The sequence below is a fragment of the Camellia sinensis genome, chromosome 15 (genome assembly GCF_055761805.1).
Source record: "Camellia sinensis isolate YWXY chromosome 15, ASM5576180v1, whole genome shotgun sequence".
Classification (NCBI taxonomy): Eukaryota; Viridiplantae; Streptophyta; class Magnoliopsida; order Ericales; family Theaceae; genus Camellia; species Camellia sinensis.
Genome location: NC_138975.1, coordinates 29,965,697 through 30,037,785, shown reverse-complemented (window position 1 = coordinate 30,037,785; position 72,089 = coordinate 29,965,697). Strand labels below are relative to the sequence as shown.

Genomic DNA, 72,089 nt, shown 5'->3' with positions numbered 1-72,089 from the left:
ACCTTATGCCCCCAGTTACTTGGTGATTGCTAATTTTCTTCCTATGGTCCTATCTAGTGGCACTCTCTATTAAATTACAGGTGATTAGTTATTTTCTTGTTGCCATGGCCTGTCTTATGCTCCCTTTTTTTCTTATGTTTCTGGCTTCTGTAGTTGGAATAGAATCTGTCATCCTTACTGATTTTTTTATCATCATATTTGTTGGACACAACCCACACACCATACAAAAGTTTCTCTTGTTTTCTCAGTTTGTGCTACCTTTTGCATCTTATGAATGTTCTCAGTTTTTGTTCTTGTCTTGATTTTATCAGCTACAAAGGGATGTTTATAATGCTAATTTGCAGGCAATTACGTAATTTAGAAAAGGCTTTTGGAGGAGATGTTGGAGTTTGTGACCGCACTGCTCTCATCCTGGATATATTCAACCAGAGGGTAGCAACACATGAAGCAGCTTTATAGGCAAATTTATCATTTTTCTGTGAGATAGTTTTCTGAGTTTATGTTGTCCATTTACACTGACAAGATTGAAGTTTTCTTAGGTTGCATTAGCACAAATGGAATCAGTTACCTCGACTTACAAAAATGTGGAGTCACCTTGAGCGTCAAGCCAGAGGCAGGGTGAAAGGAATGGGTGAGAAACAAATTGAGGTGGACAAGCGTATTTTACGTACGCAAGTAAGCAGTTTTCTTCTGCTGCCAGCAATCTATATATTTGTTGATTGTGTAGTAGGTTTTTGTATAATTTACAGTGTCTAAAATGATTCATGTTGTGTGGACGTTTTAATATTTATGTTCTTCCTTAACATATGTGAGCTGTATTCTGTTATCTTGCTTCATTGATTTCTAATATGCCTTTCAAAAACTCATTTCAATGCTGTTTGGTAGTTGTGAGGTGCATACTTTCTAAGAGGAAACTTTACATTTAAAGGGACCCCATGTTGTCATGTACATATCCTGCTGGACTTTCACTTGACTCTTGGGAGATGGTCAAACTTAGAGGACCAACTTTTCTTTTCGTTTTTAACTTCTGAAAATATTCTAATAACTATACTTTTGCTTGCCAATGTAAGTATTCATTTCTTTTTCTTGTATTTCAACTAGAGGTAAATCTCTGTTCAAAAGGAGGATATAATCAATTGTGAATTATTGCTAAACATTTTAACCATGATAATTATTCTTTAGTTGGAGTTGGAAGTCCTCTCCATGCTGCCATTTCTATACTAAAAAGTTGTGGTTAACAGCTCTTCACTAGGTATTTGGAATGTCATCCTCTTTTGTGGCAATGCTGCCATTTCTATACAAAACATCAATAACACATTCATGAGTTGATAGGATGGAACTTGCATAAACTTGGCACTAAGTCACTGAGTTGATTAAAATTTAAGATAGTTATTGAGCCACTGTTTAAACTGCTCAAGCTCTGGTTTGGATAGGCTTTTGGGGAAAGCCTCACCCACTAACAGACTTGATCTGTCTTTACCACTTGCCGTTTGGAGTGGACTAGATGAGGTTTTAACAAGATTCTCATAAAACTTGTTGATTTCAGCCTTGACAGAGCTATTGGATTATCAGCTTTAAATGAAAATTATACCAAAAGTGCCCTAATATACCTGGATTATCAGTTTTAAATCTTATGATAGCCCATCCATTCTTAGGGACCCCAACAGTGTTCAACTCAGGTGGATCAACCAAATTAAACCCTTTCGGGTCAGTTTTCTTGTCAAAATTCCCAAAACATGACCCAACGACATAAAAACTGAAGCCATGCAGATGCATTGGATGATTTTCAGCTGAACACAGGACATTGGTCCCCTGTTTTGGAATGTCTTTAAATCTTCATATTTTTGTTTAAATGTACTCAATAGGCCCATTAATTGCTAAAGCAATGGTTGGCTATTTGTCTGTACTTGTCTTTTCTTTTGGAAGAGATACTTGAGACCAATTAGAGAGGAATCCATGAATATTTTGCTATTTGCATCATAAACTAATGAGATTGTTGGTGCTATTATGTTGCTAGAAATTTCACGCCCGCTCACACGCACACGCACACGCACGCGCACATATATATATGTATGTATGTATGTATTTGTGTAATATAACTACCTTCTTCATTTATTTCTTATTTATTTATATGTTGATCTAAAGCCCTGCCTAAACAGTTAAGAAATAGTTATGTATCTATACACATTCAGTCTGGTCAAATGAAGACTAGAATTTTAGCTCTTTGATATGTCTCATTTAATCTTGAGTACTTCTCATTTGATTTTCATTTTGGTAATCTTATTTTTGCGCACTTGATTTGTAAAAGAGATCTTCCATATAGGGTTTTGTTCTACATCGGGTTATGGCTGTGGATTGCTCTAAATGGCTTTTATGAACTTGATTAGTTGAAATCTGTATCTTGGCATCTACATATATAATCAAGTTTATATAGGGTTTAGCTACATAGGGTAAACGTGCAGAAAAATATATAGAACTCATGACTCAAAAATAGAGAGGAGTTTTTAATTTATTTGTGTAATTTCTTTTAAAGTATTGTGTTTTGTATTTCTTGGGAAATTTCTGCTAGTAACTTATGGATTAAAATCATATGTCGTAGTTTGGTTAGACAAGGTGATTTGATTGTGATTAATCTCTAATATTTTCTACATTTCAGTTGTGTGAAATGTTTTCTTCCTTTTTTTTGGCAGGAATGCAACTTATATGAACTCTGGAAAAATTGGGAAACTTTTCTTCAAAGTTAAAGAAGTTCGAAATTGATGCTTCGAAGTGTTGTGTATCAATCATATTTGTACCCCCTTTTTTTTTTGTTACATTTATTCTTTTCTTAGTATTTTAAATTTGAGATGATGATAGAGTATATGAATTTGGTTCTTAGTATTTTAAATTTGAGATGATGATAGAGTATATGAATTTGGTTGTGATTTTTGTAATTTCAATTTTGATGTGTTTGGTTGAATATATATTTTTTGAAACAGGGTTTGAATATATTTTGGAGAATTCTAATTAGTAGCAAATAAAATATTATTGCTGAATGGTTAAAATTTCTTTAGGTTGCATTCCAGCAAAACAAAATAAAACAGAAAAAAAATAAAAAGAAGAAAAATAATTTTAGCGGCGTTTTTGTAAAAAACGTCGCTCTAGGGTATGTATGACGTCATCTTGCCGGAAGGAATCACCGCCGGTGACTGTAGCATGACGTTTTTAAAACGTCGCAATAAGGTCTACAACGGCATTTTTTAAACGTCGCAAACATATAACGACGGCTGTATCTTCCGGTACAGAAAAACCCATTACAGTTCAAGAACTAAAAATGGAAATTAATGCATTAAAAGTAGAAATAAAACATTTACAGACTTCAAATCTCATGGTTCAGTCACAAATTAAAAAGATCAATAACCAATTACAGGATAAACCAAAAAATGAAGAACAAGATCCAGATTATTTAATGTTATTAAATAGAGTAACATTTCAGAAATGGTATATTCGTATCACTTTCATGATTCAACCAAATTATATTATTCGCGATACAATTGCTTTGGTTGATAGTGGTGCAGATATGAATTGCATACAAGAAGGCTTGGTCCCCACCAAGTATTTCCAGAAAACCAGCCAGTCACTAACTAGTGCCAGTGGTAATAGTTTGTATATTGACTACAAACTTCCAGAAGTTTTAATTTGTAATCAAGGATTATGTTTAAAAACCTCTTTTGTTTTAATTAAAAATATGGCACAAAACATAATTCTTGGGACTCCATTCCTGACCCTTTTGATGCCTATTACTAAAATTGACACAATAGGCATTCACACAACTCTTGATAACCAAAACATTGTTTTTGAGTTTATTACTTCTCCTTGTACAAAAGAATTAGATCAAATTACTGATTTAGTTTCTTCAAAACAGAACCAAATAAATTTTCTTCAAAAAGAAGTAAGTTTTTTAACTACAGAACAAAGATTACAGCAATCCTCTTTTCAGCTACTGTAGGGGCTATTGTATTTTCCTCTGTATGAACAGTACTCATTATGGTGTATGTGACTATATATGAATAATTAATAATGAATAAAACAAACTATTCAAAATGTTAAACATGGCTCTGATACCAATAAGATGTGCTTACACAGGGGTAGACGGAGCACGTCTGTCAACGACTTATGCTATATGGTCCTTACCGCTAACCGCTTGACGGACATTAGAGCTACGCGACCTGGGTGACATCCCACTCAGTCTCACACTATGCTACCTCTCACTGGCACAAATCCAGGAATAACATAACAAATAGTTTTATTTTATTTAAGATTAATTATCTCATATATAGTCCATGAATTAAACTGCTGGAGGAGGGAAAGGCCTATTGGCCCTAGCACCAAGACAAATTTGTTCTTGAATTAATTGCTGGATTAGATTTATTTGATTATTACACTCGGTTAATTGTTCTTGAGCCCAATTATCATTACGAGTAACTGCAATATAATATTCAATATTATGTTTTCGATTTAACCAAATATCTAAAATATCATTTAATAACACAAGTTGATAGACAGACATTCATTTATAAAAGTGAAAAGAAAAGAAATACTTACAACCAAAACAGCAAACTTTATTATAATACTTCAAACTTTTACAAGGGAAAATAACCTGAAACTTGAGAGAGAGGGAGAGAGAATATTAAACTTAGAAAATAAAATTTCGTGGTGCCTTCCACAGACCAGAGGCTACCAATTTATACTCCAAACTAGAATGATAACGAAGACAGGTGGCGTGTGCTAGATGGTTGTGCAGTCGAGCATCCTTATCTTCTTATCTTTTAATGTCGGCAAGAGAGACAGCTGGAAAGGAAGCAGTTCATGGGAGTCTGCTTTATCAAAATCTGGTGCGTCTGTTGAGTGGTCACCGAAAGTGGTTTGGCCTTTTGTGGAGCTGGAAAGTTGATGGCAGACAAAAGCGGGCTAAATCATGATGCTTTGCTTTTACCTTTGCTTTTGTCGTGAAGTAGTTTGTCGGCAATCATTTCTGTAACCGAGTCCCAAATATCTCCATAATTGGGTCCAGTCGGGTCGTCTTCCGGATCCTGTGATTCACCCGCCAAGACAGTAAAATTATTATCCTCATCATATGGATCTGCTGTAGCGCGGTCGTCTTCACTTTGAGTACTGGATGTAGATTTCATACTGGAGTCTGTACTGAACATGGATTGAAGGAATTGTTGCTTCATATAATCCATGCTTTTGATAACAAGCTCGGTTTCTGATAAGTCTGGATATTTTTCCCTAAGCTCTTGCTGGATTTGAACAAAAGGATTTACTGGAGGAGCTGGGATAGATTTAGGAGACGCATCCCAGCAGGCTTGTGTATGTTCCTTGATTTTCTGTAGTAATTCCTGCTTGGGTTTTGGATCATCCATTTTGACCCACCATTTATACAGGAAAACACGTTGTAGTCTGGGGATCTTATTCTGGAAATCACATTTAAAATCCCATTTCCAAATCCATGGAATACTAAAATGAATTACAAAATGAACCATGCATTTGGTCATGGAAATTTCTTTATTTACTGGAAGGTGACTGAAAGCTACTTGCCATTTATTGAATGCAGTTCTAATATGTTCTGGAAAGGCATCAAGTTGAATACCAAATTTATCCCACCAAATGAGAAACCAATTAGGGAGATCATTTTTGAGAACATCAGGAAGAACACGAAAAAACCAAGAATGGCTTCGTGGGGGATTCATATAATAAAATGCTTGAGAAAAAGCATCAATATAATCCCAATAGCTGTACCGAGATTCCTTGGAACGGATGTCAAGAGTTCTGGTAACATGGGGATGCATACCCCAGGCCTGAATAGGCACAATATTCTGGATAGTAGCTTTACTGTAATTAATAGGACTAGCAGTCCTATTAGGGTCGGCTAAATGATGCTGGAATTGTACCGAAGCAAGTTCAGTAAGAATTTGCTCGTACACATATCGGTATTGATCAAAACGCGGAGGTGCGTTCTGAGTGGCGAGATAACGGCGTTTTATCTCCCACGAATCGACCATCCATTGAACATCAGAAGAATCAATATAAAGGACAGTCTCTTCTCTGATAGTATTCTGGATATAAGCAGTTTCTGGAGTAAGAAGGACATCTTTAGCAGACTTGCTAGAAGATTCCCCTGGATTACTGGAATGGCCAAATAATGGCGGAAATTCTGTAGTATAGGGGTTAGAACCCCGTCCACGGCCCCGTCTGGCGGAGCCTCGGCTTCTACCCTGCATGGGATTTCTGCAAATATTCACGAGTTAGAAAATCTTGAAGGGAATTAGTTTCACCTTTAATATATTCAATATCAAAATCAAAGACAGAAAGAGTTGCTTGCCAAGTAGCAAAAATTTGTTTCTGGGCTAAATTTTCGAAGATGGTTTTGAGTTAGCGAGCCTGAGGCTGCAGAAACACCTGACTTGATCTGATTTTCTGTTCCGGGGGCTGGATTAGGATTGGGGGCTGGAACAGGATTGGTTTCGCTGCCAGCGAAAAGCATGAGATCCCCAGCTTTGTCAGCAGGAAAACTATCAAACACGAATACTTTTCCACCATAAAAGATCGTCATTGGGGCGGTTTTAGGCTCAGCCTCCATGGTGTTTGGTTTGCTGATAATAAAAAAATGAAGCAAAGAATTAGTTAGGTTGCTTATATGCTCATAAACAAATACGTGTGCACGAGACTCGTGCTAATGTTTGAATTATAAATTTTAAAAAAAATGATAAGGAAATGAGAAGTATAATTGTTAGCTATATGTTTTGTAAAAGCCAGTTACAGTCTGACACGTGGCAGAATAAGGGTATTATTGGAAAATAATTTAAGTCTCCAATCCTGATCGTACACGTGGTGATGATAATTGGTTCTCACATGGTCTGAGCAACATTGAATCAGCAAAGAAATGCAAGGTGACGTGGCTTCAACGGTTACTCATATTCAAATTCAAATACAGGAGGGAAGCCTAACTGCAAATGGTGGCATAATGGAGCTACTTCTAAGGCAACATGATCAGCGATCATGGAGGGGCAGTTCGACGGTTCGAAGAGCAGTTCGAAGGTCATCTTTGACAAGTATAAATAGCAGAGAGACCCCCAGGAAAAGGGGAGGAACTCAGATCATACAAATCAGTCATTTACTTCATATATTTTCTTCTCCAGTCTTTTACATTTCCAGTCTTTAAATACCTGTTCTTTAAATACCTGCACTTTAAATACCCGCACTGCACTTCGATTCATAGGAGTAGTTTCAAGTAGATTCAAGTGGATTGCTATTGTAAACCTCTCCGAGGCTGAGTTTGGACCATTGTAAGTGTTCATTTTAATGAAATACTTCAATTGTTCTTCATATTACTGTTATTCCTTTTAATTTCTCCTAAGTCAAGCCACCAGTAAAAGTCCTCTTCATTGAGGCTAAAAGAACTAAAACACAATCGTCTAGTAATTGGTTGGCAATCACAATTTCTGTAAGGACTGATTGATCCTTGCTGGCACGCTCACATTTACAAAAATACCCTTCGAAAAGCCAAAAAGCCAACATATATTTTTGGCACGCCCAGTGGGACATAATTAAAAATGGCTAGAAGAAGACGACAAGGAGAAAATGAACGCTTGGAAGAAGGCGTGGAAGGAGAGGTAGAAATACCAAATCCAGAGGATAATGTGGTAACACATCCTGTGGAAACTCCTATATTGTCAGAACCTATGGTCGAACAGACCAGTACTTCTGGACAAGAACCATATGTTCATATTATTGGACGAAACCAAGGAATTGGACCATGCACTGTGCCATTTACTCAACCAACAAATCCATGGGATGGTTTAGTAGATGCCATGGGACAACAATTAATGAATACAATGGAAAGGTGGGCAACATCCTTTTTGGATCGAATGAATAACCACCAACCAACAAACACAAGACACACGGAGGAAGTTGTAAATGTCCCCCAACAAAGATTGGCTAGAGAAAAACAGCCTATGCAAGTTAATAGACATTCTAATGGTCAAACTAGTACCCAAAACTTTGAAAGACCATCACCTCAGTCTTGGTATGAACCTATTTCAAGGCCTATAGCAGGCCAAAATGCCTCAGTACTTAATAATGAAGCCACACAAGTTGGTGGATCTGGCCAAGTACAAGAAACTGGCATAAGAATGGTTACAAATCCCATGTTCGAAGCCATACCTGGCACAAGGGGGTACACTAATCCCTTATTCGAATTTACACCCGGGGGGTTGGAGGGTTTTCCTACAAATGGCAGAGACACAACACCTGTTCCAGCACCTTTTGCAGGTCCTTTCGCAGGTCATGCTCAAAGAGGTTACCCATACCCTCAACAGCAACCTGCACCGCAAGGACAACCAGCCCCAAATTTACCACCTTATGGACCAAGAGGACCACAAACACAAGTTTGTCCACCAAATCCTGTGTTTGTCCCTCCAGTAGTGGTTCAGCAAGCACAAAATTTGGTTCCTAGAGACCAGATTGCTGATATTGTTAGGGAGATATGTGGACCAATGGCTCGGGGGGTCCAGACTCCTATATACAGAAAACCATACCCAGAATGGGTAGATAGGGTACATGAATACCCAAGAGGATTCAGAATACCAGATTTTACTCTATTTTATGGAACTGGAAATCAGTCAACTGTAGAGCATATTGCTAGATTTGCTGCTCAATGCGGTGAATTCACTAATCATGATTATATGAAACTGAGATTATTTCCAAATTCTCTGACTGGAGGAGCATTCGTATGGTACATCAACCTTACACCTGGGTCCATTCAAAATTGGCAACAGATGGAAGAGGCATTCCATGCCCAATTCTTCCAATCAGAGCCAGAAGTTTCCATGGCAGACTTGGCTAGATTGAGTCAAAGGCCTGAGGAAAAGGCTACTCAGTTTATTGCCAGATTTAAAAGGGCTCGGAATAAATGTAGAGTCATTCTCCCAGAGCCAGAGTTTGTAAGATTGGCTCAAAACGGTTTAGAGTTTAGGCTTCGAAAGAAGTTTGATTCAACTGAGTTCAGGGATTTGGTCGAATTAACCTATAAGGTGTCTAGATATGAAGCATTATTAGAAGAAGAACAAGATCGAAATAATGCCTCGTATAAGACATATTATAGAGATCCCAATTATGAAATCGATGCAGCAGAGATTGTGGGCAAAGAACCTGTAATTTGTGAAGCATTGATTCATAAAGACACCACCATCGACCAGCAGTTTAAAAAAAAAGATTTCCACAGAAAGTATTCTTTCGATCTGGCAAAAGCAGATGACATTTTTGACCATCTGCTTGCAGCCAATTTCCTTAAGTTACCAAAGGGAGTAAAATTGCCATCTCCAGATGAACTTAAAAGGAAAATATATTGTAAATGGCATAACTCTTGGTCTCACTCGACTAAAAACTGCATTGTTTTTTGAGACAGGATCCAGGAGCAGATTCGGAAAGGAAGTCTGAAATTCCCAACCAAAACAGAAAAGATCATGGGGATTGATAGTAACCCGTTTCCAGAAGTTGGAGAAGGCACAGTTAATGTGGTTGTACCAAACTTCCAGAATCTATCTCTGCAGGAGTTGGAAGAGGTCAACGTGCAAATGCATACTGCCAACCAGACAACTGCTAAGAAGGAGACTAGAAACCCACCGGCTATTGGACAAGGTTTCTCACATCAGAAGGAGCAATCTGACGAAGAAGCACTAGATGACAATTCCTTGGAAACAGCTGTAATGCAGAGGATGTGTCCCAGGTGCAGACTGAGTCATAAATGGTTGAGGGGACTTCCAATTGATGGAAAGCAATACTACAGAGATGTTCAAAGACATTCTAAGCCAACCAATGCTTACAACAAAAGGCCGTATCCGGGTAGTGATAGGCAGCGACCATCAATGGTTGAACCTGCAGTGGACAGAATGCATGCTAAAGGCAAGAGGTCCTTGTATGAGTCTAGACCACCTAACTACTACAGAGTAGAAAGCAACCATTCTGAAAGAAGATTGGGGAAGAGTTCAGGTTACGGGATTAAAGCCAGGGATTGGCCTCCTAGACTAACCTCACGCAGAACTGAAAGTGGCCACTTTCATCAAAGGCCAGAAACAGACTCGAGACATGAAGTCAGGAACAAGCATCTACCTTCACAGCCAGTTTCAAAGGCGGTTTCGAAGGTAGAAAGAAACAGTTCCACATCTGGATCGGTAGGTTCGTGGGTGCCTGGAGTCCCAGACTGGTTTGTAATGCAAAACAAACCTAGGGAAGTGCTTGCTTATGGAGATGTTGTAAACCAAGGTAGGATGATCAAACCTCCTATGGTGGCTCCGAATAACTGGGTGCTGCTTAAACACCCAAAGACGAGGGAACCAGACATGGTCCCAGTCATCTCAAGATCACAGAGGAGAAAAATTCAGCGCAGGTACACCCAGTACCAGAAAGATCTGAAGGAAAGTGGAGAAAATTCTTCACCAGTCAAAACGGAAGGAAGGAAGAACCCAAAGTCAGACCATGCTCCAAAGCCGGTTCCACAGAGCAAAGTGGTTTGCAGCCGAGAACAATTGGCTAAGGTTCATGCCGAACTAACAGCCAGAGAAAAGGCTAATTTAGCTGGATTGGAGAAGGCTCTGATGGAGAGTGATAGTGAGACAGAAGAAGAGATTGGCATAAGCCAAAAGAAAAAAATGATGGAAGAAGAGATGTTCGAAGCCTTCATGGCTGAACAAACGTTTCTGACTAAAGAGCCAGTTGAGAAAGATCCTTCGAAGGGATCAGTTAGCAATGAAATACCAGAATGCATCATGCAGGATGTTTCTGAGGAAGTCGATCAAAGTGACCAAGAGGGGAAACAGGTACAGCCAGCCATCCAGTTTGGCTCGTTTCCCCTAGTATCAGTGAACATGGTACACATACTACCACAGGAATTCCAAGCTGGAGATGAGAATCAAGAGGGGCAGGAAGCTGATCCAGTTCAGATCTCTAGTGAAGACTCACAAGCAAGTATGGTGCAAGATAATTTCGAAATGGTTACCCTGATGGAAGATGAATATGAGAGCGAGGAAGTGGTAAGCATCAACCTATCGTATCCATTCGAGTATCCCTCGAATTCCATACACAACATGTTAAGCCTTTGTACATCAAGGCTTTCTTCGATGGGATACAACTGAATCGAGTCCTAATAGACAATGGGGCAGCAGTAAACTTGTTGCCAAAATCTTCTTTGAAGAAACTAGGGAAAAGGAATCCCAGGTTGATCCCAACCAGCACAACCATCGCTGGTTTTGCTGGAGATAAGCAAATGGCTCAGGGGATTCTACCCATTAATTTAAGTGTGGGGACCAGGGATTGCATGACAGCATTCTTCGTAATCGACAGTAATGCTAAATATAATGCTTTACTTGGAAGGGATTGGATCCACACTAACAAATGTGTGCCTTCTTCTCTGCATCAGAAAATCATGATGGCTTTAGGCAATGGAGAGACAGAGGAAATCGATGCAGATCCTCAACCCTTCATAGCCTGTGCAGACTTTGCGGAGGCTAAATTGTATATTGAAGGAGTGACACCGCTCAGTATACTGATGAAAGATGACGGTTTAGCCGAAGTGACGGCTGATAAGGAAGTGACACACTTGAAGCACTTAGTCCAAGAAAGTGCTGGTGAAGAGGTCGTTCTAAAGTATGGAAATGATGCCTGGTTATAGGCAAAGAAATGAAAAGCAAGAAGCCACATCCTTGGCTCTGATTAAATTCTCAACATTGGATGTAGAAGCTATAGTCCAAAGAGTACAGGAGCAAGAAAGGGAGGCCATGATACTCGGCTGCAAGCAGAAACAGCAACAGGTCAGAATTTTGACCCTTGAGAAATATTGTGCATTGGACATTGAGACAAAAGTCCAGGAGATACAGGAGGAGGATGCCTTATGGACAGATTTTGTCTATGAGGAGGAGGGCAAGGATGTTGAACTAAAGAACCTATGAGCAGAACAAAGCAAGAAGGCTACTTCGAAGGTTGAAGAAATCAAGGAAGAAGATTTGGTAAGTCCTCAGGCACAAGACCCTTTAAAAGAAGTAAATCTAGGGGAAGGGGAAGGTTCTGTACAACAGCCCACTTATATAAGTGCTTGTTTGAATGCTCTGGACAGAAACCAGCTATTGGTTGTTCTGAAGAAATACAAAGATTGCTTTGCATGGTCTTATAATGAACTACCAGGATTGGATAGGTCATTAGTGGAACATAGTCTCCCCATGAAGCCTAATTTCAAGCCTTACAAGCAGAAACCAAGGAGGATGAGTCCAGAAGTAATTCAGAAGGTCAAGGAAGAGATCCTTAGACTCCTCAAGGCAGGTTTTATTAGAACAGCCAGGTATGTCGAGTGGCTATCTAATATTGTGCCTGTAGTCAAGAAGAATGGCAAAATGAGGGTATGTATCGATTTCAGAAACTTAAATCTGGCAACTCCCAAAGATGAGTACCCTATGCCTATAGTGGACTTGCTGGTAGACAGTTCAGCAGGTCACTAAGTCTTGTCAATGATGGATGGGCATTTCGGCTATAACCAAATCTGCATTACAGAGGAAGATATCCACAAGATAGCATTCAGATGTCCTGGGAATATTGGCACCTTTGAATGGGTTAAAATGCCATTTGGTCTAAAGAATGCTGGAGCTACATATCAAAGAGCCATGAACACTATCTTTCATGACCTCATTGGAGGGTATTTAGAATGTTATATTGATGACATTGTGGTTAAATCCCAATCCATGGAAGAGCACCTGTTTCACTTAGAAGCAGCCTTTGAAAGAATGAGAAGGTTCAAATTAAAGCTCAACCCTCTTAAATGTGCCTTTGGCGTATCATCTGGAAACTTCTTGGGTTATGTGGTACACAAGAAAGGAATACAGATTGACCAGAACAAAGCCAAAGCCATCATTGCAGCCAAGCCTCCATCAAGTAAGAAAGAATTGCAGAAGTTCCTTGGACAGGTTAACTTTCTTCGAAGGTTTATTTCTAACACTGCAGGGAAAACTAAAGTATTTTCTTCCTTGTTAAGGCTAAAAGCTGAAGAAGAATTCATGTGGTCAGCAGAGCATCAAATTGCTTTCGAAGGTATCAAAGCCTACTTGGCTAACCCTCCAGTGCTGATGCCACCAAAGGGGAACAAGCCCTTGAAGTTGTACATAGCTGTAGCAGAGGATTCATTGGGAGCTTTCTTGGCCCAAGACAACGAAAAAGGCAAGGAGCAAGCTATTTATTACCTTAGTAGGTTTTTAAATTCTTGTGAATGTAAATATTCAGCTGTTGAAAAGCTATGTCTTGCTTTGTATTTTGCTGCAATAAAATTAAGATATTATCTTTTGCCTACAACTGTCTTGGTAATTGCAACCACAGATTTGGTTAAATATATGTTATCTAGACCAATGTTGAGGGGAAGAATTGGCAAGTGGATACTTGCCTTGTCAGAATTTCATCTAGAATATGTCCCTCAAAGGGCAGTAAAAGGGCAGGTTTTAGCTAATTTTTTGGCAGATCATCCATCTCACACAGAGAGCCAGGAGATAATGGAGCTTGGTATGGCTAATGTTGAGCCATGGCAGATGTGGTTTGATGGGTCGAAAGCCAATGGTTTAATTGGAATTGGTGTTGTAATAAGATCTCCACAAGGGGTAGAAACCACACATGGTTTCAGAGTAGATGAAGCTACCTGTTCCAATAACCAGGCTGAATATGAAGCCTTAATTGCGGGACTAGAGATTCTTATTGGATTACAAGTACATGCAGTTGACATATTCGAAGATTCTCAATTGGTGGTTAACCAAGTGAAAGGAATTTTCAAGTGTCAAAGCATAAGTATCTTGCCATATTATATTGTTGCATTACATTTGCTTTCTCAGTTTCAAATAGCAAATGTAACCCATGTTCCAAGATTCTTGAACAATAGAGCCAATGATGTGGCTCAGAAAGCTTCGAACTTCAAGAGAAGGGATAATACCCAAAGGGACATAAGCCAAACAACATATCAGAGATTAATACAACCTTTGAATAAAAGGAATGTGATCTTGGAAGTCAATCATAATGACTTACAAGAACAAGATTGGAGGCATCCAATAATGCAGTACTTGGCTGGTCCATCTTCGAAGGCCAGTAGAAAAGTCAAATTGCAGTCTATGCAATATATGATATATGGTAATGCTCTCTACAAAAGGGGGGGAGATGGCTTATTGTTAGAATGTCTAGGCCCGAAAGAAGCATTAACAGCCATGGCTGAGGTTCATGAAGGCATCTGTGGTGCTCATCAACCTGGTGTAAAAATGAGGTGGTTGCTTCGAAGGCATTCCTATTATTGGCCAACCATCCTTAAAGACTGCATAGAATATGCAAAGGGGTGTCAGGCATGTCAAAAGCATGGCACAATAAGGCACGTGCCCATAACTGACCTACATGCAGTAGTGAAGCCTTGGCCATTCAGAGGGTGGGCCATGGATATGATGGGAAAAATACACCCACCTTCTTCGAAACATCATTGTTTCATTCTAGTGGCCACTGACTACTTCACTAAATGGGTCGAAGATAAGCCATACAAGGCTGTAGACCAAACAGAGGTTATTGGTTTTATTAAAGATTTGATCCATAGATTTGGCATCCCGCAAACCATAACAGTTGATAATGGAACTGTGTTTGATGGGAAGATGGTGAAGTCTTTTGTGGCAGAATTTGGAATTAGTCTTGTTAATTCCACACCCTATTATGCACAAGCTAATGGTCAAGCTGAGTCATCCAATAAGTCTTTGAAAAAAGGAATACAAAAGGTTGTGGATGACAATCCCAGGGATTGGCATAACCTATTATTGGATGTTCTGTGGGCATATAGAACCTCACCGAGGTCAAGCACAGGAGTCACTCCCTATGCCTTGGTGTATGGACATGATGCAGTCTTACCAGTAGAGATTAATGTTAAATCTTTGAGAGTAAGATGTCAAGATCAATTGAATCCTGAACAATACCATCAAAGTATGTGCTTAGAATTAGAAGGCATAGATGAAGCCAGAATTTTGGCATTAAATAGCATTCTTTTCCAAAAGAAGAAAGCAGCCAAGAATTATAATAAGAAAGTCAAACACATTGGCTTTGATGAAGGTGATTTGGTATGGAAGACAATACTCCCAATTGGGATTAAAAGCCATAAGTTTGGCAAATTGTCACCTAACTGGGAAGGACCATATCAAATTCATAGGGTTCTGCCTTTTGGAGCATACCATTTAAGAAATTTGAATGGTTATGTACATCCCAAAAAGATTAATGGCAGATATTTAAAACCTTATTTTCCAACCATTTGGGAAACACAAGGGATAGAGTGAACACCATATGCAAAAACACAAGCTTGCTCAAATGATATACAAAATATTGTGCTTTCATAAAGAATCAAGTACATTGTGCCACAAATTGGCCCAAAAATCATTACAATGCTTTAATTGTTTTTGTACAATAGCTTTCCTATTGCTAAGGGAAGGAAATAATTGAATAGCTACAGCCATGTCTTCTTTTCGATCAGCCAGCCCTTGATTGGTGATGTGCAGTTTCTTATCAGTTCGAACCAAGGCTTGGTTTACTGCGGCTAACTCCTCTTCAAGCTGAGCTTTCTTCTCCAGAAGTTGGACTCGAAAGTGGGAGGCAAAAGAGTGTTGTTCTTTCAGAGTTGATACTTCAGTATGCACTTGAGAAACAAAACTCTGGTCCTTAGCCAGCTTCTCATCCGCAGTCTTAGCAGCATGGCAAATGTTGAGATAAAAATCAATAGTAGCTGCAGCCTGAGATAGATGACTTGAGACACTCATGGCAGACTGCTCAGCAATGTTACAGCATTGAAGGAACCCATTCCTGATGATAGGCCTTTGTAAAGCCTCGAAGGGGATCCTTGAAAAAGAAGTCAACAGTTGCAAGCATGTGTCCAAATCTACTGAAGGTGCAAAAGGCTTGTTGCTACTCTTGAAGATTTCCAGTAGGGAGTCAGCCAAGGCTAATGGCTCAGCTTCAGCAGTAGAGGTGGGAGAGGTAGAAGGTATGTCAAAGAGACTAGCTAGTCTTCCTTCAAAGATGTCTACCTCGTCCCTTGACATGAAGGGCATAAAGAGTGTTGTGGTGGAAGACACAAAGGGCTGCATAGGGATGGGAGAAACGGATGGAGCGTCTTTGGCAGCCTCTATGGTCTTGGCCACCAGCAAATCAAGTGAAGAGGGGCTGGAAGTGGGCATTGGTGATGAGCCATGAATTGAAGAGCTACCAGTGTCCTCTGTGGAAGAATCAACTGCCACTGGGAATGGAGCAGCAGTTGGAGTTTCTGTAAAGGACGGGAAAAGAGCAAGGCTCGAAGGAAAAGTAGACTGAGATAGGTCACGAGCCAAAAAAGGGAGGTATGGCTTTAATCCAAGAAAAAGAGATGCAGGAATATTGGGACTTAAGGAAGGTACGTCAAATATAGGCTTTGGAAGTGGAAGTACGATTCGAACAACCCTGACATTCTGCATTTGATCAACCTCAACCGAAATTGAGGAAGGCCTCATTGGAAAGGTGAGTGCAGTAGTTGTCGCTGCAAAAGGAAGAAATGCAGAACAATGTTAAACTTCAATACCACAAGCCGACAAAGTAAAAAAAAAGTAGAGGTATGAAAGAAATTACTTGTTCCAGAGGCACTGGTACTGATGGGAGAACTGCGGAGAGAATAGTGTCCAGCAGTCCGTTGTTTTCTGGCTAGTTCCCTTTGCAATGCATCAGCAGCAGCAGCTCTCTCTCTTAAAATTTGTTGCTGCCGTCTTTTGTCAGCCCTTTCAAAGACGACTATGGCTTTGGAATGTTCTTGTTCCACGGCCTTAGCGGCTGCCTCATGAAGGGGATCTTCAATCAAGGCAGTAGTTGAAGCAGTCATTTTCCTTCTCTTTCCTATTGCTTGGGCAATTGTCTCAGAATCAGAATCCTCATCATAGTTGGAAGGGGAGATATCAAACTCAGAAGAAGAGACAGTAATCTTTCTTCTCTTTTTTCTTTGAATTGGCATTGTCTGCTCCTCAATTGTTTTCTCAGCTCCTTCAGCCTGAGGTTCGGATTCCTTAAAAATAACCTCCTCCTCTACTTCCCTAATGGTTGTCTCTTCTTGGGACAAATCAATCACCCTTTTCCTCCTCATCAAGGGTGACTCATGCTCTTGATCTTTTGCATCTTCTTTTCCTTCTTCTTGCACCTCAATTGTTTTCTTCTCAGGCTCAAGCAGTCTTTGCTTCTTTTGTTTCTGATCACCTTCAACTAAATAAACTTCCATATTACTCACCCACCAACTCTGATATCTCTTCAAAAAGGTGCCTTGAGGAATGAAAGGGATGTACTCAAAAGTGGCCAGATCATCCATAAACTTGAAAGTTGCCTCTTCTAGCCTTGACTTTCGAACCTTCAAATCTCTCTTGGTCAGAGTTAGGTTGGTGTTGCTGCAGAGAGGTATTGGAACTCCTTGTGTGAGGTCAAATTGTCTAGCAAATTGAGCAGGACAATAAGGCTCAGCTATGCATTTATAGGCTCTGGGGTTGGTGGTCCCAATAAACAGTTCTCTAGGGATCAGTAGGGAAGCCCACATATCTTTGTGAATAGGCAAGGCACAGAGCCTGTCACTGAGGAAGTGACTCAACCAGGCTGGACCTATGCTAGCTTCGAAGGGACGGAAACGGTGATCAGGAAGAGCAGCTGGTAGTTGATGAAAGAAGGAGAAATAAAAGGCAAAAGTAGCCGGATAAAGTGAAGCATTGGCTAGTTTTATGCCATGAGTAAAAGAGTGTAGCCCAGAAAATTTAAGGCATTTGGATTGTAGTTCAGTAAAATAGGCAAAGAGCCAAAGCTGAAGGATCCAAAATGGTCCCCCTTGATTAGCATCTAAGGGTTTCTCACAAAAGAGGGAACAAACTCTATATACATGACCCAGAATGTATGGGGCTAAGGCTACTCTTTTCTGCAAAACCAAGGCTTTGGCAAGAGGAGCAAATTCAGGCATGATTCTTTGGGAGGAGGTGCAGAAAAGAAATTTGCAAAGCCAATATAATAAAAAGGAAAAGAATTCCCTATCAGTTACTGGACCCACTCTTTTGTTCTCGGCTCTAACAAAATCACTGTAAGATGAATTAAAAGAGGGGAGGGAGAAAGGGACTGCTAAGTCAGGAAAATCTGGTGTGATGGGGGTACCAATGGGGGATACTCCTAATAGATGGCAAATATCAAGAACAGTGGGGGCCATCATCCCACATCTAAATTGAAAGAAATTGAAGACGGGGTTCCAAAAGCACAAAGCAGTAGGAACTAGGAAAGGGTCCTCCGAGATAGTTACCCTAGATAGTCGAAGAGCATCGAGGAGGCAGAGCTCTTGGAGGTCCAGTGTCTTAGCAGGAATGATCCGATCATACCATTCTTGCCATTCCGGTCTTATCGTGGGCCAGCATCGATAAGGACGATTGCTTCTCCAGTTCTTCCAGTCAAGGCCACCTTCATAAAGGAGACGTTGGTCCACCAGACGCGGATAAAAGGTTGGGAGCTCAGTAAGGACTTCCTTGAAAATTGGTCCGAGCACGTAGTTCTGCTGCTCATGATGACGAGGGACGAAGATACGCCCATCGATAGCGCTTTTCTCTCCAGCCTTGTACTTCTCACATTCTGCGTCAATAAGCCTCTTCAAAGCTAAAGATGAGCCTACGCGCTCTGGGGCTGGCACTTTTGGTGAAGAAGAAGCCATTGATGATACACTCTTCAGAAGATGAAGACCGAAGCAAAGAGGAACCAGTAGAGAGAAGGGTTTGTAAAAAGCAAGAGATTTCGGAACACGAAACGAGAGGGTTTTAAAACCTTTGTGTCCGAAATTGTACCCCGTAAGTCGTTAAGTACTAAAAGTACGAATGCGAGGAATCTCTTCCAATATTGATAGTTTTGGAGGGAAGAGCTTATTCTGGGATTGGGGGCCAGCTTCAAAATGAAATATTTGGCTTCGAAGACAAGATGTTGGCGCCAAAAAATCAAATAACAACGGCTTCGAAATACATAAGCCGGCTTCGAAGCCTATTATATGCTTAAAGGTGCTAAATTGCTTGATTATTGGTCTATTTCGAAGGGTTTAAAGACCTGTTTAGGGATTATGAATCAAAGTAACGACCTTCGGAGCAAACCCTAGTATTCTCTGAGTATGAGAAACACTGTTCGAAGCATCAAAACCAATTGTTGGTTTTTTGTACATATTACTCTTCGAAAGAAAAAATGGTCAATTTGAAATTGATTGATTATATCAACCATGACCATATATTGGTTACAGTTAGTGTTGAAGAGTGAAGTTGTCGAAATCGAAGCACTAAGATAATATCTGCCAGAATTGTCAATTTGACTCCATGAATTGGAAAAAGACATGATTGGTATATAATTCGAAGGATGAGGTTGTCCAATTCGAAGCTCTAAATTAGTTTCAAAATATAAAAGGAAGCAGAGTCGAGCAATGGCGAGTGCAAAAGAACTTTGTTTGTATTAAAGATAAAGAGATTACATTGAATAACCCCATTTGGGTACAAACTCAAGTTCATAAAAATAAGGAATAAAATAGATAACAAGATCATGAAATTTAGTCCAACAATGGTCAATGAATTTCTGTTCTTTCTTTATTATATCTTCTATTTCTTCAAGAGTTGGCTGCATGAGCTGATGTGCTCTCACTTCATAATAGAGCTCTTCAGCCTTTATTTCAAAAGCCTCCTCCCTTAATCTTTGTTCCCATTCATCTACGACCAAATCATCCCAATATGCAGAATCTTTATTCTTGAAGTCGTCGAATTCTTCGATGAAGTTTTCTGCTTCATACTGGGCCTGAATTCGCAGAGACGAAAGTTGGTCTAAAGATTGCATGGTGACCATGGAATTCCGATGCCAATAAAGGAGCACTGGAAGTTGGTCCAAAAACAAATGAAGCTCTGCTTGGGCAAGAGGGTTGAGGACATAACCCCTAGTCAGGACATCACAAGCCCATTGAAAGTTCTTAAGAAGAATGTCATCCTCAAGAACATTGAAAGGCAGGTGGGAGAAAGCTGCGAGCAAAAGTTGAGCTTGCTTTCGCTCGGCTGGAGAAGGGGGTGACGGAGGTTGATAAGGTGGAAAAACTTTGTCCATTGGAAGGGCAAGCCTTAGTTTCTCCGTCCAGGACAAAGTAGGAGGAGGAGACGGAGTGGATGGTTCTGCTTCAAACAGTGAAGAAGAAGATGTAGATGCTTCAGCTTCAAAGGATGGAGAAGAAAGTGTGGATGCTTCCATTATAGGAGATGGCGCGGGAGCAGAAGGAACAAAGGCATTAATATAAGCAAGCCAGTCAGAAGAGCAGATCTTCGCCTTCTTGGCTAAGAATGATGGGTTGTACCCTTGTGCTTCTTCTGAGCGCCGAATAGCAGGCACTATCTTCGTAGGTATAGAAGATGTATACCAAGCCACAAGCAAGTTCTCCTCCAAGCTACGTCGTTGGTCAATGGGCACATAAGGATAGACCACTGAACTTCGAGCGTAGGAAGGAAATTCCAAAGGGTCAGTGAATTCAACGAAATGGTGATTGATTCGCTCCCTCAAATCATAAGTCTCAGGTGTTGACCAATTGGTCCAGCCAGAGGCCCCAGGAGATGAAGAAGTTGTAGCCTCATTCCATGCAGAATTTTTTCCTAAATCCATGGCTGCAAATTGCTGAATCGAGGGATCGAAAGCAGTTCGTTCGAAATACAAGGAAGAATCAGAGGAAGAACTTCTTGTATCTACGGTCGTAGTTTGTCGAATCGAAGTCTTAAGGGCAATATATTCGTGGTCCAAAGGATGATAATTCGCAAAGGCATCCATAACCTGAATATAGGGAGGTGGATAAAGGTGGCTAATGAATGCGTGGAGGTTCTTTCGAGGGGGATCAGCATTACCCAATGACTCTTCGTATGCTTGATCAGTAAAAAAGGGAGTTGGTTTAGCCATGGTCTGTTCGAATACTAAGGTGTTGGGATATTCAACAGAATCAAAAGGGAATTAATGCAAATAATCATCAAATAGGTGACGGTTATGTTTCCTGGAGATGAATTCCATACACGATCCAAAAGCGCGGGGGGTAATGTTAGTGCGGGGGGTAATGTTAGCTATATATTTTGTAAAAGCCAGTTACAGTCTGACACGTGGCAGAATAAGGGTATTATTGGAAAATAATTTAAGTCTCCAATCCTGATCGTACACGTGGTGATGATAATTGGTTCTCACATGGTCTGAGCAACATTGAATCAGTAAAGAAATGCAATGTGACGTGGCTTTAACGGTTACTCATATTCAAATTCAAATACAGGAGGGAAGCCTAACTGCAAATGGTGGCATAATGGAGCTACTTCTAAGGCAACATGATCAGCGATCATGGAGGGGCAGTTCGACGGTTCGAAGAGCAGTTCGAAGGTCATCTTTGACAAGTATAAATAGCAGAGAGACCCCCAGGAAAAGGGGAGGAACTCAGATCATACAAATCAGTCATTTACTTCATATATTTTCTTCTCCAGTCTTTTACATTTCCAGTCTTTAAATACATGTTCTTTAAATACCTGCACTTTAAATACCCGCACTGCACTTCGATTCATAGGAGTAGTTTCAAGTAGATTCAAGTGGATTGCTGTTGTAAACCTCTCCGAGGCTGAGTTTGGACCATTGTAAGTGTTCATTTTAATGAAATACTTCAATTGTTCTTCATATTACTGTTATTCCTTTTAATTTCTCCTAAGTCAAGCCACCAGAAAAAGTCCTCTTCATTGAGGCTGAAAGAACTAAAACACAATCGTCTGGTAATTGGTTGGCAATCACAATTTCTGTAAGGACTGATTGATCCTTGCTGGCACGCTCACATTTACAAAAATACCCTTCGAAAAGCCAAAAAGCCAACAATAATTAGTTATGAAAATGATGTGTAAGTCCGAATTCAATTCACATGAATGGTTATGATTGAACTTAATTGTTTATAGGTTCTACACGGATTTTAATCATGAGCCATCCGTATGTCTTTGGCTTGAAATTCAGAGTTAGAAGCAATACCCAAATACTTATACACATTGATTTTGTTATACATAACTAAACAAAATATAATGATTTCATTTTCAATTTTCTATATGCATTTTTGTTTCATTCTGTAAATCTAAGATCCAAACACAGAAATAAGAGTGTATATTTATGAAAATTAGATTAGATGAGAGCATAGGACTTGAGAAAGGAAACAAACCTGGAAATAGATTTATTTGGGAGATCAGCATGCTGAGGAAAGAGATCCATAAGTCCATGTTGTGCCCATGACCCGACCGGTTTTTCCACCTTCGGAACCATATTTCTTGTGGTTTCGGGTCTCCCTGAAACATTTCCCAAATCATGAATGCTTAAATTAGATTTCACAAAAACAAGAGAAAGTTCAAAATTTAAAAAAAAAAAAATTATATATATATAAACTAAAGTGGCAGAAAATAACTAGGATAGGAGACTTTGTCAGAGTTCTCTTTTTTTAAAAAAATATTCTTAAAAAAAACAATTTAGAGGATTAACCAACTTTTCAAATTATTTGAGAAACTAACCTGTTTTTTAAAATCGCATTTCGAAAATACAATTTTAAATTGAAATTGCACTTGAAATCGTATGTTGAAAATGTAATTTATCATGACATGGGTCTCACTAAGATATATTATATTTTTAACATGCGATTTCAAGATAAAATTACATGGTGAAAATGTAATTTGAATTTTAAAATCGTATTTTTAAAATACAATTTCAAAAAACAGATTAATTTCCTAATAATTTAAAAAGTGGGTCAATTCCCTAAATTATATATATTTTTTAGAATATTAAAAAAAAAAAAACTCGACTTTGGCATGAGTTGCTGACAATGATTTACCTCCAAATCATAAAAAAGTTTTTGTACTCACCATTTTGTGGGGACAATTGCCAAAATGGGCGAATCTATTATCAAACATCACCCATCTTGGCTCAGATGGGGAGCTTGTATCTAGTCCAATTTTTTTTTTTTTTTTTTTTTTTTTTTGGATGGGTCTAGTTTGTGTGTGCCTGTGGTTTGTTAATTTTGAACATCTAAACTGTTTAATTTGTAAAACTTGACAAACACATTATATATATAAAAAATTAAATTTATGAGATGTATATAATTACTTGATCAGATTGTATTTATCTTTAAAATAAAACAATAAATTTAATTTCAAAAATATATTCGTCTATCTTTTCAAACCATTTAAATCACTAAAAATAAGTTTGAAATAAGCCAATAAAAATAAACCTTCTACTAATTTTTAGACCGGTGACAAGATCCCCAGACTACAACGTGTTTTCCTGTATAAATGGTGGGTCAAAATGGATGATCCAAAACCCAAGCAGGAATTACTACAGAAAATCAAGGAACATACACAAGCCTGCTGGGATGCGTCTCCTAAATCTATCCCAGCTCCTCCAATAAATCCTTTTGTTCAAATCCAGCAAGAGCTTAGGGAAAAATATCCAGACTTATCAGAAACCGAGCTTGTTATCAAAAGCATGGATTATATGAAGCAACAATTCCTTCAATCCATGTTCAGTACAGACTCCAGTATGAAATCTACATCCAGTACTCAAAGTGAAGACGACCGCGCTACAGCAGATCCATATGATGAGGATAATACTTTTACTGTCTTGGCGGGTGAATCACAGGATCCGGAAGACGACCCGACTGGACCCAATTATGGAGATATTTGGGACTCGGTTACAGAAATGATTGCCGACAAACTACTTCACGACAAAAGCAAAGGTAAAAGCAAAGCATCATGATTTAGCCCGCTTTTGTCTGCCATCAACTTTCCAGCTCCACAAAAGGCCAAACCACTTTCGGTGACCACTCAACAGACGCACCAGATTTTGATAAAGCAGACTCCCATGAACTGCTTCCTTTCCAACTGTCTCTCTTGCCGACATTAAAAGATAAGAAGATAAGGATGCTCGACTGCACAACCATCTAGCACACGCCACCTGTCTTCGTTATCATTCTAGTTTGGAGTATAAATTGGTAGCCTCTGGTCTGTGGAAGGCACCACGAAATTTTATTTTCTAAGTTTAATATTCTCTCTCCCTCTCTCTCAAGTTTCAGGTTATTTTCCCTTGTAAAAGTTTGAAGTATTATAATAAAGTTTGCTGTTTTGGTTGTAAGTATTTCTTTTCTTTTCACTTTTATAAATGAATGTCTGTCTATCAACTTGTGTTATTAAATGATATTTTAGATATTTGGTTAAATCGAAAACGTAATATTGAATATTATATTGCAGTTACTCGTAATGATAATTGGGCTCAAGAACAATTAACCGAGTGTAATAATCAAATAAATCTAATCCAGCAATTAATTCAAGAACAAATTTGTCTTGGTGCTAGGGCCAATAGGCCTTTCCCTCCTCCAGCAGTTTAATTCATGGACTATATATGAGATAATTAATCTTAAATAAAATAAAACTATTTGTTATGTTATTCCTGGATTTGTGCCAGTGAGAGGTAGCATAGTGTGAGACTGAGTGGGACGTCACCCAAGTCGCGTAGCTCTAATGTCCGTCAAGCGGTTAGCGGTAAGGACCATATAGCATAAGTCGTTGACAGACGTGCTCCGTCTACCCCTGTGTAAGCACATCTTATTGGTATCAGAGCCATGTTTAACATTTTGAATAGTTTGTTTTATTCATTATTAATTATTCATATATAGTCACATACACCATAATGAGTACTGTTCATACAGAGGAAAATACAGTAGCCCCTACAGTAGCTGAAACAGAAGCCTCTACTTCAGAAGCTAGAGAGCTTGTTGCATACCAGGAAGTCAAAGAAGCCTTAGATAAGTGGACAATCCCGAAAGTAGATCCAAAGGCCATCTATAAGATTGGTACTTTGAATTTTTTCAGTAAAAAGATTATTAAAACCTTTGAACATGCAGCTCCAGTAAATAATAATGATACTTTAATGTATTTATTAAGTGTCCAGGATCTAATCCCTTTTTTCAAAGAATATAAATATATTCATATCGGACTTGTCCAGATTGCCCTAAAACCTTTGACCCCCTTAGGTCAAAATACCAGTATGCAGTGTACCCTACGTGATGGTAGGTGCACCAATTGGAGAGCATCACTCATGGGTGCGATGGAAACCAGCTTAGCCCATGGTCCAGTTTATTTTGATATATATCCTAACTTTAGTGTTGCCCTTTCTGACCAAAATTTATCCAAAGTTTTAGAATTCAGAATCCTTACTCATGGTTATGAGTATCTTCCCGGATCTCACCTTTTTCTGTCATTTCCAGAATTTATTTAAAGGTGTTATCTACTTTGAATCCGTATGTAAGGAAGAAAAGTATTGATGGACAAACTGTGTTAATTGATACTAACCTTTACAGTACCCAAGTTGCAGTACCCAAAGTCATTGAATGGGAAAAAATATCTTTTCCAGAACGATGGAAGATTACTAATGCTGTTCCAACTCAACCCATTGTTCGACACAATTTGGATGATATCATCCAAACCCATCAAGGTAATGTTTACCTTCAATTCCAGCGACCTCCAATCCAGTTAACCAGGAGTATGTCTAATGCCAGTTTTAGAACAGCTCCTTCTCATCAATCTTACAAGGTTGATTATCCAGAATCCTCAAGACAATCCTATTCTGAACCTCCAGATGCTATTTTTCAAGGTCAACCATCTAGATCTCATTCCCAACCTAATTCAGATGAACCACAAGAGCCTGATCAGGATCCTATCATTCGTGGAGTCCAGTATTCGAATCAATAAATCCCTCATGGAGTCTATGATCCACCCATACCTCCAAATATTTACCCTCATCCAAAAACATCCAGTAAAGGCCAGTATAGCCCTACCACTAGTGATATGGATTTCAGACTTTAGATGGATTTTACACCTGGAAGTGAAAATCGCAAGATTCTCAATCAGAATCTTTTACAGGAAAAATATACAGAATTTAGAAAATGGTATTTTACTGTTCATAACCAAAAACAATTACAGGAGTATAAAATTCAGTATTATTCTTACCTTGAGGAAATTCAAGTTTTATATCCTTTTCCTTTATGGTACGTCCAGAATGTTTTCCCTCCAGAATCTCAACTAAATGTTTTAGAAAGCATCCAGCAGAAATGGCTAACTACTGATGGTAGAACGATTGTTACTATCCATCCTCCTACCCAAGCTTTAGAACTTCAGCCTACAGGAATAAACACCAAACCTATGACAATCGCAGCTTATACAGACATACCCCATAGGAGTCAATACAAAGATCCTGTTCATATCCAAGATATCATTCCTGTTTTCAAACAAAATAATTATACAAATCTTTTCTGTCAAACAGCAGGCAAGCAGCTTACACGAATTGAAGAAATGGTAAACCATGTTAAGAAAAGCTGCAAATTAGAACCCAAACCTCCTGCTCCAATTGAACCAGTTTTAATTAAACCTACTCCAGTCCTTAAAGATTTTAAATTAAAATCTAAAGAAGAAAATGAGTTTATGGATACTCTTCTGTCCCGCATTAAAAATTTGCATATAAGTGAACCACCTCCGACTAGTACGTCTCAGGTTAATGTACTTTCCAGTGACCCTCCTAATTTAGAATCTTTTGATACTCTGTCTCCTCAAGAGATTCTTGAGATCCAACAAAGCTTCCAACCTTCGGAGCAACCCTCTTCAGTGAACCGGGTTACTTATGGACCTAGTACCGCCAAATTATCTTTATCTGCTCCTCACAGATATTATTATCCTCGGCCTAGTCCTATGGATCTTCTCTACGAAGAAGATTTTTTCCAGACCCAACATTCTTACCATAGTAATACCATTTATGAATGGAATATTAATGGTCTTTCTGAATACCAGATCTATGAACTTCTTCATCAGATGCTTATGTTTGCTACTGTTTGCAAACAAAATCACAATACTGATCATCAAGTTGCCCGCTACATTGTTAGTGGTTTTACCGGTGTTCTGAAAGGATGGTGGGATAATATTCTCACTACTAATCAATGCAATGAAATCCTTTCATCCACAAGTACTGTCATTGAAATTGACCCTACTAGTTCCAGTACTGATCCTGCCACTACACAAATTGAAAGAGAAGAACAAGATGCTGTTTATACTCTTATCAATACAATTATCACCCATTTTATTGGCCAAGCCTCCAGTATATCTGATCGTAATAGAGAACTATTAATGAAACTCAGATGCCCATCTTTATCCCATTTTCGATGGTATAAAGATGTTTTCCTGATGAAAGTTATGCAAAGAACGGATGGAAGTGCTGACCATTGGAAAGCTAAATTCCTAGATGGACTTCCAACTCTCTTTGCTGAATGAGTCCGAAAGAAATTACGCGATCATCATCGCTCAATCGATATCCCCTATTACCAGTACACTTATGGCCAACTTATTAGTTTGGTCACTTCTGAAGGCCTTGCACTTTGTAATGACCTCAAACTCCAGCAACAACTTAAACATCAGCATATTACAGGAAGAAAAGAATTAGGAGAATTTTGTGAACAATTTGCTTATGATCCTCCAATCCAATATCCCCATAAGCAACGAAAACACAAAAATTATTCCAAACCTTATAAAAAGCATAAAAAGTATTCTAAACCTAAGATTCAGTCACAACCTCAGACTTCTAAACCTAGATATAAATCTAAGTCTAAAGGAAAGTCTTTTCAGAAGAACAAATCCAGTATTAAATGTTACAAATGTGGACAAATAGGTCACTATGCTAATAAATGTCGTGTTAAGATTCAATCCAAACTTAATGAATTAGCATTAGACGAAGAAATCCAGCAAAAAATATTACAGTTAATTTCTGACTCCAGTTCATCCTCAGGACCTTCTGATAATGAGCTAGCAGCTATCTATTCAGATAGTTCAGATCTAGAAACTGATGAAAATCCAGAGAATGAAATTTGTCCTTGTAAATCTTCAGTAAACCAAGTTTCTGATGAAGCTAATTATTGGAAAGCTATTGTTGAAATGAATGGACTTAATATTGGTCCCAGTATTAATGTCCTCACTGATTCAGAACAAAATCTTTTAGAAATTGCTGATAGCATAAAAGATCCAGCCACCAAATTAAAATTTCTTGAAATGTGCTATAATCAGAAGAAAGAAGAAGTACTTCCTCCTAAGCATTATAGCATGAAAGAAGTTTTTAATCGTAGCCAATTAATAAATTCCAGTACAGAAAAACCCATTACAGTTCAAGAACTAAAAATGGAAATTAATGCATTAAAAGTAGAAATAAAACATTTACAGACTTCAAATCTCATGGTTCAGTCACAAATTAAAAAGATCAATAACCAATTACAGGATAAACCAAAAAATAAAGAACAAGATCCAGATTATTTAATGTTATTAAATAGAGTAACATTTCAGAAATGGTATATTCGTATCACTTTCATGATTCAACCAGATTATATTATTCGCGATGCAATTGCTTTGGTTGATAGTGGTGCAGATATGAATTGCATACAAGAAGGCTTGGTCCCCACCAAGTATTTCCAGAAAACCAGCCAGTCACTAACTAGTGCCAGTGGTAATAGTTTGTATATTGACTACAAACTTCCAGAAGTTTTAATTTGTAATCAAGGATTATGTTTAAAAACCTCTTTTGTTTTAATTAAAAATATGGCACAAAACATAATTCTTGGAACTCCATTCCTGAACCTTTTGATGCCTATTACTAAAATTGACACAATAGGCATTCACACAACTCTTGATAACCAAAACATTGTTTTTGAGTTTATTACTTCTCCTTGTACAAAAGAATTAGATCAAATTACTGATTTAGTTTCTTCAAAACAGAACCAAATAAATTTTCTTCAAAAAGAAGTAAGTTTTTTAACTACAGAACAAAGATTACAGCAATCCTCTTTTCAGCAAAAAATTAAATTACTTGAAAAAGAATTCCAGGACGAAATTTGCAGTGATGTTCCCAATGCTTTTTGGGATCGCAAGAAACACATGGTTTCGTTGCCATATGAGTCCACTTTCAATGAAAAGAAAATTCCTACAAAGGCTCGTCCCAGTCAAATGAAAAAAGAATATATGGAACTTTGTAAAAATGAAGTTAATACTCTTCTCCAGAAAAAATTGATTAGACCCAGTAGATCTCCTTGGAGTTGTACTGCTTTCTATGTTAATAAAAATGCAGAAATTGAACGTGGTGTTCCTAGGTTAGTAATTAATTACAAACCTTTGAATGAAGTTTTACAGTGGATTAGGTATCCGGTACCAAACAAAAAAGATTTGTTGGACAGATTACAAGATGCAGTCATATTTTCTAAATTTGATATGAAGTCAGGATATTGGCAAGTTCAAATTGTAGAAGATGATCGTTATAAAACTTCTTTTACAGTACCTTTTGGGCATTACGAATGGAATGTCATGCCATTTGGTTTGAAGAATGCACCATCTGAATTTCAGCATATTATGAATGACATTTTTAATCCTTATACAGAATTTGCCATATGTTATATAGACGATGTTCTTATTTTTTCATCTTCTATTGATCAACATATGAAACATCTTAATATTTTTAAGCATGTTATTTCCAGAAATGGTCTTGTTGTATCTGCTCCCAAAATGCAACTCTTTCAGACAACAGTTAGATTTTTGGGACATAATATTCATAATGGAACTATTATTCCTATTAATCGAAGTATGGAATTTGCTGCTAAATTTCCAGATGAAATAAAAGATAAAACCCAATTACAGCGATTTTTGGGTAGTTTAAATTATATACATGATTACTACCCTAATCTTGCTACTGATGCAGCTGTCTTATACAATCGCCTTCGTAAAAACCCTCCTGTTTGGAGTCCAGAACATACTGCTGCTGTTAAGAAAATAAAAGCTAGAGTCCAAGCTCTACCTTGTTTATGTTTACCTCATCCAGATTGGAAAAAGATTGTTGAAACTGATGCCTCAGATTTAGGTTTTGGTGGCATATTAAAACAATTAAATCCAAATACAAATAAAGAAGAACTTTTACGTTTTCATTCAGGTATTTGGCATGATGCCGCTAAACGATACCCCACAATCAAAAAAGAATGTTTAGCCATCGTTAAATGTGTTTTAAAATTCCATGATGATTTATTAAATCAACATTTTTTAATTCATGTTGATTGTTCTGCTGCTAAACAAATCTTTCAAAAAGATGTTGAAAATTTAGCCCAGAAACAAATTTTTGCTACTTGGCAAGCAACTCTTTCTGTCTTTGATTTTGATATTGAATATATTAAAGGTGAAACTAATTCCCTTCCAGATTTTCTAACCCGTGAATATTTGCAGAAATCCCATGCAGGGTAGAAGCCGAGGCTCCGCCAGACGGGGCCGTGGACGGGGTTCTAACCCCTATACTACAGAATTTCCGCCATTATTTGGCCATTCCAGTAAGCCAAGGGAATCTTCTAGCAAGTCTGCTAAAGATGTCCTTCTTACTCCAGAAACTGCTTATATCCAGAATACCATCAGAGAAGAGACTGTCCTTTATATTGATTCTTCTGATGTTCAATGGATGGTCGATCCGTGGGAGATAAAACGCCGTTATCTCGCCACTCAGAACGCACCTCCGCGTTTTGATCAATACCGATATGTGTACGAGCAAATTCTTACTGAACTTGCTTCAGTACAATTCCAGCATCATTTAGACCCAAAAAAAAGGATCCCCTCTTATTATAGTTTATTGTAATATATTAGGTATGTTTTAAATCCAAAAAAATAAAATAAAGAAGACCCATTTAAATTGACCCATTAAAAAATTAAAAGGCCCATTTAAAATAATTAGCATTGTTATCCATTAAATACGATTTTGAAAAAAAATTAGATTATGCAAGTATGATTGATTTATTTGCTTCTAAAAATGCAAGAAGAGTGAGAATCAAGCAACACTTATTAATTGTTGTAATGTAATACTAAATATTTTTTTGTGATTTTGACACAAATCTTGTCTTTTATCTTCATTTTTTTTTTTCATTTTTTTTATTCAATAAAAAAAATATATAAAGGGCTCCAAAAATTTATTAGTTGATTATTGACTTTGGACCTCGGAAATCTCAAGGCTGGGCTTCCTCTTTTATACTAAATTGTATACTTTATTTTGTTTATTTTTATGTCTTCACACTAAGGCCAAGTTTGGGAAGACTACATAAGTGCACTTTTTGACTTTTTATGAAATATGAGTTGGATTTGGGTTGGGTTTGAAGTGATGTGTTAGAGAAGTAATGTGACTTAAATAAGATGACTGTAGCATGACGTCATCTTGCCGGAAGGAATCACCGCCGGTGACTGTAGCATGACGTTTTTAAAACGTCGCAATAAGGTCTACAACGGCGTTTTTTAAACGTCGCAAACATATAACGACGGCCGTATCTTCGACGTATAATAAAAACGTCATCAAAAGTTTTAGCGGCGTTTTTCACACATTTAGCGGCGTTTTAAAAACGCCATTGAAAACTGTATTTCCTGTAGTGCATGGAGCAAGTTACCTCTACTTCCTGTGTTGCTGACGATCTCCATAACCGTTGGTAACTGTTTCTTTGCTGCAGCATTCTCTTTCTCTTACAAACAAGTCATGTACCCTGCATCACCTGCATGCCTAACTTTATGGCTTGACACTTGGGCCACGTTTGGCCACATCTCACTACACTATCAAATGAATCAATAGAAGAAAACTATGTCTACCACATCTCCACCTTTAACTGTTTCACTTCTGTCACTTACTCTGCATTCTAGGATCCACCTCCTACTGTAAACTTGTGATCTTCACCGTTAGCACTCACTAGATCAACTCTCTGTATTTGTTATGCTTTTTCGACAGAGAAAATAAATAAATTTTAGTGCCAACAATCGCCAATTTTTGTTATTATTTTTGGTATTATTGATTTATTTGAGGCCCAATAAGTAGAAATTATTTTTCTTTTTACTTAATACGATACCAAAAAAAAAATTTGAGTGTATATTATCATCGAATAACTTGTTATTATTGTACCATATTATATATATGTGGCAATGTAGGTTTATTATTGATTTGTAATACCACGTTAGCAGGATCACGGTGACACAAATTTTACTCGCATAAGAGAAATTTTTGGGAGCCTTCAATACAAATTTCAAAATGTTCAGAAACTTTATTTTCGTTCACCCTGAGCACTTAGAAGATCAATCTCCATTACACAGAGTCTCTCTACCAGCACACAAACAAACGCAAAAAACACAAAATTAAAGTCTCATTGACACAAAACACCCACAATCACATATCACTGAATGTAATCTCCTTAACATCTTTCTTTGGTGTTTCAGTCCTAGGAATGGTAATAGTCAGCACACCATCCTTCATCTCTGCCTTAATTTCATCAACTTTTGCATCCTCAGGAAGCATAATGCTAGTCCTCAAGTATCTATAGCTCATCGACGACCAAAACCGATCAATTTCATCATCATCATCATCATCATCATAGTCTTCTTGTTCATGATCACTCTCTTCTTTGTGCTCTCCTCTGATTTTCAAAACCCAATCTTCAATTGTGATCTTCACGTCCTCTTTGCTGAGCCCGGCACGCCGAATCGTATCTTGTAGCACTCGTCATGCTCTTTCACTCTGCCTATGAGCCTTGAAGGTGATAAATTTCTCAACAACTTGTTGAGGTTTTGGGTTGCTTGAAAGAGTGAATTTTCTAACCCTGATGGAAACAATTCTAAAGAAATGAAAGCATTAATAATTGTCAGTTTCTTTTAATTAACTACCAAAGTTTCTTTCATATTTTTTCTGTATGTAAAAATATATTATGGTTAAACCACTTATGAAGCTACAATTCATGTTCTATTGCAAGTCACAATTCTATGTCTCTAAATTTTCTCTGTTATTAAATTTATCTATTTTAATAAACTTTCAACTGTACGATTTCATCTTGCTTTTTTACTTCGGTAGTTATGATTAAAATAAAATTTATTTTAATTCTTATAGTTTTAAATTGAAGATTTAGTTTTAATTTGATCCTTTCAATCAAAAATTTTGGGAGACTTTGTCAATTTTTTACGGTGTAGACGTTGACAAAATTAAAAAAAAAAAATTAAATAGAATAATCAAATTAAAACTGAACTTAAACGATCAAATTGTGGAAATTAAAATAACAGAAATAAAGTGAAAGTTGGGTCCTATGAGAGAGAGAGTACCATGGTGGTTGTTGTTCCTCCAGAGACCCCTTCTGCGTTGTCTTCTGGGGAACAGCCTGAATTTCTTGCCACCACCCTCTTCAGACACAGCCACCTCTCTGCCCTCTGATTTCTCATCATTACCATCACTAGTTCTTCTTGTACAGAAACTCCTCACAAGAAGTTCATTAGAGACCCACCTCTGCTCCAACCCAGTGCTGAGACTTCTCTCTACAACTCTCTGAGACACTACTAGCAGTGAAGAAGAACATGAAGGAGACACCACCACCCTCTGTCCCAAATTCTTCAATGCCAAACGGGCCAATGCCATTTTAATTCAACAAACTTTAAGAGAGAGAGAGAGGAGGTGGGGGAGAATTTTATTGATGTTAGTGATTGTTTGTGTTACAATTGGAGAGAGAGAGAGAGATGTATGTGTGAGGAGCTTCTAAAAGTATCTTGCTTTAAAGCTTTCCTTCTATGGACTTCCCAAGAGTATTCCAGAGGGAAATGCATCTGATGATGCCACGTACTTTCACGTTTTGTTAGAGTTCTCATGTCCCCTTGCAACCCTTTTTTGGCATTTTCTTGTTCAAATAACAACTGGCGTGTCTAATTTAATTAAATAAAAATTAAATTAAATAATATAAAAATTAATATTATAATATGTTTGTCTAAAGTTTTAAATTCAAATTTATTTTCTTCTTTGTATAACTTTATATTTTAGAATAGAGACAAATATGCCACGTGACATGAATAGACACCAAAAATTTGAGACACTTGTGAGATCTTTGCTTAATATAAAGGTTTTGTGACATGAATAGAAACAAAAATTTTGAGACACTAATGTTGTGTTTGGTTGGGAGATTTGAGGAAAGATTTGGAAAGGAAAATGAAAAATATAGGTAAAATGTGAATAAAACATACTTATATTTCACCTAATTTCACACATATTTTTCCTTTTCCTTTCCAAATCCCTCCCCAAATCCCCAACCAAACACAGCATAAGGTATTTGCTTAATATAAAGGTTTTATGACATCAAGTAAGACCTTTGCATAATATAGACTGGCGGTTGACACACGCAATACTTGTATAATTAAAATAAAATATTTATTATATATTGTGTGCTATTGAAGTGGTAAGTTTTTTCATTAAACTTAAAGTTTAAGTTCTACTCTTCTCATCTATCTATTTTTTTGATAAATTTTATAAAGTTAATAATTAAAAATTTTAATTTTTTATGTATTTATAAATAATTTTTCAAAAAATAACTGTATTGAAATTCACTCAATGAGTTTCTTCTATTAAATGAGCATTATAAATGAAATTTTTCAATGTAGAACCAATTTTCATATGCATATGTAGCTGCTACCAAACATTTATTTTTCGTGATTTCAAAAATAAAACTAATGCCAAGTTCAAAAATCACTAATCATTTTTACTATTATGCAAAAACAGTTTTGAAAAATTCAAATAACTTTAAAGCGTTTCATATAAAAAGTACACTTCAAAAAGAAAAAAAAAATGTTGTCAGTTTTCGTTTTTTCTATTTTCGAGAATACAAAACATTAAAATAAAACAATACCAAAGTGTTTTAACTTGTGTCTATTCATTTTTCTCTAGTAACCATGCAAGAAAAATTATGTTTTGAAAAATTCCTATGCCTTCTTCCTTGAAACCCAACTAGGTTGCAAACGAACCGAATCGAAATTTTGAATATTTAAGCTCATTTATTAAGAATTAGTCAAACTCGATCTTGAACGAGTTTTAGTCGAGCTTCAAAAATCGAACTCGAGGTCGCTCAATTACATAAATGTTAAAAATGAATTAAATTTAAATTAATTTACTTATTAAAATTTAAAAAATACAAAATTATGATTAAAATATATAATAATACTTATATTAATAATAAATATCATCAATCAAATATAAAAATTTACACAACTACCAAACATAAATAACAAATAAAATAAATTATTGAAAATTTATTTAATATATTATTAAAAATAAATATTTATTTATTTATTTTTATATTCACGAGCCTTATCGAGCTGAATTCAGAACTACTTGAGCTCGGCTCAATTAATAAAAGAGCCTAAAAATTGAGCTCGAGTTTATTCATTTAATAAACGAGTCGAGCTCAAACGAATTTAAATGAGCCAAACTCGAGTTGTTCATGAACAGTTCAGTTCGTTTGCAACCCTAAACCCAGCCCAACCAAACCCCAATAACAAATTTTTGCTTCTCATTTTTTTTTTTTTTTTAAATTAACTTTTTCCTTTCCTTAACAAATCCAAGAACCAAAAAAGACATCACAATTCAGGCTTCTCTAATTTTCCGTGGCTATATTATCTCAATCATTTCACAAAATAATTATACGTATCCCATACCTAAAATAAACGTAAAAGAGATAAAATATGAAAAACAAAAACACATTTAACAAATTCCCAGTCAAGAGCAAATTCAGATACTTCGCAAAATCTGCTGCCAAGAATGGCAGAGGCAGCTACTTCTATAAATTAGAACAATACAGTGTGTGATACCATATGGCTTATGTTCTAAGAGCCTGTTGAGAGTAAAAATATCCCTATGGGCATCATATGTGATGATATAATGTCACAGTTTAATAAACATACTGCCCAATCGAGTTTTTGCTACCTTAGCAATTCTAAATGCTACAACAGTTGTCGTTGGCTCTAATATCTAAACATAGAAAGTCTCCTGCTTACGCTTTCTCAATCGTACATCCCTTCCTGCTCCCAGATATCGACAAGAAAATCTACCATTTCCTGTTAGTTTAAAATATATGAGCAGGGCACGTTGCCAAGCAGACAAAACTACACACTTTGCTTTTTTGTCTTTCCGAAAAACAAAAACAAAAAAAACTCAAAAGCAGTATTCAAAAACTATCTTGTTGAAGATCGAAACTTACAGAGAGAGGTATGCGCTGGGCAAATGGCTTGTTGCTCCCAAGCAAACTGTCATAGGTTGAATTCCAACTGCAAACCCAAAAAAAAATTAACCAGGCAAAGAAAGGTTAAGTCAGACAAAGTATGAGAAACATCTTCATGAATCACCTATGCTTATTTCAGAAGAGAACATGGTGCAGATGATGGTTTTCTAAACTACAAGTAGCATCAAGAAGACACCTTAACATGAAGTGTGTTAGGCATCCCAACATCATCCGTATCCCCAAGATAAAAAAAGAAAACAATTTGGACAAATACAAACCTTTCAGGCACACAACACTAAATTAATAAGATTCACCACAAAATAGAAAAAAGACACCATAAAGAGCAATCATGCAGAAATCATGTTGCAAATTTGTCTTCCATTGTGATTTTAGATTTTTGACAAAATTCTATGCAAGCAGCTAAAAATGCATTAGTAATTATTCAAGGAACTAAAAGTTTTTATTATGAACAAGAGGACTGAGAGTCCATTTCGGATGATAGTATTTTAGCAAAAAAGTCAAAAAAATAACACCTACAAAAAAGCTAAAATGTCAAAAAAATATACAAAAAAGTCAAAGATTCCTTTCCATTCTCTACTTTTTGTACACTTTTTCATAAAAAGCCAAAAAGTCATTACAAACACTTAAGTTTTGTTCACCTCATATTTTATCCAAAAAGTCACTTCCCAAACAAACCTTGAGTAAATTAGCAACTTGCCTCCACAGGAATCCGTCCAAAAACAAAAAACAAAGGTATCACAGATGGTAAGGCATTTATAAGCATCAGTTAGCAAATATGCAGTTCAAACTAGCAGGGGAGCTCTCATGGCAATAATTTAGCATGCATACATGGAGGGTACCCCAACCATCTCTGAGGTCTCACTCACAACTACCATTGTAAATAATATTATTTAATTTTCATACATTTAATATACTTTTTCAAACACAGAAAAATATTAAACTAACCCCAGAAGAATTCAAACACATTTAACGCAAGCCACATATGATTGTAAGATAACAACCAAGGAACTGAAACAAAGTTGCCGGTGAGTCCCAACAAAAAGAAATATCACAAAGAACTTTGGATGGCAAAAGAGAATTGTTTATGCATTTTCGTATTCTGCTCACAAGACTGAACCTACCAAGGCAGCAAGGTCAAATAAACTAGTGGAAACCATCACCAGGTAACATGCTAACTCAAAAGAGAATGGCAATTCAGTTCATGGCATTTTTCCTTTAGTCATGACCAAAAGGGGACAAACACATATTAAGTACCTTATGCAGATGCTATATTATAATATACTTTGCGATCTGCATGGAGGGGAAGCTTTACATGGGTCTCAGGGAATGGTCGGGGTCACCCGGACCCCGATTATCAAAAATATTATAATATACTTTGAAGAGGTTAACTAGCATTGATGGCAGATAAATCATCATCCGGAACCATATAACAGACCCGTTTAGTTTCCACAAATTCAAAACCATGAAAACAACAAACCTCAGTTTAGGTTCACGAAGCCCCTGTTCCCGATTATCGGGCTTTTTATTTCCTATCCACTGCTGCCTAGTTTGGTTCCAGAGAAGAAGACCTACAACCAAGACATTCAGCATCAGATATGATGCACCATTTCAGAACAAGACCTAAAGAAGATCCAGCAGACAAAAATACAGTGATAATAATTTATTTTTTTTGTATCAAAAAGGAAAGAATCAATTTAACCATGCTTTGAATTCCATTGGAGTCTTTGTACCCTCACCCACAACACCAGAAAGACAGATTCACATACCAGGGGAAGAAAAATGCATTTGCATTGTGATGATAAATCTACACCCAATAAAGTCAGTGACATAAAAGAAGCAACCAAAACTTGCCATGATTTACAAATTCAGAAGGAATGCTTCCACTGCTAGTGGCATGGGGATCTACGGTCAGGTTTGATGTGCTTATTGAAGAGATGCTTCCTCGTGAGTGCATTGCACTGTTGTCCATTTCACATGTGCTAGTGGTCCAGAAATCCTCTGATACGCTAGGTTTTGATGCTTTTTGACCTTGAAGCTTTGGACCTTTCAGTGGCTCATCAATTGAGGTAATCAGTTCGGGTTTACTATGGCTTCCCAGACAACCACTGCTCTGTTACAAAAATCAGGTTCTGTAAGAAATCATATTTATTTCAAATAATCGACATTCATTAGCCACTCGTGCTGCAGAGTGTACACAGGCTATCAGTTTATAAGAAGTTCACACATTTTCAAGCAACATATGCAATCCCCACTCCAAGGTCAAAACCCTTCACAACATTAGTAATGCAAATTAGTAATAAAGAAATGACATACAGAGAGAGAGAGAGAGAGAGAGAGAGTTTGAAAGAACAGTGAATGTGACACAATTGGAAGTTTAGGAAGGCACCTTCAGAGGAAAAAAAAAAAATGCTAGTTTGTACACAGGTGATGAATTTTCGAAGCAAACTCGCATCAAACATCAACATTTATCTCTTTGCCTAGGCAGCAATGAACTTACAAGCCATATTTTGGAAGAGAATATAAGATATATGTCATCATGGACGCCATAGTCTGGACTTAAAGTTCACAAAACCTAGATAAACATTAATTTTGAGGTACAATAAAAACCAGAAGTACAGTATACACAATGAAATGGTAAATCCAGCTCTAACAAATCATAGAAGTGGCCAATTTTGTTAATGAAGCCAGGGCATGTTAGGGAATCGGGGAGCCCACAAGCGCACAACAACACCGGCCCCATTCATTGGGGAGAATGTCTAGAGTCTACATCTATACCTAACACTAGGGCCTAACTTACATTATTTGAAACTCATACCCACCTAAAAGCTTAAGCCCATAAGTGGAGAATCCATCTAATGTATATTAAGACTCATCTCTTACTTTTTATCCAATGTGGAACTCTTATTTTCACGCATGCTCCAACAATCTCCCCTCATGTGTGAAGCAAACATTAGGCTTCTCCTTGCTCCTCCCGGAAGTCTTGATCTATCATCTACAAGTTCATCATAGATCATATGCACTCTCCCTTAATCCTTATCTACAATTCTTCAACATCGAGTCCAACCCAGGCCCCCCCGCACACACTCCATCATGAGCCACCATACTCCATTAAGAGAGCCACCTTGCCGCGGTCTATGAAGTATGGGTACGAGTACTGATACGGGTACGATACAGGTACTTCAATACGGTAAAATCTCCAAAAAGTACGATACGGGTAAAGCTTGGTAAGCTTGTAAGAAAATATTTATTTTTTAATTTAGAATAATGCAAAAATTAATTAAATGGTTTAATTTGTTAAGATTAAACCTACAATTAACATTTAAGGGTGTTTTGAGAAGATGGTTAAAAGCTATTTTTTGACTTTTCTATAAGAGAGGGAAGTGGCTTAAAAGCTGGGAAGTGGCCCACTTCCCAAAATGGCCCTTAATGCCAAAAGTAAAGGTATAAATCAAAATTAAATATTAATATATTAAATAACTTACAAACCATAGTTTGATTTTAAAAACATATTAAGCATAAAACCAAAAATAAAAAACAAGTCTAATGAAAAGAGTTTTATCTTTGTAGTAGAAGAAAATATTGTTTTAACTGAGGTACAGTACGACTTGAGTATATAGTAGATACATCTGGGTACGGCAAAAATTAAGAAGAAAAAATTTGGATATGTGTTTCGTGTAACCAGTACGTATGCAGAAGTACCATACGAGGTACCATACGTCGGTAAGTATCTGGTACAGCTACGGCATGTTTTTTGAAGTACCCATGCTTCATAGGCCGCGGTCCAACCTCCACGTGCACTAGGAATTTTTCTTTTGCTCCATCAAGAGTTTCTGTGCCCAAGCCCACCAAAATCAATGCTCTAGGAGAGTCTGTCCATAGATCGTCTGCCATTGGCTCTTATACCAGTTGTTAGGAAATCGGGGAGCCAACAAGCGCATAGCAACACCAGCCCAATTCATCAGAGAGAAACTCTAGACTCCACGTACCTAACACTATAGCCTAACTTACATTATTTGAAACTCATATCCACTTAAAAACTTAAGCCCATAAGTGGAGAGCGCATCTAATGTATATTAAGACCCATCTCTTTTACTTTTTATCCGACGTGGGACTCTTATCTTCACACATGCTCCAACAGGGCATTCCCTAAGCTAACAATTACATCAAAAAGAAATATATCCATTAAGGTTTCTAGGGGAGAAACCCCAAGAAAAAATCAGAGTCCTAGAGGTCTGATTATTCTCAATGTTATTCCAAGAAGCAACTCACCAGCTAATGTCCTCTACCAGGTTGCTAAGAAGATCAACTGCAGGCTTTGCTTTGGTATGGAACAATCTAGGTGGTTAAAGATCAAAGAATGCATATCAAGTTTCTTTTTTAAAAATAAAAAAAGAATAAATAATACAAAAAATCAATAGAATAGTTATAACAATGGATATGGAACTTTTTTTTTTTAATTTGGACAAAAAAACACCCCAAGTGAAACAGACCAGGAAGTTGAATTACATGAGCAACATCCAAATCAAACAAGCCTAAAATATTTTTCAGTGTTTTTTCTTTTCCTTTTTTGATAAGTAAGAAATATATAGAAGCAACACCAAAGTTGAATTTCATGAGCAACATCCAAATCAAACAAGCCCAAAACACTCGTTGAGTTTTTTTCCTTCTTTTTTTTCTTTTTTTTTTTTTTTTTTTTTTTTTTTGGGATAAGTATAGAAATATATAAAACAGACATCAAGGGGGTGCAAGCCATCCACAAAAAGCCCCACTAAACCACGTTTAACACTAATTTAACCACATGCGTTCAAGTTGACTTGAGCCACCAATCATTTATATGAGGCAGCCTTACTCTCTTGGCAAGCTCGTTGCTTCTTTAAAACTACAAATGTCACGGAAGCACTTTTCAACAAAAAATCAAGCCCCGCAATTTAAAAGGCAATCTGATAAAATTTTGGTATATACCACCAAAGTGTCTAGTGTGATCGATGCATACTTATGAGATTAAAAAATAAACTTGACTAAGATGTTCACAAAGTGAGTGCACATGAGAGAAGTAAAGCTGAAGTGAATCTGTGGAAAACTAGAAAAGACAGGGTACGAATGAACGAATCCAAGGGTTGCTAAAGATAAACACCTATTGAAGGTAAAATGAAGGAAAATTCACTGAGATGGTTTGGTCATGTGTAGCGAAAATTGATAGTTTCACAAGTTAGGAAAAGTCACATTGTCCACATTGAGGGTAATCCTACCAGATAAGGGAGACTAAAATCAATATATGTTGAGATAACAAAGAAAGGCATGTTAGCTTTAATTGAACTTATGGCCCTTGATCGAGCAAAATGATGAAACAGGGTTCATGTAGCTGACCCTAAGTAACTGAGACAAGGCTTTGTAGAGTAGACTTGAATATATGACTTATAGGCAAAGACACTAGGCTAAGAATTAATGTGATGGGATGATCTTAGGCAAATCAATTTGTCAAAGTTTTGGAGTAATTTATTATAGGAACTGAATTGATTAGTAATGTCAGATGGCCCAAAATCATGAATGTAACATTGACAGTGTAGATTTATCAGTTAAGATTGCTCCTGTCGTGATCTGAATCTACCGTACCACAAATGAATCTTAATGCCAAGTCCCCAATTGTCTTCAGAAACCATGCTTTCCGATTAAACTTTTAAGTGAAATAAAAAAATTAAAATCTATAATATATATATATAGCTCTAAATTTGTCCATATAATAAGATATTGAAGTAATTTGCATGTCGTCGTTTCAGTAGACGCACTCCTACATTTTTTTACAAAACTAATATTTCAGAGAGTTTGAAAGTCGCATGAACAAGGGTATGCAGAATTACATCATTGCTAATTGCCTAAATTCCTTGACTACATTCATGCAAGAAAACTCAAATGATCAAAAATCATATGAGATATTGACCTTTCATTGGGCGCAAATATTTGATGGCGTTCTTCATACAAAACTCTCAGAACTCAAGTAATCCAAAAGTATCACAAATCACATGTTAGCAACAATAATCCACAGCATACACGTTTTTGGACATTAACCCACCGCCAACTAAATATCTTAAATTAAACCTGAAGGATTAAAAAATTTAACTTATTAAAAATTTTGAAGCATTAAAAACTGATAAAAACTACCAGTATTGTTAATCTATCTATCTATCTAGAGAGAGAGAGAGAGAGGAGCCGACTTAATACAAATCAGGTCTAGCAACAAATTCACACCATTCAACTCATGAAGGTAAGCAACTACACTTGTTCAACAATAAGATTCGATAAAACTCGATGTCAGACAATTGATATACTAGTTGAACACAACCAATTCAGGCAAAGGACGGCAAAGAAAGCATGAAACACACACACACACACAATGTGCACGGGTGAAGAGGGATTAAAAATACCAGAAACACTAAACTCATGTTGTCTCCTTTCTTAGGGTTTCAATAATATTTTAAAACTAAAAAAGAAAAAAAAAATTTCTTAAAGACAATCAAATGCAAAATCACAAACAAGAACCGAAAAAGAGGTCTATACCAGCAGCAAAATCTTATAAAAATAATTGACCCAAACCCGCTAAAACCTAAGTGATGAGTCAGGTAGTAGCTGAGAGTCACCAACTCAAGTTCCAATTTTTAACTAGATTTCATAGCCTACATTTCAACGTCCAAACTTAACATTGAAATCCCTAGATTTTCATTGAAAATCTCGAGATCAGAAAACCAATAGGCATAACAAATCCAACAACTTAAAAAAAACTAAGAACTCAAATCATAAAATTCACCTCAAGCCATAAAATTCATTCACTTCGTATCTGCATTTTTACTCTTGCATATTACAATTGATAGTGCAAACAAAATTCTTAACACCCTTCCACATTTAGTTTTGCTTCCCCACCACTTCCTTATAGCCATACCATCTATTTAATGACAGGCCTGATTTGTGAAATATAGTCAAACAGAATCCATATATTGGTAAATACTAAACATGCAGACAACAAAGAACAGTGTAAAAGCGGATTACTCAAAATTATATTTGATTTCTCTCAACAAGTCCTCTAAAAAGGGGCTTGATGAACAAAAATTGTGTTCCATTATGGTTGGACAGTGTGAAGTTCCACTAATAAATATTACATCATGATTTTACAGAAAGGCCCTATTAAATCCAACAAGCCACAAAATGGCATCATGCAGAAGAGGAAATTCTCTGATTTATAAATTTACATTTTTTTGGATCAACAATAAAAGATTTAATTGATAAATCAAAAAAGGAACGAGGATAAGGCATCCTCTTACAAAAGGAAAATGAAAGTACGAAATACATAACCCAAAAAGGTGTTTTGGGAAGTTGATAAAAAGCTGATTTTTTGGGTTTTTTTGTGTAAAAAAGTTGACTTTTTTGTGGCTTTCTTGCGTAAAAAAACTAAAAAGCCAAAAAGCTGACTTTTTACCAAATTCTCCCATTGCCATCTCAAGTAAAAATCTTCATGTCACACACCGACAACCAATCTCTAACTAACAGAAATAGTGGAACCGCCTTAAAGAGAGAATTCACCAAATCACAAAAGGAAGTTAGTTGAGTGACAAACTTTATCCCACAACCAGTTCACTTCCCGATATTTATCTTCGAACAACTGCGCATTTATTTCCAACCATGCTTTATAATTTTACATTGAATAGAACTATAAAATCTATATCAAGCCTAGACCAGAAAGATAGATTACCCAGTTATCAATTACACGTTTATTCTCCAATTAGACAAACAAAAGGCACTAATTCAGATCACACTAAATTTTTCACCATATAAACCTCAATCATCTGATTTGGGAAACAAAAACACTGTAATAAGATAGGATTAATAAATTAATTATTTTTTTTTTTTTAAAAAAAAGTTATTTTTTCTGCAAACAAGGAAATTGGTCGCAAGTAACAAATCAGCTATTAAATTTTCCAACCCAATCGTAGGCCAATCTCAAATCAAATTTTCAAAAATCATAGAAATATGTAGGGATGAGTGAATCGAAGGAAGGAATCGAAAGACTTACCCCATGCATGCGACTATATGAACAATCCAAACAATCACAGATCCGAAACGTAACAGCGATCCTACCAAAAACATCGAATCCGGGAAGGGAAGATCACCTACCTCTGCAATCAAACCATTATACAAACAATATCAAATTCTAAATCCAGATATACAAATTCACCTATATATATATATATATATATAGAGAGAGAGAGAGAGAGAGAGAGACCTGAGAGAGTCCGCCATTGCGTAATCTCTCAGATTCCCGAAATCGATCGCCTTCTGAATCCGATTACCCTTCGTTTACCCTAGCAAGGTCCTCCTTTTAGCTTCTTCCTCTGTTCGTCTTCTACTCTGTTTTTTTTTTTTTTTTAATTGGAAAAAATGAAAAAAAGAAATTGTACAGGTGGACATTGGTGGGATATATATAGATTATTATTACTTTTGAGATGGGGAATATATATTAGGAAAATGTCTCGTAACTCAAATTTTGTGGCTCAAAAGTGGCTCAAATGGCCAAAACGACGTCGTTTTGGCCATTTTTATATTGTTCTGTACTCAAAACGACGTCATTTTGGCTATTTGAACCACTTTTGAGCCACAAAATTTGAGTTACGTAACATTGTCGTATATATTATTAGTTTATTAGTTAAGCAAAGTTTTTTTTTTTTTTAATTATTGTATCTTCAATCTCAAAAAAGTTAGGCCCAGAAATTTGAGACTCGGAATTATCCATTCAGAATCATCCAAAAAAAAAAAAGTATGTATAGTGGAGATTGAATTGATAAAGTGTGAGATTCATATATAAAATGAATTTGAATTATTAATGTAAAATTTTTGATAATTTCTGAATTTTTATGTCTATATCCATAATATTGTTGATTTCATATTAGGTAGTGTGGTCAGGGTGTATGCCATACAGTTCGGTATGGTTTGAGAAAAAAAATAAAATTTGGGTAAATTACACTTACCTCTCTTAAGGATTCTGACAATTACAGGAACATTTTCTGTAGTTTTAATAATTACAAAAAAATTTCTTACTTTTTCTAACATTGTCAAGGTTCTTCCCTCTCCATTAATTTAAGCCTAGCGGTGTTAACTTGGTTGTGCAAAGGACCATACTATACTACCCTTTACACTTAACACCATTTAATTGTAATTTATCTATATATTAAATTATCATTTTATTTCTCACAATTTTTTTTTTTTTGTGTTTCCTTGACTTTGTATTTTTCTTTTTCACTCTAAGTTCTGAACTTTTATAAGTTTTAAAAAAAAAAAAAAACATCGATTAATGAAATTAAGAAAGAATATTCATGTTTCATTTTTGAATTAATTTTGAAATTTAATTTAATAAAAAAAGTTTAATGAAAGAAACAAAGATGGAGATATAGATTCTAGATGTAATAAATAATAAATTATTTGAGTATTTTATTATTTTCAAATAATTTATTTCTTCAAGTAAAATTCTATTTAAATTAGATGTAAGAAATGACAAATTTAAATAGTTTATTATTCTCAAATAATTTCTTTATCTTTCATTCTTGACATCTAATTTTAATTTATTGTAACGTGATTAGTTATTTTTTTAGTTTTATATTTATTTTTTTAAATTTTAGTACTAAGGTGAGAAATATTAACTTATTTTTTAATGATAATTAAAATTTGAGAATAATATAAGATTGTGAAAGATAAAAAGATAAAAAAAAAAAATTATATATTTATGAGGTAACATTTGCTAATTTTTATAAGTCATTTTTTTTATTATAAATATGAAATGTTATTATGTTTTTTTTTTCTTTAAAAAAATTTAATACACAAATATGTTTACAAAACGATCGTAAGTTACTATTAGGAGTGTTCGCGGTTCGGTTGCTGTCGGGAACCTCCAATCCCACATCCGTTCACCGAATGGGCAGATTGGAAAAAATCAATCTATATCCGTTCATCAGATTGAAGGATGTGGATTGGCAGTTTAAACTTTTGCAAATTTTAAACATAATACAATAATTTGTCAACATTTTTTTTTAGATAACAATCTAACTTAATATAACCAAAAGATTATTAATTAAATTGTCAAATACGAATAATAAATACATATAAGAAAACCACTCATTATCAAAACTATTTCATTACTTTTTATTCAAAAACTATTTAATTTGATTTTTTTAAAAATGACAAAATTAAGCCTTATATTTTTCACATAAAAATATCAAATATCAACTATTGTCATTTGATAAAAGGATTTCCAAATTAAAAACACAACAGAATATCTAAACTCTTTTTCAATTGAAAATACAAACTAGATACATCTGAACAAATTGAAAACACAAAATCTTACAGATTACTAGGGATGCTCGCAGTTTGGTAGTTCGGTTGCGTTCAAAGGAATCTCAAATCTGTCATCCGTTCAAAACTAGACGGATTGAAAAAATCAATTCATAATCATCCGCTCGTCAGTACGTATCTGTCCAAAATGCAGCTGATTGGTTCGATTCGATACGATCAGTTTAGGCGGATACCAATAATACCAAAAGATTATTAAGTAAATTGTCAAATATCAATAATAAATATATATAAGAAAACCATGCATTATCAAAATTATTTCATTACTTTTTTTTATTCAAAAACTATTTAATTTAATTTTTTTTAAAATGACAAAATTAAGCCTTATATTTTGCCACATGAAAATACCAAATATCAACTATTGCCATTTGATAAAAGAATTTTCAAATTGAAAATACAACAGAATATCTAAACTCTTTTTCAATTGAAAATACAAACAGAATATCTGAACAAATTGAAAACACAAAGTCTTACAAATTACTAGGGGTGCTCGCAGTTTAGCGGTTCGGCTGCGTTCATAGGAACCTCAAATCTGTCATCCGTCCAAAACTAAGCGGATTGAAAAAAATAATCCGTAACCGTCCGCTCGTCAGTACGCATCCGTCAAAAATGTAGCTGATCGGTTCAGTTCGGTTTGATTAATTTGTGTGGATCGAAATATCCGCTGATCACTCTTAGTTGCTATGGTATTATTTTATATTATCATGCCATGTAATTTTTAGTCTGTCTGTGACTCGTGTCATATTAATGTGTCGAATCAAAAAAATTATTATTAATTAAAAATATAAAATGTGTGAAAAAAATTTAAATTTAAATTTAATGAAATTAATCTCAACTAAATGAAATTGCTCACAAAAATATTTAATTTTAACTGAATTTGATTTTTTTAATATACATAAATTCCTATTTTTATATTTTTTAATAGATTAACTCTAAAATAATAATAGACAAAATACATTATCTTTATTATTTTTTTTAAACATATACTAGCCTTAAATTCTCTCTTACGTACTTTATAATAAGCTGGATAATAAATTTAAAAATGTCATGCCATTCCAGGGTGGAAATAATGTTAACGGATGTAATTAATTTTTCATTAAATAGATTATTTGTATTAATTTCGTGTTATGCAGATTTAACATTAACTTGACTTGTTTAACGTTGGTATTATTAGGTCGCATTATATATGTGTTTATGTTAGAAAATGGTCAACTCTAACCTCTAATTTTGTGTATTGTTCAAATCGTATTATCGTTTTGTGTTTAAAATTTTTATCTTTAATATTAGGCGTTTAATTGTGGTTAAAATCATACAACAAAAAGAGTTGTTGTAGAAATTATTTTGGGTTTGTATCAAAAAAATATATTTATTTATTTTTGTTTTTCATTTTTATGGTTTTTCTGTATTGGATATTTTTATAGAACTTATACTATTGAGCATATTACCCACTGCAAGTGAAAATGACTAGTTGTAGAAAAGGAAAGGGTCATCTAATATAAATATATATATAGTATTAAAAGTAATATTTGTGTAATTTTTTATTTCTTTTTTGGGATGTCTTGTGGTGTTTTATATAGTTTTATATTTTTTGAAAGGGGTTTTGGTTGGACCTCCCTCATTGTAAATTTATACTAGTATAAGGATACTAAAAGATGGTTCCTAGCTGAAGTCCTCTAATATTTAAAAAGGTCAATTTCTTCCCAAAATACTCAGGACACAATAATGCCATTGTCACTATAGCTTGTAATGTCTTGCATTTCTTGATTAATTTGAAAACATTAAAATTCAATAAGTCTTGATTTAGATCTCTAATATTTTTTTTATATGTATAAAATTTGCATATTTAGAATCTTCTCATGAAAATTTATCAAATAAGATCGATGATGAATATGAGATTTTAAGGGGGGAAATGGATAAAATTTCACTGTGTTCATTGTGATAAAAATAGTGAAATTTTCAATTGAGGAGCAAAACATGAAAATTTGAGAACCAAATGAAAAAATTGGGCACTAAAATTTTCCAATTGAGGGCTCCGAAATGATAAAATTAAAATTCTCACTAAAAATTGTGACACAATTATGAAATTTCACTGTTTTGATAAGAAGGCTATGCAATTTCACTGTTGGATAATAGATGAAATTCCAATTTATGATTGAAATTGTGAATATGAGGGCTAATTACGAAATTATGTACATTCTTCAAATTTACAGCTAAAACTTCAATTGTAGTATAATTTCAATTCAATTATTGAAATTATCAAAATAAATAAGTTCCTTTAACTTTGTAAAACAAAAAAGACTGTGCTTGGAAGAGTTTTGGAATCATAATTTTACCCTTACATTTTAGTATAATGTTTGATTTGAGTTTTGAAAAATTAATTCTACCCCTCCTTTTAAAAACTTGTTCCAAGTGGGCTTTTAAATTTTGAAATTTGGCCTACCGGACATCGGATCGGTTGACCGGCCGGTTGACCTGAACAGTACGATTTTTTTTTTTTTTTTTGAAATTGGCACTTGTTTTTTTATATATATATATATTTTTAATAAAACAATATTTTTGAAAATTTTAAAAAAAAATTATGAGCTTTTAATAGATTTTTGAGTTATGTGTTTGGTTATGAATTGTAAGTTTTTATATCAGATATCATATGCTACATCAAAAATTCTCTACTCAATTCAAAACTCATTTATCAAACAAATTTTCTACACTCAAATCATAATTCTAAAACTCACAAATTCAAAATATAACTCATATTCTCAAATCATATTCAAAAATTCTACCAAACGCTACCAAAATTTCTCTATTTTATATGCTTCGGTTAAAAATAAAATTTAACAAGTCTCTTGTGAATACTTTAAGAAGCACTTCACAAAGCAATTCATAGCACATAAGAAAAAGGCCCCCACAAAAAACATTTAATAAATTTTTTCACTAAAATAAAAAATAATAATTTAAATTTTATCTTTTTTTTAAAAAAAAAAATTTACGCCAATTTCAATATCAAATAATGTCTAGATTACTTTGGGGTGTAATTTGGGCGGCTCAATCCGAGCAACTCGAGCCCAGCTTGAATTTTTTTAAGGCTTAGACAAAATATTTTTAAATTTGGTACAGGCTTGGAAAAAAATCAGTAGCCCAAATTATTAGCGGGTTTGGGCAAAGACATCAAATAACCCGAGCAACCCGAAACCCGAATTATACATATATAGATATATAAAAATATTAAATATACATATAAATTAGTCATTTCATGATATTAAAGTAATTTATATTATTAAATCATATTGAATATATATTATATATACAAATAACATAAAATCTTATTTTTTTCACTCATAAATTGTAAGGACTATTATAGTAGCATTTCTCTTACATTATATAAATTATTGTTTTGATAGTATTAATGATTTTCTATAAATAAATAAAAAATGTAAATAGAGTCAAATTTTAATTTTTAATAATGTAGCTGCAAAAAAAAAAATGAAATTCATTTACAACTCGGGCAATTCGGGTTTAACTTGGGTTAGACTTGGGCAGACAACCTCAGGTTGTAATTTAGGCTTGGGTGGACTTAGACAGGTCTCAGCATAACTTACGCTGAATTTTGACAACCTCATAACTCGACCAAACCCACCTGAATTACACCCCTAAGATTAAGCAGTAGCATTTGCCTTGTTTTGTCTTGTGAACACCCAATAAAAAGTGAAGTGCAGAAATTGTACTTGGACAGCAAAAAAACCAATTCTATGTTCTTGGTAGTGTAACTCTTTTGAGAGATTTTTAGTATTTGTAATAGGTAGGATCAACAATAATGTTATAATTATTGGTTAGTATACACACCACTCTTTATGCATAGTGCAAGTCTACATTGAGTATAAGTCTTTTTCTCTATGTTAGACTTGCACATAAAAAAAAAGAAAGATAAATTATAAATACATCTATAGAGATTTGCTTAAAATACAAATTACCTTCTATGGTTTGAAAAATTATAAATACCACTCTGTCATAATTTTTTATTTAATAGAATTAATTGAAAAAGTGAAATTTCTAACTGTTCACCTATATAATAAGAAAATTATCTAAATTATTAATTGAAATAAAATTTTAACATTATTAAAAATTGTTAATTAACTTGATGATTTATTAATAAAATGACTTATTCGTTATGAAATTAGAAACCTTAGGGGGCATAATGCAATTTCTAGAATCACAAGAAGTAATTTGTAATTTAAGTAAACCTCAAAGGGTGTGTTTATAAGTTACCCTAAAAAAAATTACTAATAGTACAATTTATTTTAAAACTGTTCCACTTATTTGTAATTTTTCTAAAAATTAAATGGAAAAAAAAATTTAAAAACTAAAATAACCCTCAACCAACATTACCACTTTATTAGTTGACAAATTAATAATGGAGTAGATGTATTAAGCTAACAAAAGCCTCTTCTATTATTACTATTTTTTTTTTTCCGTAGTGGTTCCTAAAGCATGCCACTCTAGCTCCATGGAGCTGACCACCTGGCTTTGAAAAGCCCTCAACCAAATGTATCACAGAGGGGAAACCCAAGACGCCCGATTAGCACCCCAAGCAGGAAATTGGTCAAGAGAAGAGTTCGGGATTTCTTGACAACTCCAGTACTAGATTATGGAGATAGTGAGCTGGTGGTCGTTAATGTTCAAAATGAGGAGGCCAGAGGCGAAGGGCACTCTCTGGTACCCATTGAGGTTAGTCCATTTACATATGATTCTGATTTTTGCGAGTCCCAAGTCCCTAGCACTTTCCCAGTTTCGGAGTTCTTTGATCAAGCGGCGATGGCTAGCCCTAAACAGCCACCAAAGCCATGTTGATTCTAAGCTGGAATTGTCAGGGGATTGGGCGACCCCTGACATTCCAGATCCTCCGAGGGTTATGCAATACCCATTGCCCTACAATAATTTTCCTCATGGAAACAAAGAATAAGAAATTTAAGCTGGAAGGTATCCGACGGAAACTCCATTTTCCCAACCATTGTTATGTTGATCCTGTTGGCTTATCAGGCAGCTTTAGCTCTCTAGTGGTCAGACGAGGTTAATCTTCAAGTTCGCCATAAATCTCCCAACATCTTTAGATGCATCATCTCCAAAGGGGCAATTACTGAAGATTGGCTTGCAACCTTTGTCTATGCACCTCCTAGATGGTCGGAACGACAAGTCTTTTGGAAATACCTTAAAAAGATTGCGTTAGAGAACAAATACCCCTAGCTCTGCATTGGAGACCTTAATGAAGTGGGCATGTTGTGGGAAAAACAAGGCTCAGTAGCTTGTAACAAGTTCAGAATGGAGTAATTCTAGGATCTCTTATCAGTATACGAATTCATGGATCTTGAATTTAAAGGGGGCCCCGTATACGTGGACTAATAATCAAAAAGGGAAGTGTCACTTGAGGGAAAGACTGGATAAAGCCTTTACAACAGTGGAATGGCGCCTTATGTTCCCATTTGCCCAACTCCACCATGAAGCTTTTGTGGGATCAGGTCACTGCCCGGTACTCCTTAATTGCACAATCCCACCAAAAAAGGTCCCCACCAATTTAAATTTGAATCCATGTGGACAACAAAACCAAAATGTGCTGAGATCATTGAGTTTAATTGGCGAAAACACCATTTAGGTTCTCCTATGCATCAACTTACACAAAAACTAGCTTCCTGTAAACGGGGCCTCACAATTTGGAGCAGAGTAGCCTTTGGTAATAATAGGATCAAGTTGAGTGACTTACAGGCCAAACTACTCCATTACCAATCTCTTCCCTACTCGTTGGAAAATGGATCACAGATTCGTCTACTCCAAGACGAGATAGAAACTACTTTACTTCATGAAGAGATGTATCAACATCAGCGCTCCCGAATTAACTAGCTCAATTATGGCGATCGGAACTCGGCCTTTTTTCATGCAGTAGTGGCCCAACGTCGACAAAGAATTAATTGGTCAAAATCCAGAATGGAAGTGGAATATGGCTAGAGACAGATCATGAGATTAACCAACATCTCCATAATTATTTCTCCACTTTATTCAAAGCTAAGGATCCTAGACAATTTGAGGAGGCAATTTCAGTGATAAACCACATGGTTTCTTCGGAAATGAATGATGCTCTACTGAGGCCAGTCACTGATGATGAGATTAAATGTGCTATTTTATCAAAAACATTGGGATATCGTGGGTCCAGAGATGTGTGCAACAGTCAGGAATTTCTTCACAAGTGGGTCCCTTTTAAGAGACCTTAATCATACAAATCTGATTTTAATTCCCAAGGTGGCTGCCCCTACTAGTCTCACTCAATTTCGCCCTATAAGCCTCTGTAATTTCAACATGAAAATCATTACCAAAGTCATGGCAAACAGATTGAAAAAAATTCTGAAGCATCTCATATCCCCTTAACAAGCAGCTTTTGTCCCCGATAGACTTATTCAAGACAGCATTCTTATTGCCCATGAGGCCTTCCACTATTTAAAACAGAAGAAATCTGGCAAACATGTGGACATGGCCCTTAAGCTGGACTTCAACAAGGCATATGATAGAATCCAATGGGATTTTTTGCAAGTTGTGTTGCTAAAAATGGGTTTCCATGGGAATTGGGTGAATTTAGTCATGGAATGTGTCACAACAGTAAGGTTTTCAATCTTCATTAATGGAGCTAAGCGCACTTCCATCAACCTCTCATGTGGGCTCCGCCAAGGCGACCCACTATCACCTTATCTCTTTCTAATGGTGGCTGATGTGTTTTCCAATCTTAAAACTCGGGCTCTCTATTCTCAAGGGATTTCGGGGCTGACAATGCGAAAAACTTGTCCAGTCATCTCTCACATTTTCTTTTCTGATGATGCTATCCTCTTCCTCAGGGCCAATCAGGACAAATGCCAACATATAATGGCCACCTTGACACTATACAGTGAAGCTTCTGGACAACTTATTAATTTTGACAAATCCGAAGTGTTGTTCTCATCCAATGCATCTGCAACTACCTGGAGTTCCATCTGCTCTTCTTTGGGTGTTCCACAAGCCAATCTTCAAGCTAAATACCTAGGCCTACCTTCTTTTTGGGGCAGATCTAAAGCTGACACTTTTGAGAGCTTAATTGAAAAAGCGTTCTGCAAAATGCAAGGGTGGAAAACTAAACTTTTATCTCAGGCCGGTAAGGAAACTCTTATCACAACCGTCGTTCAAGCTTTACCCTCCTATGCCATGTCTTTCTTTGAAATGCCATACCCTTTTTGCTCTAAGCTAAATTCTCTCATTCGAAACTATTGGTGGAAAAGGGATCCGGATAACAAGGGCATCTCTTGGACCAGTTGGGATCATATGACAGTCCCCAAAAATCAAGGAGGTATGGCTTTCCGTGATTTCAAAGCGTTTAATCAAGCCTTACTTGCTAAGCAAGGTTGGCGCCTCTTATGAATCCCAACTCTTTCTGGGCTCGTGTGTATAAAGGCCTCTACTTTCCAAATTCCAATTTTTTGCAAGCATCTAGAGGCACGAGAACATCTTGGGCTTGGTCAAGCCTCCTTAAGGGCGGGGCACTCCTCTAGACTGGACTCCGATGGCAAATTCAAAATGGCAACCTTGCACACTTTTGGGAGGATAAGTGGGTACCCTCTACTAAAGATTTCAAAATTGCTTCCCATAAACCACCTCACTGTACTGTCCAAGCAGTGGCTGAAGTTATTGACCCCAATCGCAAAATATGGAAGCGTGAACTTCTCAAAGAGTGGCTTTCACCAAAAGATTTAGAGGTTGTTCTTGCCATCCCAATTGCAGCAGTTAACAGAGATGATCTTTTAATATGGCACCATACTCCATCGGGAGTTTATTCTGTTAAGTCGGGTTATGCCTTAGCAAAGGAAATATGCCCCAACTCCAATGGCTCTACTACGCCCTCCGGATCTCTCAACCTTGGTACAAATTTTTGGAATTCCATTTGGGCTTGATATCCCTCCTAAAATTCGTCACTTTTGGTGGAGAGTCTGCCATAATTTGTTGGCAACAAAGCTGGGTTTGTTTCGGTGTAAGTGTGCATCTTTAGGTGAATGTCCTATCTGTAGGAAAGACGATGAATCTGTGGAGCATCTCCCGTTTGATTGCCCTTGGACAAAAGTTGTTTAGTTCGGTAGCCCTTTAAATATGGGAGTGAATCCAGGCTCGATTACAAATGTGACCAGGTGGACCAATGACCTTTTGCAGGGTGGTAATTCAAAGATTGAATTCAAACGCATCATCAGTTCAGCTGCCACTATTGCCTGGTTCATATGGAAATTCAGAAATGATTTTGTCTTTAATCATCAAGTGGGGGACCCTCATGTTACTTTGCAAAAGATCACTCATTTCTGGTAGGAACAAGATGCTCTTATTGGCTCTTTCAACCCTCTCAATCAGGCCACAGCCGTTCCTAACCATAATTCTCAGTTAGGTTGGCAACCTGCTTCCCACACTAGAGTCAAAATTAATTGTGATGCAGCTTTTTGTAAGTCTTCCTCATTAGCTGCCTTGGATGTAATCCTTAGAGATTCAAAGGGAAACCTTCTGACTGGTTGTGCTCAGTCTTGCAAGGCTTCGTCTGCAGCACAAGCTGAGGCACATTCAGTGCATCTAGCATATCTCATAGCTAAAGCTCTTAATCTCTCACGAGTGGAAATCGAAAGCGACAACAAATCGGTGATCTCTCTTTGCGTCTCCGAAAGAGTTCCACCATGAGAGTATAGTGCCATTATTCTGGACATTTGAGGACTTGCTTCTACACACGCTTTATCTTTTTCCTAGACAAGCAGAAACAACAATGAAGTAGTACACTGGGTTGCCAAGGCTTGTCTTTCTAAGGCCTTACTTGTAAATTGGGCTGTATGCCCACCTGCTCCTCTTGTTTCCATTCTTACTTCTGATGTTTCCCATTATCCTCTTTAATTGATAGTTTGGGAGTTCCAAAAAAAAAAACCCTTTCATTATTAGAAATGGACAAGTGGGAAACAGAATAATAAACAAACAACATCCAATTTTATCACAAAAATAAATAGAAAATCATCATCACTAGTTTTTTGAGTGCTCCCTATATTACACAAAAACAACATATTGTTTTGCGAGTCACCATCGTCTTTTTGTCTATGGCAACTCTCATTAATTTTGGCTATCTTTTTGTTTTTTTTTTCTTTTTTTTTTCCATCGCAAAGAAGAAGAAATGATTATATGGCTAAGGAGGAAAGGTTGGTGGTGATGTGAGAGAATAATAGGGGGTCGGAGAAAGCGGCCACGCGATGCGTTGTAGGCTTGCAGCAAGGGGTAGGGTAGAGGGGTTGCTAGTGGAACAAGGGTTGCAATGACAGATGAATGAAGATAGGGCTAAGGGTAAGGGTCACCGGAGGTGATGTTGGTGGCCATGGGAACGGAGAAGAAGCGAAGGGGAACATAAAATAAGGAACCTATTTTTTATTTTATTTTTTTGCCCCAAAACATCTTTTTGGAGCACTACAGACAATGCATTACAGGAGATTCAGATTCTAATATACATCTATTATATTGTATAAAATATTGTAGAGAGTCAGAAATTAAAGTCAAAATTCAGTATAGACCTAAGTGTGGAGGTCGTCCCTGTTAGGTAACTAGGAATGATTAAAGGAGCATAGGCCAAAGTCCAAGGGAAGTGGGCTAACAGTGGGCCGAAGTAGGTCTGACCCGCCAAAGATCCGTACAGACTCCATGAAGGAAAATGTCTAAGTAAAGTTGCAGAGGCAACATTTGCAGCGGTCAAGTTGCTGAGGCACTTTGCCTCGTGCTGCTATTCCCAATATTGTTGGTTCTGTCGCCACCTAAAGTTGTTGAAGGAAAAAGAAAACCGAAGCAACTAAGTTGCAGAGGCAACAGTAGCAGCGGTCAAGCTGCTGAGGCACTTTTGCCTCAACGCCGCCATTCCCAATATTGTCGGTTCTGCCGCCATCTGAAGTTACGAAGGGAAAGAGAAAGCCGAAGCAACTAAATAGCAGGGACAACACTTACGGTGGTCAAGTTACTGAGGCACTTTTCCTCAGTGCTGCCATTCCCAATATTATCGGTTCCGCCGCCATCTAAAGTTGCTGAGGGAAAAAGAAAACCGAAGCAACTAAGTTACAGAGGTAACACTTGCAGCGGTCAAGTTACTAAGGCACTTTGCCTCAGCGTTGCCATTCCCAATATTGTCGGTTCCGTCGCCATCTGAAGTTGCTGAGGGAAAGAGAAAGCCGAAGCAAATAAGTTACAGAGGCAACACTTGCAGCGATCAAGTTACAGAGGCATTTTCTCGGCGTCGCCATCTCTAATATTGTCAGGACTGCCATTTGAACTTGCCACAGGAAATGATTGTCACAACAACTACAGCAGCCGCAACTAACTTGCGGAGGAAACATCTCGCCAAAGTGATAGCAGCCTTTAGGAGAAGTTTTCCCTCCATAAGTAAAGGTTAATGCTTGGCGTTGATAGCAGGCCCCGAGGCATTATTAGCCTAGGGATGATAGTAGGCCCCTCCAAAGTCGTTTCTAGCTCAGCGCTGATAGCAGGCTCCGAAGCTCATTAGCTTGGCGTTGACAACAGGCCTTAAGGCTTACTGGTTGGTGCCGATAGCAGGCCGAGAGACACCATTACATCGCGGTGATCCCGCAAAGATGGGAGCAGTGTAGCCCAAGTATAAAGGACTCCCTTTCCATTACCCAAGTCATGGATCTGCCTTAGTCGTATAGGCAGGACTAAGGAAGCCCCCTTGGGTTTGGTACTAAGGCACAACATAGCTGATAGCAGGCTTGGCTGTGGCATTTTCCCTAGGAAGCTGGGGAGTTTGTGGTTAGGTGTCTAAGGGTGGAGGCTTCACTGAGGTGAACACGAAAACATGGCTGATAGCAGGTTATAAAGTCCTGAGAATGCATGTAATGGCTAAATAGAACTGAAAAGGCAAGTGCAGCAGCAAGGTTTACCGCTGTAAGTGTACTCGCTGAGGTTCAAACTGAGAAGGCTGGTGCAGCGGCAAGTACTTCCGCTGTAACTGCACTTGCTAAGGCTCAAAAGGTATTTGCAGCGCCAAACACTCCCGCTACAACTATACTTGTTGAGGCTCAAAAAGGTAGTTGCGGAGGCAAACAAATAGTACACAGTATATGCAGAGGAACGCGTGGCACCTTCAACCTGGTGGCTCAAGGCAGAATATTCCATGTGATCCTTAGGGACACCTGTCTTCTCTCTATTTGGCCACTTGGTGCCCTCTTGATACGAAGAAAAAGCCTATAAATAGGACCCAATTTCCCAAGGTCCAAAAGAGGAATTTTGGAGATTTAGGGGAGATGCTGCCCATTTGTACACTGCCACATATTTCTTCTTGAGTTGCTTGCTTCAGCCTTACCTAGGTACTCATTCTCCAATCATTCCACCATTATTGGACCATTAACATAGTTTTGCTTCTCTAATCACTACTCGCATTGAACCCTTTCCCTACATCTCTGGCCACTCCACTAGGGCGGTTGCTTTGTTGATGGTTAACACTCGCAGTGGCTTGTATACTTCACTAGAAAAAATGGCAGATGATAAAGTTCAGCAACCCCCACGACAGCAAGGCTCTTCCAATGGTAGAGCAGCACATGCTGAGGCCCATGACCACAGTGTGTGGTTGAGGCAGTCCAGTTACTTTAAGATACGCAGAGGGAGATCCTAACAGCTTTAAAAGCTCTTCCCGAAGCTATTATGGCCATGGCATCCAGACCAGCTCCAGCATAGGCACCTTCGCCTATAGCAGTCCCAAGCCCAGTGCCTAATCTATTCCTTGAGAATTAGGCTCCGATCCACGTGCCTCCAGCAGTACCTCAGGCGAATGGCATGATTGCCGGTTCAGCTACCTAGGAGCAAATTGGTCCATTCCAACCGACTCACTTTGTTACTCTAGCCGACATACAAGCTATGCTCAAGCAAGAGCGTAACAAGAAACAACTACCATCTCTTATCGATCCGAATGTGAAACCCTCATACTCTCAGGAGATATTGGTCATGCCATACCCAACTGGGTATACAGTACCTAAGTTTATAAAGTTTGATGGGAAGTAAGGTCATGCCAGAGAACATGTGGTAAGATTCATTGAAACGCTTAGTGTCTATGGTAGTGATCACTCTCTGCGCTTTCGGGAGTTCTCCAAATCACTTACTGAAATAGCTTACAGCTGGTATGTGAACTTGGCTCTCAACTCGATCAAGAGTTAGGAGGAGATGGTAAACAAATTCCACACAAAGTTCTTCCAAGTCTAAGAGAAATTCACAACCCTCACACTTGGGCAAGACGTCTAAAAAGAAGGTGAAGATATACTGGACCATGTCAAACGATTCCAGGATAAGGCCATTGACTATCATAAACCAGTAAATGAAGCCCACTTAGTCAGTATATGTGTGGAGGGTGCCATACGTGACTACAAAGTCTTCTTGGTGAACCATAATCTGCCTTCTTTTTCAACTTTGGTTAAGGCAACTAGAAACCTCAGTACCACGGGGTCCTTTGCATAGATCTCGTGACAGTCACCGCTATTCCCACAGTAGCAGAGTTGCTACGGTAACCTCCGCAGGAGGGAGTTGCTCGCAAAGAGAGGCATCATCCTCCTGGAAAATAAAGAGTTATGAGAACAGAAACCCATATCCTTGCAACCTTAGGAATGTTAAAGCCTTGGTCAAGAAATAGGTAGGCGATGAAGAACTTACTTTACCTCCGGTTGATGTTCCTCTAACCAGGAAAGACAAAGAAAGCCCAGTTATTGGGTTTATCACAGCTCCACTAGACACCCTACTAGGGATTGTTGGACTTTGAAAAGTATATTTAAGAAGAAAGTTACTGTGAATGAGCTGAAATTCAAAGATATCGATAACCGTGATGTGAGAAAAGACCTTTATCCTAACCACAAAGAGAAAGAAAAGAATGTACATATGATTGGGTATCTTGGGTCCGCGATCATGTGCACAAGGCATCCTGCTATGATGAGTTAGAAGACATCGCAACGGGCTAGCTTCCTAAGACAGTACCTGCGGAGGCAAAACTCATAGAGGATACTCATGCTTAGGCCTTACAAAACTCTATTAAGTTTCATACTTTCTTTGACCAACTGGGGCTGACCCAAGCCGCTAGGTTGGAAGCAACAAAGGCCCTCATCAACATTTCTGAAATGCATCATACTGAAGTTGCTGAGGCTAAGGAATATGTGCCTCGGCATATCTAGGAAAACTATGGGCCATTACTTTTTCAAAAGAGACAGAGCATACCCATTCCCCCATAACCATCCTATTTTTGTCATAGCTTATATCCATGATGTAGAGTTTAAGCGTGCTTTCCTTGATGGCATGGCATCCGTAAACATCATCATTACCGACACCTTTGCAAAAGTTGGTATCCCAGAGTCTAGGATAGTCTGCCAACCCATTATTGTGACAGGCTTTGGTGATGAGAAAAAAGTTACTCAGGGCTATGTTGTAGTGGACTTAGCAGTTGGCGAGATCCACTCCGTAACTAAGTTCCATGTGATTGAAGAAGACACAAATTACCACATGATACTTAGTAGAGCTTGGATGCACCGATATGGGGCTATCCCGTCGAATTATCACCAATGTGTGAAGGAAAAATTGAGAAAGTGAACAGTGACCATAAATGCGTTTAAAAAGCCATTTGGAGTAGAGAAGACACACTATTTTGATGCAATTTTCTTTACTGAACTCTCAGTAGATGAAACCCCAAGGACTGGCAAAGTTGCAGAGGTAAAGTTGCTAGAGTGGGAAGACATTCGAGATACAGAGGCTGCTCTAGAAAGTAATGGGCAAAAGAGGAATAGCAAGTCCACAAGTCCCTCGCCAAAGATTGTTAAGGTGCGTAAGGGTGGCAAGACAGTTTATTACCTATGACAATCTTGGGGGCCAAACTTCATACCTTGGGAGGATGGCTCGAGACAAACTAGTGTGATGGCGATGAGTCCCAAGAAGGGTTGGTGAAGATTCCTAAACCCGCCCTTGAGTGCATGTAAGACAGTCCTGAACCGCAGCAAGAAGTACTTGCTGAGGTAAACCTCAACGACTTACCAGGGCAAAGCAAGCCTGTGTTTATCAGCGATACAATGGCTCCAGCAGCTAAAGCATAATTGATAACACTACTGAGGCAATACAGTGATGTCTTTACTTGGACATATGATAAGATGCCTGGCCTTGACCTATCTCTTGTCACCCATCACCTTGACACTTTTCTCAACTCTAAGCCAATAAAGCAGCATTCCCAAAAGTATCACCCTGATCTTGAGGCAAAGATTAAGGAAGAGGTAGAAAAGTTACAAAAGGCCAAGTTCATTGAGCCTATACAGTACCTAACTTAGCTGGCAAATATTGTACCTGTGAAGAAGAAGAATGGCCAGATCAGGGTCTGCGTAGACTTTCACGACCTGAACAAGACCTGTCCAAAAAAGAGTTTCCATTGCCCCATATCGACACACTTGTCAATTCCACTACAGGCCATCAAATGTTCTCCTTCATAGACGGGTTCAGTGGTTATAACCAGATAAAAATGACACCAAAAGATGCCGAAAAAACAACTTTCAGAATGCCCTTGGAAAATTTTTTCTATACAGTGATACCCTTCAGTTTGAAAAATGCAGGGGCAACCTATCAATGAGCTATAACTGCAGTATGATATGTTACATCACGAAGTAGAAGTGTATGTGGATGACTGGGTAGTAAAGTCTACCGAGGCAAATCGACACCTCCACAACTTGGAAAAAGTTTTTCAACATTGCCAAAAATTCTACTTAAAGATGAACCCTCTCAAGTGTGCATTCAGAGTTATTGTAGGAAAGTTCCTTGGCTTCCTGGTACACCAACACGGGATTGAGGTAGACGAAGAAAAAATCAAGTCAATCATAGAAATGCCACCGCCACACTCTCAAAAAGCCTTGAAGAAATTCCTAGGCAAAGTGTTATACCTCAAGAGGTTCATTCCAGCCCTTGTTGAGATAACTTTTTTCCTATGAGACACTACTAAAAGGGAATCACAAGTTTGAATGGAAACAAGAACACCAACAGGCATTTGATATGATAAAAAACGCACTTCGCTCATCACTTATAATGATTGCCCCACAACCTGAAAAACCCCTGCTACTATACCTTACCTCTACACCTTAGTCTATTGGAGCCTTACTTGTCCAAGACATAGATGGTGTTGAGAGACCAGTCTATTACATCAGTCGCAAAATCAATGGTGTCGAATCACGGTATACCCCAATTGAGAGGTATTATTTGGCCTTAATCTTCACAACGCAGAAGTTGCGTCATTATTTTTTGGCACACCCGATCCAGGTTATGACCAGGAGTGATTCAATCTGCTATTTACTGAGCAAGCCCGTTTTAACTGGAAGAATGGTCAGATGGCTTTTGGCTTTAGCAGAATATGACATCATTTGCATTACGCCCAAGGCTATTTAAGAGCCAAGCACTTGCAGACTTGCTAGCACAGTTCCCATCTGGTGAACATGAACCTGCAAAGGTATCCCTACTTGGTGAGGTCCATGTCTCAACAACTGCGGTTGAGATTTATTAGGACTTAAAATTTGATGGAGCCTCTGGGGTTAGAAAAGGTGGAGGTGGCATAAGACTGACTAGTCAAGAGGTGAAAAAGTTTCATTTATCATATAAGCTTGACTTTGAATGTTCAAACAACGAAACTGAATATGAGGCACTGATACTAGGTTTGATTGCTGCCCAAAAGAAAGGCCTCCGCAAATTAAAAATTTAGGGCGATCCAAGTTAGTTGTCAAGCAAACACTGGGTGATTTTGCCTTGAAAGAACCTCTTTTGGCCCCATATCGCACCATAGTTTAGAAATAGCTTCCTCAATTCGATTATGTCCAAACCCAACATATTCCTCGAAAATATACAACCGTTTCCCCGATGCCTTGGCTACATTGGGGGCAAAGATGAACATACCAGATGATAGTATAGCCATCGTTATCTAGAAAGAACAACACCTGCAGTGTTAGCCGAAGAACATACAGAGCAAGATACTGAGGAATGGAAAGCAGATATAATCCAACAACTAAAAATAGGCCAAGGAACAATTGGACCAATAAAACTTGCATCATTTTTGCTCCTCAGAGGAAATTTGTATTTTCGTGGTCCCAAAAACCTATTAGCAAGGTGTGTCGGTAGACAAAAAACAACTTACAAACTTAAGCAGATCCATGCTAAGTCTTGCAAAGGTAGAGATATCAGTTTATACCGACAGATGCAGAGGCAAGGCTATTACTGGCTAGAGATGAAAAAGAAAAGTACTGAGTTGCAGAGATAATGTGCAAAATATCAATCCCATCCTAAAGAAAAGGAAGCCTATTTCTTAAGTAGTAAAGAATGGAGACAGCCATATATTGACTATCATGGAAATGGTACACTGCTTGAGAACAAAGCCAATGTAATCAGAGTTAAGAGGCGGGCCCTCCGTTTCTTTCTTGACCAAGGCAAACTGTACCAAAGAAGCTTTGAATGGGCACCTTTGACTTGTTTATCAAATGATGAGGCAAACAAAATGTTGAGGGAAGCCTACAAGGTAGAGCATCAAGGACGGTAGTGACTATATGGACACCTTATCCACCTCGGCTACTATTGGCCGACAATGGAAGAAGATGCTAAAAAATTTGTAAGAAGATGCCAATCCTGTCAGAAGTTTGGGAACTTGATACATGCACCGATAGTTGAGCTATACAACATCAAGACCCCTTACTCGTTTCATACTTGGGTATTCGATTTGGTAGGCCCTATAGCCCAGCAATCCAAAGACTACAGATGGATACTTGCAAGAACTAAAGTTAGCACCAAGTGGGTAGAGGCCATACCAATGAGAAAAGTAGACGAAGCTGGAGTGGCAAACTTCATCAGAGAAAACATCATCTGTAGGTTTGGCATACCCAAGATAATGTTATTTGACAATGAAACTCCCTTTGCAAATCGCCGTGTGGGAAGGTTGTTGGACGACCACCAAATCAAGCACCACAAGTCTACTCCACACTATCCTCAAGGGAATGGACAAGCTGAGGCAACCAACAAAACCCTCATCTGAATACTAAGTAAAATGATAGATGAAGCAGAGGGCACATGGTCTGAACAACTCTCCATAGCACTCTGGGCATACAGAACGTTAAAGAGGAAACCAATCCAGGCAACCCCATTTTCCCTAGTGTATGGGTCTAAAGTTGTGCTACTAGTTGAGTTGACAATACCCTTAGCAAGAATGGCTATGTCGGCATACTTAGTTCCAGACAGCAGAAGGAACGACATAGAGGCAGCCGAAGAAAGAAAAGATCGGGCCTCGCGGGCAATGAAAAAGTATCATCGGTCCAGAGCCCGCGCATAATTAGTCTGTTCAACAGAAGGAGTTTAAAGAGGGAGACTTAGTATGGAAGAAGGTCGACACGATCATGTGGGGGCAACCAATCCCCAAGTTCTCACCAAGGTGGGAAGTCCCTTACAAAGTTGTTGAGGCAAGCAACAGTGAGTACAATAAGTTGGTGAGGGTAGATAATGGATTCAAAACTGGTCCTGTAAATGCCAAGTATATAAAGGAATATTTTCCTTAATTTTGATAGCAAACAGTTTCAAGTCTACACTTAGTATGAAGAAAGTTTTTCATACTTAATAAAATTTTATCCATGTAAAGACTTAGTCATGATGAAGTTTTGTTCATGGCAAAAGTTTTGTTTATCTTTAGAAGCTATGTAAAAGCAATGTAAAGAAAGTGATGAAATGAAACTCAAAAGTACTACCAAACATCCATACTTTTCATAAAAGTCAAACTTTCAGAACATAATTACAATGTTTGAAAAGAAATTGTGACAAAGAAAAGAAAAAATGAAAAGAGAACTACATCATATCAGACCTTTCATCAAGGAGTCTGTCAAACCAATATCCTGAGGCTGAGCAATAAAAGCAAAATCTTTCTCCTTGAACCGAGCCAGGTTTCGCGTTGTTGCTCCAAGGTGCCCTCGCAATCTCTGATAGTCTCCTCCAAAGAAGCATTCATGGCTAGCGTGCTCAAAGTACCTATCAAGCATCTGGAGCCTTGCCTTCATCCAGGACAAGTTTAAGCTATTTCTCTCAAGCCCGTTGAGGTTTGCCTCAGCACCTTCCATAAACTTGCCTGAAGTCGTTAGAACTCTCTTGGTGACAAGATCACAAACAAAACCAGCGAAAGACTCTAGCAACGCCGTTTGCACCATTGAGCTTGGAACATTAAAAGCAGTAAAAGTCTCCAGGTGCAAGGCTTGAATGCGGACAAGTATGGGGGCAGCCTCAGCGAATACCCACTAGTCCAAGAAGGAGACCCTCCCAGAAGGCACAGAAGATCCTACCATAGTACTGCTAGTCTGAGTCATAGGGGGCAAACTTGCAGAATGCCCAACTATTTCAGGCTAATTACCGTGTCTTCAGCCTTAAAAAACTTTAGTCTGTACGACCAACGGAGATTCAACAAAATAAGATGAACCCCTAGAGACAACCTCCATTTGAGAGAGAGGTGCTCAAGGCCAAGTGATACATTCACTCCATGGCCATCTTTAGGAGTCTCAAGAACAAAGTCATCACCGCTAACAAAGGAGCGGTCAGAGTGTACAGAAAGATCTAGAATAAGAGCAAAGCTAATAGGGTCCGAAACCTCTAGGTTTGGAACACCCTCAGCAGCTATCTCATCACCCACAACTTGGGCGTCAATTGTAACTTTGCGCTGCTTATTACCATCACTCTCAGCGGGGAAGTTGCTATGGTCTCTCTCTATGACTTAGACCTAGCCAACTAGTTCGTCCTTAATGTCGAAAAGTATCAGCCTGCAAGTCTTTGGACGAGGGATCAGTGAGGCAATAAGCTCCTTATAATCCTCGCAATTTGAAGAAGCCCAACAATTATCGATGGACCACTTGAGCTTTAAGAAAAAAATGGTTGAGACATTGCCCCCTTCTAAAATAAAGAAACCAATTATCAAGCTCCTCCTAGTGCAAGGCAAGATTGTTACCCAAAAAGCAACCTAAGAGGGTGGTGAATTAGGTTTCTACAAATTAAAATTAATAATACCCCAATAAAATTAACTACTAGTACAACAAATTATTAACAAGCATAATGATGAATTTAGCAGTAAATGATCAAGTAAAATAACAATGAAGTATAAGTAACATACAAGGTAAATCAAATGATTAACACATTAATATTAGATAGCTATAGCAGTAGTAGGAAAGTAAAGAGATTAGGGAAGAGGAGACAAACAGATTTATAGTGGTTCGGCTTCAACCAAGCCTACATCCACTCCTCAAGCTTCACTTGAGATTTTTCACTATCTTCTAGCTTCACAGGGGTGCTAGCAACCTCTTTACAAATGAAGATTTTACACAGACTTCACAAGCCCAAACCATTACAAAACTTAGGTGATTCACAATCACTCTCAAGATTTCAAGAACACAGTGTTTGCAACACTTTTACAAGTTGAAATTATATTTTTACTTTCAAAGAAAGCTTACAATAAATATCTCTCAAAGATAGATATATAAAATGAAACTTTGATTTTTTCTGTAAATCTCACACAGGAAAGATGAGCTTAATGCTATAAGGCTCAATGTATAATTTCTAAGAGATGATGTAAACAAAAATTGAAGAACACTTCTCAGAGAATTTTTCAGAGAATAGATGTGAGTGATTATAGATCAAAGAATATTTTCTGATTTTTTGTTTTTATAACTTGTTTACATTAGAGGCTTTGGTATATATAATGAAACTTATAGCTGTTTATAGCTGTTGTACTTCCATCATTACTAATTTGAATATCTTCCACTTGAACCTTTTGGCCTGCTGCTGTGCTAGGCTGTTTGAACCTTTGTTTTGGGCTGTTTGAACTCCTGATTTAATCAAATATTAAATACATTCTAACAACATTTAGGATAAAGGTTTAGGTGAGAAATAATGGGACAAAATAAATTTTGATTTTATTTTTCTCTTTCAAATAAATCATCAAAATAAATTTTGATTCTATTTTTCTTTTTCAAAAAAATTAAAATATAATTAAATAAATCATCAAAATAAATTTTGGATTCTATTTTTCTCTTTCAAATAAATTAAAACATAATTAAATAAATCATCAAAATAAATAAGTCTAATAATCTCCCCCTTTTTATGATGGCATACAATGATGTTTTGATTTGATTTGTGAGTAAGAAAGGCTGCCCCTCAAGTCATGCTCTCTGAATTCGTTTCTAAATACATAGGTTAGCACATGTGTAATAAAAAGCTTTAACCAACAACATGATATAAGATTAAGATATCAAACTATAAATACATAACATCAAATTAGTTTGCAAATAATACCATAATACATGACATCATATAATTTCTCCCTTTGTGACATTATCAAAAGGAAATCATGAGGTAAAATCTGGAGGAGGAGGAGGAGGAAAATGATAGTGATAAATGGCATCAAAAAATAGATAATCAATATATATATATATATATATATATTACATAGCTATACAATACATATACATATATGCATACACATAAAACTCTCTCGCGTCTCTCTTGTTTTTCGCAAAACGCGGTTGCCACGCGGCCTGGCTTTTGCTTCATTGGCCGACAAAAGCAGCTCTCATCGATTGCCGCTCGCCTCGGCTATCTCTCCCTCCTTGTCTTCTTCTCTTCAGCCTCTTCTCTTCAGCCTTCTTCTTAATCACACTCATCTGCTTCTTCTTCTTCACCTCACTCTCTTTTATCTCTTCTTCATCACTCTCTTCTACTACATGGCCTCATTCCATCCCCATACTCTCTTTCCGGACTTGAATGACCCCTCAAGTGCTGCTGGGCTGAGTGTCCCGACGCCTACCCTTCCCAACCTTCTTATGATGTTGATTGAGCAAATAATGGCGGCGCAATCAGATATTGAAGCCAATCATTTCACACTGATGTCCTGTATGGAGACGGTGACTGCAGTTATAAAATTGGCGCATCGACTGCAGAACAGAACGAGTGAGCTCCACTAGGTCAACGCCCAACTCTCTCCACTCTAGCGCATGTACAAGGATGCGCGAGCAGAAATAAGCGCACTAAAGGCCGGAAATAAAGAGCTTAAACGGAAGACCACCTCCATGGCTCGATTTGGAGCAACGTCGTTCTTGGCCTTTAATAGTCAGCAAGGAGTCATCGCTCTCGACGAAAGCACGAGGGCAGGGGCGTCAAGGGTCACCTAAGGTGATAAAAAGAATAAGAAAACGATGCAAGAAGCGAGTAAGTAAGATCGACGTATGGCCGAAAAAAAATGAAGGATGTTTTTTTTTTATGTTTATTTTCATCGGCGTGTGGCCGTAAAAAAAAATGAAGGGTGTTTTTTTTTTTAATGTAAATATGTATATTTTGATTTGTTTTTTTTTATGTTTAAATACTTAAAAATGAAATTAAAAAGAAAAAAAATAAGAAAATTAAGTCCAAATAAAAAATAATAATAATAAAAAATAAAAATAAAAGAAATTAAGCCTAATAGCAAAATAAATTAAAATAAAATAATAATAGTAGAAATTAAACTTAATGAGACGTTGGTGTTGCTGGAATGGTAATGTAAAACAAATACTATGAGGGTTTAAAAAAAATCAATGTATGCAAAGTTAATTTTACCTCAAGATGCAGAACCCAAAAAAAATTACACAGTTAAGACTAGTAAATTGTTAAGGAGAATAAATGTATGAAGGACTTGAGAGTATTCAACTGATATAAATGTTTCCATATCAATGCAGCAATACACATTTATCATTTTAACAATAATTCAAGTTTCACAGTCATAACAAAACTTTTTAAGTAGAAATCAACATTTCAAGCTCACCACGAATAAAATTGAAGCGATCCTCATTTAGAGGTTTTGTGAAAATATTCGCCAATTGCTTGTCGATGTTTACAAATTCAAGTACAATATCCCCTTTTTGAACATGATCTCTTAAAAAATGATATCGAATTTCAATATGTTTTGTTCGTGAGTGTTGAACCGAATTTTTGCTTAAATTGATTGCACTAATATTATCACATTTAATAGGGATATGATCATAATGCAAATCAAAATCCTCCAATTGTTGTTTCATCCAAAGTATTTGGGCACAACAACTTCCGGAAGTTATATATTCAGCTTCGACCGTTGATAAAGCAACATAATTTTGCTTTTTGCTAAACCAAGATATTAATGAGTTACTAAGAAAGTGACAAGTGCCACTGGTGCTTTTTCTATCAAGTTTGCATCCGGCAAAGTCAGCATCCGAGTAACTAATTAAATCAAATACAACACCTCTAGGATAAAACAGTCCCAAATTTTGAGTGCCAACAAGATATCTAAAATTTCTTTTAACAACACTAAGATGTGATTCATTAGGATTTGATTGACATCTAGCACACATACAAATACTAAACATAATATCGGGTCTACTTGCGGTTAAATAAAGAAGTGAGCTGATCATACCTCGATATTTTGTTTAATCAATGGACTTACATTTTTCATCCTTGTCTAGCTTAATGGATGTGCTCATAGGAGTTCCAACTATTTTTAAGTCAAACATACCAAATTTTTTGAGTAGTTCTTTTATGTACTTAGCTTGGTTGATAAAAATTCCTTCCTTACATTGTTTGATTTGAAGCCCAAGAAAATAATTTAGCTTCCCATCATGCTCATCTCAAACTCACCTTGCATACACTTAGAAAATTTTTTACACAAGGTTTCACTAGTAGCACCAAATATAATGCCATCCACATATATTTGCACAATAAGTAAATCATTATTTTTAATTTTAACAAAAAGTGTTGTGTCAATCGTTCCTCTAGAAAAACTACTTTCAATCAAAAATTTACTTAATCATTCATACCATGCATGAGGTGCTTGTTTCAAACTATATAAAGTTTTTGATAGTTTAAAAACATGATTTGGAAAAGCATGATCTTCAAAACCTGGGGGTTGTTTAACATAAACTTCCTCATTTATAAAACCATTAAGAAGGCACTTTTTACATCCATTTAATAAAGTTTGAAATCTCTAAAACATGCAAATGCAAGTAACATGCGAATGGCTTCTAATCTAGCAACCGGAGCAATTGTTTCATCGAAATCAATACCTTCTTCTTGACTGTATCCTTGTGCAACAAGTCTAGCCTTGTTTCTTATAATTGTGCCGGATTCATCAAACTTGTTTCAAAAGATCCATTTGGTACCGATAATGGTATGATGTTTAGGTTTTGGCACAAGTTCCCACACTTTGTTTCTCTCAAATTGGTTAAGCTCTTCATGCATAGCTATCATCCAATGTTCATCAAATTCGGCTTCTTGAAAGTTTTTAGGCTCAATCTGTGAGAGAAAAGCCAGGTTACTACAAATGTTTCTAAGTGAAGAGCGAGTTTCGATACCTTTTGTAGGGTCACCTAAGATTAAATCCTTAGGGTGATTATGAACAAACTTCCATTCTCTTGGAAAATCATCATTGTTTCCTCCTTCTTCTTGAGGTGGGAGAATAGGTTGTTCAATCTCTTTGTTCAACTTACATGGTTGGTTCTCTTTTTTGTAGATACTTGAATCTTTCACATTTGGTTCCAAATCTATATTATCACTAACAATTTGCTTTTGAGCAAAGATGTTAGTTTCATCAAATGCCACATGTATAGATTCTTCCATAACAAGAATTCTTTTATTAAAAACACGATAAGCTTTGCTAGTTAAGGAATAGCTAAGAAAAATTGCTTCATCAGATTTTGAATCAAATTTACCTAAGTTATTCTTACCATTATTATGCACAAAACATTTACAACCAAAAACATGCAAGTGACTAATGTTGGGCTTTCTATCATGCCAAAGTTCATAAGGAGTCTTTTTGAGAATAGGTCTAATTAATGCATGATTTAAAATATAGCATGCGATGTGAACGGCTTTGGCCTAAAAATATTTAGGGAGATTATTTTCGCAAAGCATTGTTCTACTCATCTCTTCTAAAGTTCTATTCTTCCTTTCTAGTACACCATTTTGTTGAGGGGTTCTAGGTGCTGAAAAATTATGTCCAATACCATGCTCATTACAAAACAATTCAAATTTCTCATTTTCAAGTTCCCTACCATGGTCTGTTCGAATATTAGTAATAAGAAAGCTTTTTTCATTTTAAATTTTCCGACAGAGTTTTGTGAAATAAGAAAAGCTTTCATCTTTGTGTGCTAAAAACATAACCCATGTAAATCTTGAAGAATCATCAACAATAACAAGACAATAACGTTTACCACCTAGACTAGATGTCCTTGAGGGACCAAATAAATCCATATGCAATAGTTGTAAAGATCTAGTTGTGGAAATATGATATTTTGATTTAAATGATGTTTTAGTTTGTTTTCCTTGTTGACAAGCACTACAAAGATGATCTTTTTCAAATTTAATTTTTAGAAGTCCAATGACCAAATCATTTCTCAAAAGTTTAGCAATTAAATCCATATAAGCATGACCAAGTCTTCTATGCCATAACCAACTATTTTCATTATTAACATATAAACATTTAACATCACTAGCATAGCGATCATTAAGATGAAAAACATAAACATTATCATGGCGATTACCAACGAATAAAGCTCTATGATCATTTGTGCTTTCAATTGTGCAATGTGATTTATCAAAAATAACTCGATTACCTTTATCACATAATTGACTAATACTAAGTAGGTTATGCTTAAGTCCATCAACAAGTAAAACATTTTCAATAGAAGGGTTAGGAGAAATACCGATGCTACCAATACCGATGATTTTTCTTTTTTTGTTGTCTCCAAAAGTAACAAATCCTCCATATTTTGATGATAGTTTAGTAAAAAATGATTTATCTTCGATCATATGTCTGGAACATCCACTATCAAGGTACCACTTCCTTTCTTTAGCTTTGGACTTGAAACAAACCTACAAGATGACAATCAAGTGTTGGTTTTTGGTACCCATAGTTTCTTGGGTCTTTCTTGGTTAGTTTTGTTAGATCCCTTAACAATCCAAATCTTTTTAATTCCCATGTTTATATTATTTTTGAATAGACAAGAAGATATATAATGGCCTTTCTTTCTACAATAATGACAAGTAATATGAGGGTGAGTCATGAGAGGTGCCTTTTCAAAAATTGTATTGAGATTCATTTGTTTTTTAATAGGGTCATATCCAATGCCCGCCTTATTGAAAATACATCTTTGATTTCCAAGAAGCATGTTAAGATTGTCTCTATCTTTTACAAATTTTTCAAGTGTTTTTGTTAAATCATCAACATTGTTTTGTAAAGCAGTTTTCTCATTAGAGATGGTGTCAAAATCATTTTTCAAAACAATTTTTTCTTTATTTAATTCTTCTACATTAATAGATAAAGATGCAACAGATTTCTTCAATACATTATTTTTGGCACAAACTTTTC

At 36.8% G+C, this 72,089-nt stretch overlaps 2 protein-coding genes across 3 annotated transcripts; both read right to left on the bottom strand.

The window, feature by feature from the left end:
* Nucleotides 1-32,195: 32,195 nt before the first annotated feature.
* On the bottom strand, nucleotides 32,196-33,726 carry LOC114288775 (26.5 kDa heat shock protein, mitochondrial). The gene is given in 3 exon segments (XM_082908742.1): nucleotides 32,196-32,666; nucleotides 32,669-32,812; nucleotides 33,291-33,726. Coding segments are annotated over 3 exon segments (753 nt in total). The 5' UTR covers nucleotides 33,601-33,726; the 3' UTR covers nucleotides 32,196-32,367.
* A 2,015-nt stretch (nucleotides 33,727-35,741) lies between these two features.
* On the bottom strand, nucleotides 35,742-44,720 carry LOC114289283 (uncharacterized). Of its 2 annotated transcripts, none has more exons than XM_028232972.2 (6): nucleotides 44,517-44,720; nucleotides 44,307-44,409; nucleotides 38,096-38,354; nucleotides 37,722-37,812; nucleotides 36,203-36,269; nucleotides 35,742-36,059 (listed from the first exon to the last, which is right to left on the bottom strand). In XM_028232972.2, exons 2-6 carry the CDS (start codon nucleotides 44,313-44,315, stop codon nucleotides 36,006-36,008), a joined length of 480 nt encoding a protein of 159 aa, XP_028088773.1. In that variant the 5' UTR covers nucleotides 44,316-44,409; nucleotides 44,517-44,720; the 3' UTR covers nucleotides 35,742-36,005. The 2 variants fall into 2 exon arrangements, with proteins under 2 accessions (XP_028088773.1, XP_028088764.1); XM_028232963.2 differs by having other exon boundaries at nucleotides 38,096-38,349; nucleotides 44,517-44,716.
* Between the last annotated feature and the right edge of the window lie 27,369 nt (nucleotides 44,721-72,089).

Bases quoted from the DNA above. Each gene is read 5' to 3' on its own strand.
- LOC114289283 (XM_028232963.2), bottom strand. From the start codon at position 44,380: ATGTTTTTGGTAGGATCGCTGTTACGTTTCGGATCTGTGATTGTTTGG. The intron at 38,350-44,306 runs GTAAGTCTTTCG...GTAACAGAGCAG, and splicing joins CATATAGTCGCATGCATGGG to TGGTTGTCTGGGAAGCCATA. The intron at 36,060-36,202 runs GTAAGTTTCGAT...TTAAACTAACAG, and splicing joins CCCAGCGCATACCTCTCTCT to GAAATGGTAGATTTTCTTGT.